Source organism: Cydia amplana, chromosome 4 (assembly GCF_948474715.1).
Source record: "Cydia amplana chromosome 4, ilCydAmpl1.1, whole genome shotgun sequence".
Lineage (NCBI taxonomy): Eukaryota > Metazoa > Arthropoda > Insecta > Lepidoptera > Tortricidae > Cydia > Cydia amplana.
The window spans coordinates 63,517-133,825 of NC_086072.1; the positions used below are offsets into that span (position 1 = coordinate 63,517).

The 70,309-nt window shown below is 40.9% G+C and overlaps 8 protein-coding genes across 9 annotated transcripts; 3 read left to right on the forward strand and 5 right to left on the reverse strand.

The window, feature by feature from the left end:
- Positions 1–1,042: 1,042 nt before the first annotated feature.
- Positions 1,043–11,379, reverse strand: LOC134663007 (uncharacterized). Its single transcript, XM_063519296.1, has 5 exons — positions 11,188–11,379; positions 10,924–11,097; positions 10,503–10,833; positions 1,631–1,892; positions 1,043–1,340 (listed from the first exon to the last, which is right to left on the reverse strand). The coding sequence occupies exons 1-5, from the start codon at positions 11,314–11,316 to the stop codon at positions 1,049–1,051; spliced, it is 1,188 nt and encodes a 395-aa protein (XP_063375366.1). The 5' UTR covers positions 11,317–11,379; the 3' UTR covers positions 1,043–1,048.
- Positions 11,380–16,560: 5,181 nt separating this feature from the next.
- LOC134647564 (uncharacterized) lies at positions 16,561–17,908 on the reverse strand. The gene is made up of 2 exons (XM_063501916.1): positions 17,816–17,908; positions 16,561–17,146 (listed from the first exon to the last, which is right to left on the reverse strand). Exons 1-2 carry the CDS (start codon positions 17,886–17,888, stop codon positions 16,611–16,613), a joined length of 609 nt encoding a protein of 202 aa, XP_063357986.1. The 5' UTR covers positions 17,889–17,908; the 3' UTR covers positions 16,561–16,610.
- A 2,656-nt stretch (positions 17,909–20,564) lies between these two features.
- LOC134663009 (lipid droplet-associated hydrolase) lies at positions 20,565–23,798 on the forward strand. Its single transcript, XM_063519298.1, has 2 exons — positions 20,565–20,829; positions 22,892–23,798. The coding sequence occupies exons 1-2, from the start codon at positions 20,646–20,648 to the stop codon at positions 23,611–23,613; spliced, it is 906 nt and encodes a 301-aa protein (XP_063375368.1). The 5' UTR covers positions 20,565–20,645; the 3' UTR covers positions 23,614–23,798.
- A 1,615-nt stretch (positions 23,799–25,413) lies between these two features.
- On the reverse strand, positions 25,414–26,391 carry LOC134647476 (serine/arginine repetitive matrix protein 1-like). Its single transcript, XM_063501827.1, has 2 exons — positions 26,302–26,391; positions 25,414–25,950 (listed from the first exon to the last, which is right to left on the reverse strand). The coding sequence occupies exons 1-2, from the start codon at positions 26,389–26,391 to the stop codon at positions 25,414–25,416; spliced, it is 627 nt and encodes a 208-aa protein (XP_063357897.1).
- On the reverse strand, positions 25,716–33,588 carry LOC134663012 (alpha/beta hydrolase domain-containing protein 17B). Of its 2 annotated transcripts, XM_063519301.1 has the most exons (5): positions 33,499–33,588; positions 32,783–33,415; positions 29,817–29,949; positions 27,234–27,351; positions 25,716–26,021 (listed from the first exon to the last, which is right to left on the reverse strand). In XM_063519301.1, the coding sequence occupies exons 1-4, from the start codon at positions 33,510–33,512 to the stop codon at positions 27,268–27,270; spliced, it is 864 nt and encodes a 287-aa protein (XP_063375371.1). In that variant the 5' UTR covers positions 33,513–33,588; the 3' UTR covers positions 25,716–26,021; positions 27,234–27,267. The 2 variants fall into 2 exon arrangements, with proteins under 2 accessions (XP_063375371.1, XP_063375370.1); XM_063519300.1 differs by having other exon boundaries at positions 25,720–26,021; positions 32,783–33,581.
- Positions 33,589–37,037: 3,449 nt separating this feature from the next.
- LOC134647477 (F-box/WD repeat-containing protein 9-like) lies at positions 37,038–46,485 on the reverse strand. Its single transcript, XM_063501828.1, has 9 exons — positions 46,337–46,485; positions 45,455–45,769; positions 43,975–44,121; positions 43,519–43,643; positions 42,990–43,118; positions 39,030–39,309; positions 38,024–38,155; positions 37,370–37,532; positions 37,038–37,324 (listed from the first exon to the last, which is right to left on the reverse strand). Exons 1-9 carry the CDS (start codon positions 46,460–46,462, stop codon positions 37,038–37,040), a joined length of 1,704 nt encoding a protein of 567 aa, XP_063357898.1. The 5' UTR covers positions 46,463–46,485.
- A 1,099-nt stretch (positions 46,486–47,584) lies between these two features.
- LOC134663010 (general transcription factor 3C polypeptide 3) lies at positions 47,585–50,189 on the forward strand. Its single transcript, XM_063519299.1, has one exon. It carries the CDS (start codon positions 47,782–47,784, stop codon positions 50,170–50,172), a length of 2,391 nt encoding a protein of 796 aa, XP_063375369.1. The 5' UTR covers positions 47,585–47,781; the 3' UTR covers positions 50,173–50,189.
- A 1,830-nt stretch (positions 50,190–52,019) lies between these two features.
- On the forward strand, positions 52,020–67,681 carry LOC134647478 (DNA ligase 4). Its single transcript, XM_063501830.1, has 15 exons — positions 52,020–52,189; positions 52,539–52,715; positions 52,864–52,996; positions 53,296–53,471; positions 57,217–57,384; positions 57,833–58,028; positions 58,478–58,682; positions 59,077–59,203; positions 59,497–59,614; positions 60,164–60,354; positions 65,372–65,509; positions 65,587–65,721; positions 65,851–65,971; positions 66,369–66,634; positions 67,314–67,681. The coding sequence occupies exons 1-15, from the start codon at positions 52,055–52,057 to the stop codon at positions 67,674–67,676; spliced, it is 2,649 nt and encodes an 882-aa protein (XP_063357900.1). The 5' UTR covers positions 52,020–52,054; the 3' UTR covers positions 67,677–67,681.
- Positions 67,682–70,309: the final 2,628 nt, after the last annotated feature.

A 70,309-nucleotide genomic window follows, 5' to 3' on the forward strand; every position in this document is an offset into this window, starting at 1 on the left:
GTTCATTTTAGGTATCGGTAAACTTTTCAAGTAAAATTAAAATTGCAAGAAATGTCGATAGTTTATCGATATGACTTTATCGACATGGCCACAGCAAGGTGGTTACATATTGTTAATCGTACATAAAAACAAAGTGGCAACAGTGACAGCTCGCTTAGGGTCCATCAAAGAGTAGTATAATACATGGGTCCATCTTTACAAATAACGCATATACATACGCATATGCTGGCCCTAAATATTGTTGGCATTTTTGAAGTGAAAACTTCTTTAGCGGCGCTGTGCACTTTTTGTGATGGGGAAAAAATGTTAAACTCGTAACAGGTGACGTGATCGAATAACTGTTACCTACTTCAATATCATTGAGTTTTTCTTTATTGATTTAAATGCCATCTAGTGAGTTTCCCTCTAACTGGTATTAATATAACTCTAGTACTAACAGTGATTTGCTTAGGGGTTTAATGCGACGAAATGACGCTAGATGGTGTTAACCTCCATTATACATAGTGCTGCAGACATTTTGCAATAGTAATTGAGTTTTCACTTCTGCCGGCACTCCCTGAGTGCAACTCGTTGTTTTTTTTTTTCTTAGACGTCTTTAGATTATAAATTAAAACTACAAACGTTTAACTATAACAAAACGTACTATCTTCAAAATATTCATAGGCTGTAGGTACACAAATTGCTCTTTGTACTATGTGCCATTTGTATGCGATTTGTTATCCAATCAGTTATTAGGATTTTTTACTTTTGACTTCAACAAAGTTGATATGTATGTATAGATGGTCAAGCAAATCTTGTCAGTAGAAAAAGGCGCGAAATTCAAATTTTCTATGGGAAGATATCCCTTCGCGCCTACATTTTTCTAATTTGCCGCCTTTTTCTACTGACAAGATCTGCTTGACCATCTATAAGTACCTATGTAACACATATACTGTAAAGAATTGCACAATGGCTTGCCCGACCTACAGTGGATACATTTCCCCAAACCCATCAGAATAATCCTTCAGGGTAAATAAAGTAAAGGTAAATATATAGGTCATTAGTTTATTCACATATTTTCCATTATATCTTTTAAAAGTATATCATGCTCGATACATGAGAGAGTTCCATCGGATTTATTGTATTGGAGTGATGTTAATCGTTTATTCGGCTTTTTTCTGTTATTTATAGGAACTTGTCCGACTAGTTGTGGTAGAGGGATCTCCCGGTAGTTAACGACCCCTCGGAATTCGCTCTTAGCTATTCTATACAAGAACATGTCAGTGAAACCGTCTGGGAACTCCTTCACCAAATCCTTCCAACGAATGTCGCTCCAAACTTCATACGGTGAATTTTTTAGCCTGAGAAGGAAGTTAATCATTGATATAATATTGATACCTAATATATTCCTACTTATTATCTATTAAAGTATCTAACTACGAATACGAAACTGCCCCCCACATGTGGGGAAGGGGAGCGCGACTTAGCACTCTCTTATTAAATTGCAACCCTTACTAATGCCCTCTTAGGAGATGATTATAATTAGAAGAGTTTATGCGTGTAACATTGAATAGTATTTAGATGTATTGATATTTAGTCACTCGCCATGTTTATAGTAACATACTGATTTAAAAGGTCCATGTCAACTTACTTATTATAAATAATGTTCCGTAATGATTTCAATTTTATAGTGCATTTAGCAAACAGTTGCACATGCAGTTTGCTGAACCAAAATTCACGCAAGTGTACAGATACTTGACCCATTTCCTCCTCCACTTTACGCCACACTTCTGGATTAAATTGATTGTTTTTTAGTTTTTTAAAACGACATCCAGAATATTCCATCAAATAATGTATCAATTTAGCCGCAGAATCTAGTGTCCATTTAATTTTCTGTTTCGGCTCCGGTTTCCCTGGAACAAATTATTGATAGATACCAGGGATGTTGCGGATGCAGATTTTTTGACATCCGCGGATGCGGATGCGGATGCGGATATTTAAAGGCTCACATCCGCGGATGCGGATGCGGATGCGGATGTCAAGATTAGGTACTTAGAAAACGTCAAATATTACATTTTTAGTATTTTTTAATTAAAAAAACCGAAACGTTTAGTATTTGAGCAAGAATATAGGTGAGCGTTTTCCAATAAAAGTGTACATGTCATTCATGTCTTCAAAATATTGACTTCTTGGGCTCATTTTACTCAGAATCATTTGTACATTCACGCCTCATACATGAAAAAAAGTGTCCCAAAATGTTGTATGAAAAAAATTTTTTCCAGTACGTCACGTTCATACAAATAAAAACAATTTCATACAAGAATGTGACGATCAGGAAAGGAAATTTTTGGACACATTTTTTTATGTATGAGGCGTGAATGTACAAATGATTCTGAGTAAAATGAGCCCAAGAAGTCAATATTTTGAAGACATGAATGAAATGTCCACTTTTTTTGGAAAACGCTCAGGTGCGTTATATTTAAATATCTGGGTGACCGAGCTTCGCTCGGAAAACATATAAAAACTCGAAAATGCGCGTTTTCCCTGAGATAAGACCTAGCTAGATCGATTTTTCGCCCCCGAAAACCCCCATATAGCAAATTTCATCGAAATCGTTAGAGCCGTTTCCGAGATCCCCGAAATGTATATATAAATAAACAAGAATTGCTCGTTTAAAGGTATTAGATAGATAGATAAACAGCAACTTCGCCGACTTTTCTGGATCTAGCTAGACGATTTCCTTATAGGTAATGACGAAATTACCTAGCACTTACGCCGCCGCTAAGACGTTCCTATACCGACTTGTTCGACATCCGCATCCGCATAAGCTCCGCATCGATTTTATGCGGATGCGGATGCGGATGCGGATGTTGAAAATAATGCGGAAGTTCCGCGGTTGCGGATGCGGATGCGGATGTTCGCAACATCCCTGATAGATACTCAGGCAGGAGTCCTAGACTTTAAATGTGTTTATTATTAAGGCACTAAAATATATTTGCATATAAACAGATATTAATTTGTTGGTGCGCTGGTTTCGACAACTGAGCTAGATGGCGCTTAAATACAGGGTGGATTTTCTTTTTGGGTCAGTGAGGGCAGCTACCAGATCCCGTGCTACTACGAGAAATCGAGGGAAGGTCTTCTAAAGACCTTCTAAAGACTTAATTAAAAAGTGATACTAAGTGTTACTTCAGTGTTTCAGTACAAGAACTATTATTACTTGACATAAATAAGAAGAGGTTACTTGAGAAAATTCGCTAAATTATGCATTTTGGGACTAATGGTCAGAACTGTCAGAAGGTATAGGCCAATTCGCGTAACATCCGAAACAGCTACTTTTTAGTGATTCGTTATTTATTTTAATTATGTGTGTTCAGGAAAAGAAGTAGTAGATGAATCAATAGTTATAACTAGTGATTGCAATCCGGATTATCCGAAGTTTGAAAATCCGGATTTCACGGCGATTTCCGATCCGTTTTAAAATCCGGATTTTTTTTACAAAATCAGGATTTTCGGAGTTTTTTGTATAACGATGCAATATTGCGATTTAACGAGTGTAACTTACTGCCGTAGCTCAAATTCGAATTATATTTTTCAAACGATTAATTAACTTATATGCGTTTTAAGCAAGAGCTTTCATTTTCGCTCAATTTTGAACACATTATTAGCAATATAAATAACAAGTGTCGAGCCGAAAAGGTGATTTTCTTCAACGGACGTGCTTTGCAACTAGCAACCACTGAGGGTTGTGACAACAGATTAAAATCATACGCATATACATAAGTCAAATACGCATGGTGAAGGAACGTTACTGCGAAATCTAAAATGTAATCATCTATATACGAGTACACGGTCGGGAGGCACCGGGAGGATTTTAACGACACTTCAGTTACTAAAATGTGCTAATGATTTTGCATTAAAAAATAATGCCTTTTCGAGATATTTTTGCCTCAACTTTTCCCATTGTAAATTTAGACGTTGAGCCAAAATACGACTAACAAGCACCACCTGACGTAGGTATAATCTACTATTTCTTCCGACGTGTTTGTAACTATTGATAGTTACCATCCCTTAACCGACAAAATGATCGACCGCGAAGATATTCTAAAAGTGGAAAAAAAATTGTTACACAATCAAACGTAATTGAAATGAAATCGTTTGGACTCCTCCGATATTCATACTACTGATTGGTATCCGACATAAAATATCCCACCAAAAACATTTTCATGTAAAATGTTGCCAAGACGAAACCATAAGGCTCGCACTGACAAAAAGTTATCAGATCTCTTGTAGAGCCAAGCTTCTAACTCTACAAGCCCTAACTTCACAAACTCTACACCTTAGTCAAAATATGTGGCTTGACCGTTTCGCTATTGTCACATGGACGTAAGGTGAAAAATGTATTCACTATTCATTATTTTTTATAATACAATAGTTCTTGGAGTAACGAAACGGCCAAGCCACATATTTTGACTAAGGTGTAGAATTTGTGAAGTTAGGGCTTGTAGAGTTAGAAGCTTGGCTCTACAAGAGATCTGATAACTTTTTGTCAGTGCGAGCCTTATGGTTTCGTCTTGGCAACATTTTACATGAAAATGTTTTTGGTGGGATTTCACTTCTTTTTGTAAGTTGCTTCCATCCCCTAATTTAAAGGGTTGCGCGTGTGATTTAAGGTACTATTAAAAATCCTGAAATACGTACCTCGGGGCATCTTTTATACAATCTGCTTTTTACTGATTCCCCATACAAACTTCAACCCTCCTTTTCCCCTAACGCCTTTTCCACCCCCTTTTCACCCTTACGGGGTGATTTTGGGGTTGAAAACTATTCAATGCATTCCCCATTACAAAAACTATCTACATACCAAATTTCAACTAAATCGGTTCAGCGGTTATTGATTTCCCATACAAATTTCCACCCCCCTTTTCCCCCCCTTAGGGGCAAAAAATTTCAAGTTTTTGAATTATTTTGTTGTTTGTGTACTAATACTATCTCACATGCCAAATTTCAGCTTCCTAGGACTTCAGGAAGTACCCTAGAAGTTTTGATGATCAACAGTGAGTAGTGTTGAGTCGCTCACTCGTGAGGCACCTCATTTGTAGCACTCATTTTGTTAATTTGTCGCAGTACTTCGTACCGCAAAAATGTCTTACTTCACTCCTCTATTCATTTTACTTGATTGTAAATTATCTTTCTCCTAAAAGTTCTATTCTTAATCTCCAGAATTGCACTCCAATTAAATATATGTTACTATTTATTTATTTATAAAGGAAGTGATGAATACATAAATATGTATATACATTGAATATTTTTGTCGCCGTTGGAATGAATGGAATAGTCGACACTGAAAATATGCTAGTACCTCACCTCATTTGAAGTAAGACATTGTAACACCTCATTTTAGAAAATGAAGTACTCATACAAACTCATTTTAAATTGATGTCCTACCCATCACTAACAGTGAGTGAGTGAGTCAGTGACGAAATTGGGGTATTTTAGATATGAATAAAATCTTAAGTATAAGAGCTATGCAATTGAAATTTTTTACGTTTAATAAGTCCACTATTGACATCATATCCCGAGAATTTTGTTTATCTGGCATAATCCAAACCCAAGTTATGAGGGTTCAAAAAAACGACGAAGCGCTTCGAGAAAAGGTAGGTAGTGCCCTTGCGCTTCGCTTTGCTCGTCTTGGCGGGGGCACTACCGTGCCCCCAGATAACGATACATACAGTGCTGCAAAAATAATTTTCCCGATTCATTCGTTCAAAAGAGTGGCCACCCTACTCGCCTGATCCAAATCCAATGGATTATAGTTTGTGGTCAATCTTAGAGACAATTAAGGGCCTGTGCTACTAAACACAGAAGTGTAAACGTTCAAAAAGCAACACTTACCAAAGAATGGGAAAAAATGTCCTTGGAGGAGCTGCGGAATTTTAACAAACGTTTTGCGTTTGTGTATCAAAGCGAAAGGAGGCTATTTTGAAGACAATTAATTTTTGTTGAATAAAAAGACTGTAGTTTGAATTTTTAACTTATTCTGTACTCGTTACATTAGTACTTAATAAAATAATTAGAAAAACCTAGGTCAACATATTTTTAGGCCATCCTTTAAGTATGTACATGTAGAATACAATAAAAAAGTAATGTTTTGGTATAAATATAGCAAGAATTGGGGTTCTAAGTTTCTAACTCAATTTTTCGTAAATTTTATAGTAAAACACTAAAATCCGGATTTAGTCCGAACTTCGGATTTCAGCCGAAGCATAATCCGAAAATCCGGATTTTGTTAAGTATGTCCGGATTTGCAATCACTAGTTATAACCTCCTAGTTCCTTTACAATATCGAATAAAACCTTATTTTATGAGTTGAAGTGTAAGGGAGCGTTCAAGTTATACGTAACGCAATTTTTGGACATTTTTGACCCCCCCCTCCCCTCCATGTAACGCGCCGTAACTTTTTTCTATACCCCCCTCCCCCTAGTAAAACGTTACGTAACCACCAAGTGACCATTTTTTTACCTAAAGGCCACAATTATGTGGCGTAAGCACGTGACAAGTAAGATTTCTTTAGTGTCCGACCGAAACATGTTTTTTTGCCGAAACCGAAACCGAAACCGAATGTTCGGCTTTGGCTCTAGTTTCGGCCGAAACCGAAACCGAAACCGAAACTTTTGTAGACTTGTTAAAATCGTTGAAAAAATGTCATAAAACCGCTTTTACACACATAGGGGAAACTGGGGAGGGTTGATCACCCCTTTTATTTTTAGCAAAAATTTTCTTAACTATTGGCTGTTTTGAAAAACTTTATAGACCATACGATTCAGAATTTATCTGTTCATCAATAGTTTGAATTAGAACAGATTTGTGCAATAAATTAGACCATTATTTAATGAAAACCCATACTGTAGACTTTTACCATGTGTCCCCTATATTAGGGAGACTTGTTTACCCCTAATTGGGAGCCTTGATCCTAGGGGGATCAAGTGTCCCTGGTTCTTGGGACACATGGTAAACAGATTTTTACCATGTCTCCCCATACCAGATTCTCATTTACTATATAACTCGGATCGCTATTAGTAATGCATCTAGAATTTGGAAAACACACAGCAAACATATATATATTGTATCTTCCATACTTTGAGGTTGTATTTCCGGTTATCAGATGTGTTAGTCCGATGGGATCAAGTCTTCCATATTTGGGGACACTTGGTAAAAAGATTTTAAGCGGAAATGCCATACTTCGAGGGTTGTATCTACATTAATTTATTAACTTTACCTACAGGAAATTAATATATTAAGGTATGAAACACATAATAATCCATAATCTTATGATTTTAAAATACAATGTAATTGTATTTTCCATACAACAACATAAAATTTGGAATCAATTTTTGTACCAACAAAAGTAAAAAAAAATCAGAAATTAAAGTTATAAACAAAAAAAATTCTTGTAACAAGCAAGCTAAAGCTTTTAAAGTTCTTTTTAATGTATTTTTAGCTTCAGATACAGCATATTTTTATTTTCTACTGGTTTTTTACCCTTCTCTGGTCGTTATTATTTACTAAAAGTTTATAAATTTACCACGCACGTTTTGAGGACGGTGCTTGAGCTGCATAATCCTAAAATCCTTTCTACGGACCGTCGTCGGTTCTATAGTATAAAAGTTCGGAGGGCCATTGAAATTGCATCTCATCCGTTAAAACAAATATCGTTCGGTTGAAAAACCAAATATAGTTATGAGTGTTGTTTGTCGATCCCGGAACATCCCTAGTGTGTAAAACGTTTAAGTTGATAAATAAGACCAAGTGCGGATAGTTCGTAAAATGTCGATGTCAACTTTAGTCAGTCTTTTCCGAGACCACGGGGACAATTCCGTTTTCGAAACGTCGGAGGTATAATTGAAAACTAAATTATACAATTAATAAACAATAATGAGTCAACCTTGAAAATTTTAATCAGTGTTTCTCTGGTCGTACTTTCGCGGCATGATTTCCAAAAGAAAAGAAAATATTTATGATAGCTTATGAATCATTTTGTAAGTAGATTGATTACAAGGTGTACTTGATCCATGTGGGGGTGACATGATCCCGGAATCATATCTCCCCTGGAGAAAAAGACTAAGTCTCCCCAAACATAGCAAGATTATAAAACGTGCCGTACTCGAAACTTGTGTTCGCGTATTTCAATGTAATCCAAGTTAATCATCACTTCAATAAACAACAAATAAAATAAGCACACTCACTAACATCATTTCCATCCCATGCTATAAAATAAATCCACGTAAAGCTTACCGAAAATGTAATATAATACGCAGAAAATCTTTTACCGTCCGCCATTTTTAAACCACTGACTTCTTCGATACAGCGCCATGACAGAACGTGAAGTTAGGAACGAATGAATGAGTGTTACTAGCGTAAAAAAATGTATTTCGTTTGGTTTAATAAAAAATGAAGTTTACCAAGTGTCCCCTAGGGATCGACCCTCCCCACCCTCACCTATTATGGGGCTGTCAACACCCAATGTCCTTGAAATTGATGTTACTTAAGCAGTTTTTTATGAAAATTACTAGAGTTAGACCAAGATAATTCTGCAACGATTTTGATAAGTTGATAACACACGCAGTGCAAGTGTTATTTTAAACGTCAAAACTTTTATGAAATTATGACGTATGCTATCAAAATAATTGCAGAATTTTCTTGGTCTAACTATATTCATTCACCAGTCAAGCTAACATGTAGACACAGGGTCAACCAAAAACGCGAGCGCAGCGAGCGCGAAATTTTTTGTTAACAATATCGCAAGGCCGGGTACCGATCTTCACCTGGGCCGAAAAGTCCGAAGTGCCCCATTGAGGCGAACTTTCATGCGAAGTGAAAGCCGTGCTTAAGGCTTCAGGATAAGTAGCTGAGCACAGACTCCAACCAATGTCCATTGTATTCAAAAGCGAGACCGCACAGCGAGAACACAAACCAATGGTAAATTGAGGTAAAAAGTGAGGCTAGTTTTCTTATTATTATCTTGCCCAGGGCCCAGTAACATGCGACAGTGCTATCTCATTCACTTATAGGTATTGACAGCCTCTTAAGACTGCATCAACCGTCCAGTGGCGCCCTCATTAGTGGAATTGTGTTTTATAATAAACCAATTAATGTCTGTATAGTTTGTAGCTTTCTAATAGACCCCGAAGACTAATCCTATTGTCTATTGTTCAGTAAAACCGCACGTGCTACTTACCTGCAAAAAAGGGTCTTCATTATTCTATTTGGCACCTGAGCGCGGGCTAGTCCAACGCTCAAAAAACCAGTGTAGGTGCGCTCTCCGATAACGCGCCTTTGTTACGCATCTCGATGACACATTTTAGACTGGTTCTGTAGCGTCCGACTCGCCGGCACTCAGTAACCGAAGTACCGATTTTTTACGCAGGTGGTTGTGGCACGTGGCACGAGCGGTTTTTCTTAACAATAGACAATAGGATTAGCTTTCGGGGTCTATTAGAAAGCTACAAACTATACCTAATATATATGAATCAGTATATGTAGGTATTAATATTGTTGTCCTACTTATTCCCCAACTTTTGGTCTTTGTCCGAAGTACCATTTCGTAAGTTTCGGCCCGGCCGAAAGGTTCGGCCGTTTTTTGGCCGAAACCGAAACTACAGCCGAAACATGATTTTTTGGCCGAAACTGGCCGAAACCGAAACCGAAACCGAACCTTCGGTCGGACACTAGATTTCTTGAGAAAGAATTGAAGATTCCAAACTAAAAATATAGGTTCATTGCGAGTCATTTTAATTTCTAATTTGATATTTTAATTGTTTGTTGCATATTATTATTATTATCTGTATACCGTTGGTAGCCAAGTTCTTGTGAATTTGTGCTGTCATAAGAAAACATATATAGTTTTCAGTTAGAAATAAATATAACTTCTTCTTCCTCGATTCCTCATGACTAAGGGTCGCGAGTGTCGCGACCACATGAGGTCGTTGTTTTGCGCACCAAAGCTCTCCATTCTGCACGATTTTCCGCCTTCCTAATAATAGGCGCCTGTGTAGATCCCTGGCAGGCCTTCTTTACAGTGTCCACCCAGCGGGTCGGTGGATGTCCACTACCCCGTCCTCCATCCACCATGCCAATCATAATACGCTTTTCAAAGTTGTCCGGCTCCCGCCTGGCCACGTGTCCAAAGTAGTTGAGGATCCGCGGGAGGCAAATGACTGATAAACAGCACTTAATTTTCAATTCCGTCAGGATTGACGCATTAGTGCGGCGCGCCGTCCAAGGAATGCCCGACATCTTGCGCCAACACCACATCTCGAATGCGTCAATTCTACTCCGAGTACTAGCTTTCAGAGTCCAGGTTTCCGAACCATAGAGGAATATAGAGAAGACCAGGGTGCGCATTAGCTTGCTTTTGGTTGCTTTGCTGATTCCTCTGTTCCTCCAGGGCTCCAGATCTTCTCTAACCGCATAAATATAACTAATCTAATGTAATGTAGTAAGTATTAAATGAATATATTTACCTTTGGTATATTGGGAGAATCTTTTAATAATGCCCCGCGGCTCCCGGCCTAGTACCTCTGATGCGATGACGCAGGCATCTTTAGGCTTGTGATAGAAGCAAATTTGCATTATTTTCTCTTCTGTAGGAGTATAACTCCGGAGTTTCACCGGATACGAATAAGTGATCTGAAAGTATCTAAAGACTTGGTACAGGCTCCGGTGTAGTCCCTGTGCGAGATATGCAGCTACATAGTTTCGTACACACTCCTCGGCAGATTTAGATGAGATCTTGATCTGAGTCCGGTTCCTCCATCGCGCCAGGCAGATTGGTGTATCAGGCACAACAAATTCCTGAAACATGAATTGTACATGTCTTAAAATATTTATAGGTAAATTTTATTTTTATATGAGGAGCTCATACCTCAGGAAGTTATTCCTTACCCGTACAAACCTCTCCCAGTTTGTATTTATTAGTTCACCTTCTGCTTTAGTAAAGTGCCCGCTTGCACATAGTTCTGCTTCTTCGGGTGGTGGTTTTCGAGATAAGCGGAAGTTCTGTTGGTATAGAGGCAGTTCCCAAGTTATTTCCTTTCCTCTCAGAGTATGTACTAAGAGCTGAAAACACACTTAAATAAATTCACCGTAAAAAAGACAAATAATATTGATGGTAATTGGTAAATAAAGCGCGGGGAGTAGATAGATTACCTGCATATACTTGTCATCTTCTATTCGAGACTGATTGAGAATCTCCAACACCCTGCCAACACTCGCGGGGTCAGTTATATCGGTCACGTCTTCAAATTTTTTTTCCAATTTTTCTATAATTTCATTCATGTTTTCACTAATATTTTTAACCGCTTAACTAACCTAACCTCATCACCATCAGCCAACTTATTTAATATAGTTTGTAACCTTACGCAGTAAATATAACTAGTACACGGTCACAAAAAATATATTATTATTTAACAAATTCATATAAAATTATGCACCATTGTATCATTAATTTGAATTAAAAGGAACAAAATAAGGAATATTTCTATAACCAAAACATTATAGAAACCATAGAAGGTAGCATCCTATAGAAGTGGTCTACGCGTGCCTCCGTAAGGGACAAAACATATAAATTGTTATGGTGGGCAACAACAAATAGATTCGACCAATCATCCATAACTTATGGTGGGGAATAAAGAAAAATGTGAGACTGTGACAAGGACAAACAATAATAGCGCTTTCGCTGCTACTCCTACTGAAAGATACGAGGGGCGTTCAAAATATTCTCGGTATTGATATCTTACAACTTCTTCTAAAATTTCTTTCGTTACTGGCCGCTAAGGTTTATTCATTGACATTAAAAAAAAGTATAATTCGAAGCGAGATGTTCTTTTGTTTTTCTGCAATTGCTGAACAAACATGAACATCATGTGGGAATTGACAATGTTAACTAAATTAGAACATCGATGCGTGATAAAATTCTTGACAAAACAGGGTAAAAATCAAAAAACCATAAAAGAGGAAATGGATTGTGTTTACCGTGAAGCGGGTTTTCCACCGCGAACGGAGCGGTCTCATTAAGGACTTAGTTTAACTCGCAAGACTAAACTATGTACTTGTGTTTCCACCAACAAATAGTCGAGCGGAAATGACAAAATGAGCAAAAAGAGTTGAAATGAGCTCGCTCAGCTCGTGAGAGCGGAGCGGTGTCATTACGGAGTCCGGTCAACTCGCAATGGTAAATTACATAGGCGCGTTTCCACAGGGAAAGAGGTGAGCGGAGCGAGTCAACTAGTTAAAATGAGCCCGCTGCGTCAAGGTCCGGCCGACTAATTTGAAAAGGACTCGTTGCTGTCTCCGCCCCTCCCTGCCCGCCGCCGCCGGCACCGAGCGCGCTTTCATATTGCTGTGACTTCTTCATCTAAATCGTTGAATAGCCTATATTCCCCCTTCAGTGTTCTTTCTCGAAACGTGGAAGGGAGAGTGTTGAAGACGACCCTAGACCTGGCCGGCCTGTAGTAGCTACTTCACAAGAAAATATTGATAAAGTTGAAAAACTTATATTGGAAGATGGTCGAGTGAAGGTAAAATCTATAGCACAAGTAACCAATCTCTCTATTGGTACCGTACATGATATTATCCATGACCATCTTAATATGTCAAAAGTAAGTGCAAGATGGGTTCCGCGAATGCTGACTCGGCTTCAAAAAGACATGCGTGTAGCTTGTTGTTCCGATTTTATTGACCTGTGCGGTGAAAATCCTTATGAGGTGCTGCAAAGAATAGTTACTGGAGATGAAACCTGGGTTCATCATTATGACCCAGAGAGTAAACAAGAGTCCATGCAGTGGCACATTAAGGTTTCAGCTCATCCCAAGAAGTTCAAGGTCATCCCTTCAGCTGGCAAGGTCATGGCCACGATATTTTGGGATTGTGAAGGAGTATTACTGATCGATTATAAAGAAAAAGGTGTAAATATCACAGGACAGTACTACGCTAACATTCTACGTCAATTAAAGGATGCAATCAAAGAAAAGAGGCGAGGAAAGTTAACCAAAGGTGTTATGCTTCTGCATGACAACGCCCCCGTCCATACTGCTCATATTGCCAAGGCAGCTATTGTTGAATGTGGGTTTGAAACTGTTACTCACCCACCGTATAGTCCGGACTTAGCCCCCAGCGACTTCTTTTTGTTCCCCAATCTTAAAAAGGATCTGCGTGGAAATAAATTTTCCGATGATGAAGCATTGAAGGCGGCAGTGGAGGAGCATTTTTACACCAAAGATAAAAAATATTTTTATGCAGGATTAAAAAAAATAATTGATCGATCTTTTAAGTGTATGAACATAGGGGGGGAGTATATTGAAAAATAAAAATATCAAACTTTTCGTACTTGTTTGTTTTCATTCTCATACCGAGAACATTTTGAACACCCCTCGTACATAAGACTATCCCGTTCTGTCAGTTATCCCCACCACTCACGCCGTTTAATACTAGAGGGCCTACCGCGAACCACGTTCGACGTGTTGCCTCCCTGTCAGACTTACGTACGAATTTACAAGTGCGACAGAGAGGCAACACGTCGAACGTGGTTCGCGGTAGGCCCTTAGATTCTAGATGTATCCTCCAAGTTCATGATAGGGTATGCGGGCAACTTAGTCGCCAGGCGACTTATTTGTCTCTTACGACAAATTAATCGCCTCCTCGCCGTGATGCGCGCACGAGAGCGACAGCAACACGACTTTTTTAGGGTTCCGTAGCTAAATGGCAAAAAACGGATCCCTTATAGATTCGTCATGTCTGTCTGTCTGTCCGTCCGTATGTCACAGTCACTTTTCTCCGAAACTATAAGAACTATACTGTTCAAACTTGGTAAGTAGATGTATTCTGTGAACCGCATTAAGATTTTCACACAAAAATAAAAAAAAAACAATAAATTTTTGGGGTTCCCCATACTTAGAACTGAAACTCTAAATTTTTTTTCCGGGTTCCGTATTTAGGCGATTTATGACGTATTAAAAAAAAAACTACTTACTAGATCTCGTTCAAACCAATTTTCGTTTTTTTTTAGTTTTTAGTTTTATCATTCTGTTAGAGTAAGACCAAAGAAAGTCTGCAGCGCTAGATTAAAAGTAGTTTTTAAAAATCAGTATACGACAACACCACAGAAAATGGATTAAATAGTCTTGATACTTGTGAAATTTCTACCATATTTACCGTCTATGAAAAAATTTAGCTGTATGCACAGCTTAATTTTTATGGTAAAATAAATTTCATTCCAACAATAAAGTGTCATTCAATAGAACTTGCTATGTAAACAAAAGTTACTAGTAAATTGACATTCACTGTCAATTTTAGTATGGCGGTTTGTTTACATAGTTAGCAAGTTCTATAGAATGATACTTTAGATGTAACTATTAATATGTAGACATATACTAATATTGATAAATAATATTGGGAGAATGTGACATTTGGCTTCATCAAAATTAATAAGCTTTTGTAATATCCGCGACGGCGGTAAATAGGTACAGAGAGGGCCTACCGCGAACACCGAAGTTCTCAATATGCGAGCATCTTTCTCTTTTACTCCCATTAAGGCGTAATTAGATTGACAGAGAAATTGCCCGGAATTTGCGAACTAAAGTTTTCGGAAAAATGAAATAAACCATTAAAACAATACCTAAACATATATTAAAAATAAATTTTAGCTTTAACTAGTAGGTACCCATGCCGTGAGCATAAGCATGGAGGTTGTGGGTTCGAGCTCAAAACCCGGCTAGTACCAACGAGTTTCTCGAAATGTTAGAGGAAGTTCATAAGTATGCCTATACCTATTAGGTGTGTTCAATTTGCTGTGAAACCTTAGTCTAAACCAATATTATATTATCTAAGTAGGTACATATGGTGAAGTATTAAGATGTTTCATTCCACTTACCCGTCATCAACTCCAAATTTTGTAAACATTGTCGTTTTTCAGCTTGAATCGCCTCGTGCTGACTTTTTACAAGTGTAAAATTATTCGTCATGCGGCAAAGTAACTCCCGCACGCCGGTTTTGTAAGGTTTCACCATGTTTATTCCGTTCATCACAAAACACAACGAATATTTAAACGATTTTGACAAACACATACCATAGTGCATGACGTTTACTGACTGCTAAAAAACATTGCCATATGTAGTTTTTTAATTCGATGTCAAATTATTGCGCTGCAGACTTTCTTTGGTTTGACTCTATTTTAGAAGTTACGGGGGGGGGGGGGGGGGGCACATTTTACCACTTTGGAAGTGTCTCTCGCGCAAACTATTCAGTTTAGAAAAAAATGATATTAGAAACCTCAATATCATTTTTGAAGACCTATCCATAGATACCCCACACGTATGGGTTTGATGAAAAAAATTTTTTGGAATTTCAGTTCCAACTGTTCCAAGTATGGGGAACCCCAAAAATTTATTGTTTTTTTTTCTATTTTTGTGTGAAAATCTTAATGCGGTTCACAGAATACATCTACTTACCAAGTTTCAACAGTATAGTTCTTATAGTTTCGGAGAAAAGTGGCTGTGACATACGGACGGACAGACAGACGGACAGACAGACAGACAGACATGACGAATCTATAAGGGTTCCGTTTTTTGCCATTTGGCTACGGAACCCTAAAAAAGAGATAAAAATAGACGGTTTAAGACAACGTAGTTTTTTCGTAATTGTTCATCATAAAATTCATAAATAAAAAAAATAGTTTAGAATAAGCAAGCTAAGTGACCTGTTGATATAATATAAAAACCGGCTAAGAGCATGTCGGGCCATGCTCAGTGTAGGGTTCCGTAGTTACCCGTCCGTAAACCTAAGACACCAACATATCTACATCAACTCAGACAGCCAGGCTGCTCTGCTGGCACTAGAATCCTTTGAGTCAAACTCAAAACTAGTCCAGAACTGTAAAACAAACCTTAATGCACTGGCTAACTCCAACAAAGTCACACTTAGATGGGTACCAGGGCAGTCCGACATTAACGGAAACGAAGCGAAGAAACGAACTTGCAAGAAAGGGCGCAGACACACCCCTGGTCGGCCCAGAACCGTTCTGTGGAATCACAAAACTTTTTATGCATTTTATCTCTTATTTAACTTTAACAGCCTGTAGCGTAGCTCCTAAAGTATTGATCGCAGAGTAAAAATAAACATAACTACATTTGTAGGAAATTTTATGTTAAAACTTTTGTCCGAAGTAATTATAATGCTATTCGTACAGATATTCGAGATATGAGCAAAAATATGAAAAAAGGTACCTTCAATCCCCCCCTACCCTACACCCTCAGCACACCCCCTACCCTCGAGGACTTTTAGTATGTTTCTCTGGACACCACAAGGTATATTTGTACCAATTTTCAAAACTACACGAATTATTTCCACAGATTTTTCTAATTTGCTTAGGCTAATTCTCTTTTGTAATATGCACGTAATATGTAGGTAGGTACCCATTGAGTATACTACATTTAAAGGAAAATCAATACACACAGGTAAAGTATTTTAAATAACGATAATTTTTGCATGTAAATTAATTTTATTACATCAATATCATACATATTTAACTTAACTAGTAATATTAGCATAAACAGTGGGAATATTATATCAAAAGCTTATTTCACAACTAACTCAAAGCAATTGTTCAAACTTTTAGGAAAATATATTTGTGAGTACTGTGTTTTAGATCTCCCATAGTTTTCTTGGTGAACAACAAGGCAACTTTTCAAAAATCTATAATCCGCCTGCATGTCTTTGTGCATGAGGAAGTCGATGAACCATAACAATGCTTCATCGTCAGTGGTTTGAGCGGCGACACTCCTCATACACAAGATGTCCTCCTCATTTAGAATCCCCTTTTTGATCAAGTTTTTATTGCTGCAGTCTTTGCTAGGTGGTGGCAAGTGTTCCTGTTGGTGGGTGTTGGAGGGGTGTTGGATGGAAGCAGGAGTGATCAATGTTGTGACTGGAGTGACAACCTTGACTGGAGCGACCAATGGCTTGATGGTAGTGAGTAAAGGCTTGACAGGAGTGACTGGTGGTTTGACGGGAATACTTCTGGTTTTGTTGTTCTTTATCCAGTTAAATTGTATTGCATCAAACCGCTGGTCATCAAGATAGGCAGGTAGATCTGGCTCCTCATTATAATTGGCTGAAAATATAAATCATAATACAGCTGTGAGGACATGTTTATTATTACCTGTGCCTTTGGGATCACCCACAAGTCTGACCTTTTCCACCCTTACCCTATCCTCCTCCCTTTCCCTTGCCTCTATCCTTACCCCATGTGGTAGGTAAATAATACTGCCCTGCTAAGCCGAAAAGCGCTATCTCAAAACAAAATTCATTGCTAACTTATACTTTAGTTTCAATAACTGAGAATTCCATTTTCAAAATCATTTGTTTTTGAGATAGCGCTACTTGGCTTAGGAGGGCAGAATAGTACATTACGATACAAGTGCGAGTTACCTATTCGCACATGTATCGTATAATGTTTCACTGTTAAACATGTACGATTATGTACTGTGAATCACAGTACATAATAATATGGCATTATGGCCCCTTAATTTTCGACATTGGTTGGCACTAATGTGGTCAAATAGCACCATATGTACTGTAAAAAAAGTACTTGTCCATTCTCCAGGCTTAAGCTGTCTACATAACAAATTCCATCACAATTAGTTCAGTAGTTGAGACATGAAAATTTTATGTAGGTATTTGTATTTTATGGCAGTATTGGCACATTGCAATTCTCAACCCATTAGTTATAATAATTATGTAGACTTAGAAATTTGTAGTGGAAATCCCCTTGATTACTTACTTGGTAATTCATCGTCACTGTCCAAAAGATCTTGCAGCTCTACTATGTTATTATTACTCGTATACTTCATCATGATAGAACCTACTCGAATAATTAAGTAGGTATGTCTTTTTCAGGGGGAGCTCTCGGTTAGGTATTTAAGGACATTTACACTGACTTAACTTCATAATTATATAGGTAATAAAATTATAGGTACCTACTCAACAAAATCTATATTTTGTGAGTTAAGTAAGTATTGGCTTACTTTTTAATTAATTCGTTCTTTCAGTCTCTTCAATTAAAGAAAAATCACTAGGGGAAGATCACCAATTTTAAACAAACATAAAACAAAACAAAATTGACTGAAGAAAACAATGGAACGCTCTTAACATTAAGTTATTTAATGCTAATTAACTAATGACTTTGATTTGACGTAAATGCGTGCGTTTAAACACTACCATACCAGATATTTAAGACTCTAGACTAAATATTCAAAATACAATTCCTCATTTCTAAATATTTATTACATAGGATAAACACATTAATTTAATTCTTTATTAGATAATATTAACAAAGTTATACATACATTTGGAAGTTTCTATTTTTAGGTACAGGTAGGGGGGCTACCTACCACAAAAACTGAAATTCGTAAATTGCTGGGATCTTTCTCTTTTACTCTTATTAAGACGTAATTAGAGTGACAGAGAAAAATGGTCGCAATTGACGAACTGCGATTTTCGCGGTTATAACCCTGGTATAGTCTGTCAAGCCGGATATGTCAGTAGCAATGTAAAGCAAACTAAAGTATGGTATCCCTAGGAAACGAACAAAAAGCAGCAATGTACAACGAACATCGATGAAATGTTAACAAAACAGTTCCACAGATAAGATATAAATGATATGCGATTTTCAAATAATTCAAACGGTAGTGTTGCTAACCCGCGATTTTTCAAATCTGCCGCCTTTTTCTACTGACAAGATTTGCTTGAACGAGTTCTATTAAACTTTATGGGTACTGGTTTTAGAACGAGCTTTGATTGACATTGAAAGTATTTAAACTTATTTTTTTTACCACACGCAGTGTTGCCAACTTGGCATAATTGAAGCCAGATCTGGCATATTTTCACACTCTTTGGCATCAAAATTTTCCATTTAGCATCTGGCATATTTTTTAGCATAATTAGTGAATTGTGTCCCTAAGCCAGTTTGAAACCTACTTGGCAGTTTAAATCCATGGCACAACCGGTAACATTCTACCGCAGTAATAGACGAGAGTAGAGATGCACCGGATATCCGTTTACTATCCGGTATCCGGCCGTTATTTTAGTATCCGGACGGATACCGGATAGTAAAATTAACACATTTTGGGGTAAAAAATGGAATCTAAAAAACAGTCACGGTCATAATGCTAACGACACAGTAGATAGAAATGAATACGTAACCAATGTCACACAATACACTTATTTGTTTACACAAAAATACGCGCGCGCACTTGTAACTATAAACGAACTTACTACGTAATGATATGATAAAACTCGTTACGATCCTAGAAATGTGTCCGCGCGAACGTTCACTACGAAACAGGTCGAAACCTGCACGACGCGCACCTGCACAACTCAAAATATAGGTATAGTTCCGCCGGCCGGATACCGGATATTCGGCCAGTGTCCAGGCCGGATATCCGGTATCCGGCCAAACAACTATCCGTTGCATCTCTAGACGAGAGTACTGATATTTAAAGAAATGTTGAGGCGAAAGGTTGAATTCCCATAAAAAAATTGAATCGCGCGCCTTTTCTACTTACAAAGTGGGTGTGCCAGCCAGAGTGTAACTATATTTTTTGCTGTGCCTATTTTACATTAGCCACATCACATTAAATTTGACAGCACACAGGCTTGTTTTAAATTGTTTCCAAATTTTCCAATATAGGCCATTCTTGTCACAATTAAATCGAGAGAATCGGGCTATGCCTTCTCTGCATCAACAGCTACAAAGTGTGGAGAGCCACAATAAACGTCACGTTTCAGTAGTAGTTTGTGTTACAAGGGATCAAAATGATATATTCTGTCAAGGGCGTACATTGAATCCTGAGCGTAATGAGGGATTCAAGTGTTACTTTGATCCCTCCTAGCAGGGAGGAAAAGTGGCACTTTGATCCCTCCTAGCAGGGAAGAAAAAGCTCTTTTCCGAATAGGTGGTGTGAAAAGAAATTTGGCATTTTAGCTAACCAAGTCGGTGCAAAGTTAGCTTGGTCTGACTCTATAAAATATTCAGAAACAGCATTGTTTATGTGGAAGACCCTCATTTTTAGTTACCTACATATTGTTTAGCATTTTTTTAGCACATTTCTGGCATAATCTATACATAAGAGGTTAAGAGGACACTCCAAAAAACTTGTCAAACCTCCGTGTGCTAGTAATCCTAGAAAACACTTCTTACCGAATCGTGTGGTAAATGTGTGGAACTCTCTACCAGAGACTGTTGTTAGTGCACCATCGGTCAACATTTTCAAAAATAGACTGGATGCACATTTTAGAACTTTAAAAAGTGCAAAATAAAATAAAATACAAGTGCTTCGATATACACGCATCAGCTCCAAGAGCTGCTAGTGTATCAAATAAAATAATAATAAGTCTGGCATTTTTTCAAATTCCGAATTGGCAACACTGACCACACGCGCTGTCGCTCAGACTCGCTGCATGCACTGCAGTGGGTTTCGTTATTCGTAGTCGTCAAACTCTTAAACAAACCGTGTAGGGCAAAATTCCACCAAGTGATACTTCCATTTATCCATTGATAACGTTGTAACGTCGACGTCTCCATCGAGTTCTCGGACTGGGACTGCAACACGATGGAAAGTGTCTTCGTTAACCTGAACAACGTTCAAACAAATGTTTTAACATGGGGGGACCCCTTTGACTCGAAGAACTCTGATGTAATTGTATGTATCACTGGAAATCCAGGAATCCCACATTTTTATGAAGAGTTTGCAAGGGAATTAAATAAAAGCACTGGCCTTCCAATTTGTGTAGTTGGTGAGTGCAGTTTATTTTTCTTGTATTTTTTTTAACGACTGCGATAAATATGTAAGACCGATGGTTGCCCCTTATCTATAGACCAGTCTGTTTTAATATTTTCCTCACAAAGTATACAATATCATCATAATACTTACCTAAGTGATAGTTTTCATTCCCATATAAATCCCTTGAGGGTCAGCTTCGCAATACTTTGCATATACTTATACTAGACTAGGAACGTATAAATTATGGATTCAGGATGGTGTAAAAATGTTTGAAGTTTCCTGCCTCGTACCATCAGTACCATCACCCACACTGTTAACTCTCCATTGGTGGACTTTATGCATTTTGTAATAAGGTCCACTGATGGACAGTTAAGAGTGTTGCTGTTTGTTCAATGCTACCTATACGGACTAAACTAAAATATGTTTTGTCTTTTAATCTTTTTGCCGGCCGTAGTCTTATAAGACATACAATACCCAGCTCATTTTGCCGCAGTGATAAATAAGACAACACTTTGTGTAATTTTGTACCAGCAGCGACACAAGCATGGTCAATGAACGTTTTTCTCCTCTTCCACCTCAAAGTGGTTAAAAGGTTATCGTTTTAAATGTTATGCATAATACATATAATTATAGGAAACATCCGCATTTCTCGAACTGATAAAGATAATCGGCGATAGTCATAATCATAACTATGTAAGTGTTGTTAACATAATAGGCCAATATCTGGGTGACCAAGCTTGGCTCGGAAAACATATAAAACCTCGAAAATGCGCGTTTTCCCAGAGATAAAACCTAGCTAGATCGATTTTTCGCCACCGAAAACCCCCGTATAGCAAATTTTATCGAAGTCGTTAGAGCCGTGTCCGAGATCCCCGAAATATATATATATATAAATAAATAAATAAATATATAAATAAACAAGAATTGCTCGTTTAAAGGTATTAGATAATTACAACCTGATTACAACCAACTTATCAAACAGTAGTTTTAACGAAGATTATTATTATTATTCTCATAAAATATCATTGTGTTTGCCAAATCAACTGGTGTTGAAGGTCACACATTTTTTAGGGTTCCGTAGCCAAATGGCAAAAAACGGAACCCTTATGGATTCGTCATGTCTGTCTGTCCCGTCCGTATGTCACAGCCACTTTTTTCCGAAACTATAAGAACTATACTGCTGAAACTTGGTAAGTAGATGTATTCTGTAAACCGCATTAAGATTCTCACACAAAAATAGAAAAAAAAAGCAATAAATTTTGGGGGTTCCCCATATACTTAGAACTGAAACTCAATTTTTTTTTTCATCAAACCCATACGTGTGGGACATCTATGGATAGGTCTTCAAAAGTGATATTGAGGTTTCTAAACTGAATAGTTTGCGCGAGAGACACTTCCAAAGTGGTAAAATGTGTCCCCCCCCCCCCCTGTAACTTCTAAAATAAGAGAATGATAAAACTAAAAAAAATATATGATGTACATTACCATGCAAACTTCCACCGAAAATTGGTTTGAACCAGATCTAGTAAGTAGTTTTTTTTTAATACGTCAAAATCCCCTAAATACGGAACCCTTCATGGGCGAGTTCGACTCGCACTTGGCCGCTTTTATTATGTGCCTACTTTAAATACTTAAGTAGGTATACCTACTCGCCCATAAAAAAAAAGGAATAAACGACTGAACGAAGCGAATTTATCTAGTAGAGTAGCTCACAAGAATTAAACCATGTGAGCAAAAAAGTTATGGTCGGTGGTATGGTCATGTACGGCACTTGAAACATGTGTTCTGTTTTCAACGAGTAAGACTGACATTTGATTGTAACTTTTGATCTAAAGCACTAATAAAGGGTTAATACTCGTGCTCGTATTATATTGGCGACTTTGCCTTCTAAAATAAATAACTATTTTGTTTTTATTTTGTTGACGTCAGCTGTCTCTCTCGCGGCGAGGGAACTCTAAACATTAGGTACATATACCCGACGGCGGGCATGTTGTCAGACATGCTCCTTGACCTCGTGTTATCGTCGTTGAATTTACAAGTCAATGTCAACTTTGTATTTTTCTCTCGTGTTGAAGGTCAAGCGGGGCACGTGGAGGTACCCGAGGAGAGGTCGAACGTTCTCGAGCGCCGCGAGCACTTGTTCAACCTGGAGGCGCAAGTTCAGCACAAATTAGACCTCATCGATAAAATAGATAAGCGCCGTAATATACACTTGATCGGTCACTCTATAGGCGCGTGGCTGATTCTCGAGGCGATCAACAAACGAGAGAGTCTGATAGACAGGATACGCTCCAGCAACCTGCTGTTCCCGACGATTCAGAGAATGGCCGAGTCTCCGAACGGCAAGAAACTGAACGGCATCGTGAGGAGATTGCACTTCTTGGCCATCCTCCTCTTTACATTCATCCACTCTCTGCCGGATACCGTTCAACGGTTTTTGGTGGGCGCGTATTTGAAGTGGAATCGTCTGCCTCCGCACTACGATGAGAGGATACTGAAATATCTCCGGCCCCGGGTCGCGGAGAAGGTGTTGCACATGGCGTACGACGAGATGGACCGCGTGGTGTCGCTGGAGGGCGTCAGCGGAGCGCTGGCGCGGACTAAACACATCACCAGCGTGGTGTACGGCGCGGACGACGGCTGGGCGCCCGCTGCGTACATGGACGACCTGCGCCACCACCTGCCCGACCTCCACATGAGGCAGGTCCGCATCGACCACACGTTCGTTCTCACCTCGTCCGAGAAAGTAGCCGAGTTAGTTGCAGATTATATAAAGCCAAAAATTAAATCATGTTAAATGATCTAGGCGAGGGTTAGTAAATTGTGTTGGTGATGGCGAGGGTGACGGGTAATTGAAATATAGTATGAGATATGTGCACTTTAATTTATTAAAAATGTAAATATATATAATAGGTACCTGTTATGTCACATTACGAGTAACGCTAGATAATAATAACTATTAAAAATTATTTATAAATCGTATTAAGTTCATTTTACTTTTAAATATTAACAAGCTCTTCTACATGTATGAACGCAACTCGAAATAAATCAGCGAGAACGGAAGCGATGGCACGGAGGGGTTTCGGTGAGACGGCGGGGCTAAAATAAATGTGGCTACACATAAATGCATCGCTTTATTTCTCTCGAAATCGAGTCACATAACTGCTCAATTTTGTTATCACTTATAATTAGAAATAAAAATCTAGTCGAACAGCAGTCGGGTGTAGAAAAGCTTGTGTCTCCGCGGAAGGCGTACAACTTATCATAAAGGTCACCGTCGACAACTGTAGCAACAGCAACACTATACATTTTACATCTGGTGTCCGCGACGTGCAGTCGCCGGCGCCGGTCCGTCTCCGTTCCGTGCGAGCAAGGAACAGGAAGCCGTGTTCCTTGTATTTCATGCCATATTATTTTATACTAATCCCGTGTTTAATACCATGTCGAAATAAATCTTGACGACTAGAAGCAAATTAACGAGCTAGTCTGTAAATACATAGTGAAAATCGAGGGGCAGCTAACTCAACACAGGCGGCAACGACAACGACAAAGGCTGGAAGTGTCAGCTTAAACGGCAATTTTCTATAAAAATACGTTAATTGTGGCACTGCTACACTTTGTCACGTCGGTGCTGAGTTAGCTTTGTCCGACTATAGATAAGGGTATAAATGCTTCAAGGTTAATTAATGAACTTTATGAGATTTCAAAATACGAAAAAAAGAGATTTCCAGCCAGTCGCGTCGAATGAGAGTCGTCGTGTCGTGCGAGGAGGCGCCGCCGCCGACGGGACGAGCACCGACACAGATCTATCTTTCACAAGTCGCCCACGGAATGTTCGCTCAGGGCTATCCCTACTCGCCCACACCATGAACATTTTCTATCACTTGTTCAAACTGAAAACCGGGGGCTATTTATTAATTTAAGTACCAAATTTTTACAGTACAAATATTTAAGAAAAAATCACAGAGTTGATAAATGTGCAGAGGTAGGGTCGTTACGAAACTGTGACTTCATAACGAGCCGATGTCATACGCACGCATACTATTGGGTTTCAGCCATTCATCGCGCGCCCGCGCGACTAGCGCGTAAACACGAGTTAATCGGTGTGTTATGAAATCACAGTTCGTCTCGGCGATCTCACCTCTGCTCCGTTTTCAACTCTGTGGACATAATAATTTTACTCGGCGAGCAAAAAGGTCAGAACGAGCGGGAACGGCCCCTCGGACGAGGCAAATCAAACGATCACAAACGCGCATATAAATTTTACACTTTCCTCAATACGGGTCCGTCACAACGCATCATTTTACGGTAACAACTTTAAATACTGAGTTATTTCATACCACCTAGAGCTATATACAACGTTCGGAAGAATCGAGCGAGCGCGGGTCGCCCGGCAGACCGTTCGGGAACGAGACCGGGACGAGCGGGCCGTCCGGCGAGGGAGCCTGGCGGGGCGGGGCGGGGACTCCTCGCCCGACCCCGACGACGCCCCCGCGGGCCGCACCGCGCGAGCGTCTCTCGCACAAATATGATACGATACTATTATAATTTTGAAACCTTACAACCGGGGGGATACAAAATCGAGCCCGACGGGAGCTCAGCACGTGGTCTCCAGCAGCGGGTCCGGCGCCGGCGCGGCGGGAGGCGGGGCGGGCGGCGCCGGGTCCGGCTCGCGGCGCCGCGGCGACGCGCACGTGCAGCCCGCCGCCGCGCGCCGCTCCAGCCTGCCGCGCCGCCGCGGCGAGGCCGGCGAGCGCACCCAGGGGTCGCGCGGGTCGGGCTCGCGGGGCAGCTCCACGTCGCTCATCTTGCGCCAGGGGTCGGCGCCGTCCCGCTCGCGCGCGCGCTCCGGCGAGCAGGTCTCGCTGCGCGCGGCGCGGGCGCGGGGCGAGGCGACGGGCAGGCGCGCGGGGGAGGGGGCGGGGCGCTCCGAGTGCGAGCGCGCGCGGGGCGCGGCCGCGGCGGGGGCGGGGGTGACGTCGCTGAGCGAGCGCAGGTGCACGCGGCGGCGGCGGTCGGCGGGCTCGTCGTCGGCCGCGCTGACGCTGATGCGCGGGGCGGGCGCGGGCGCGGGCGTGGGCGAGGAGTCGCAGTTTTTGACGGGGCCGGCCCGGGCGGGCCCGGCCCCCGCTAGCTAGAGGAGTCTCTCGGTGGCCGAGCTGGTGGTGCCGGAGCTGAGGGTCGATGCTGGATTTTGATCGTCACCTGCAAACGCCCGCCTCCGTTGATTACTGAGGATAATGGTTAGAAGCCGCCTCGCGGTCCAGATTTTCCGTGGTACGAATTCTCTCTCGAGATTTGTCTCGAAACTGGTCTCGTGTAGAAATGGTCAGAAATGAACTATACCCTACGATTCGTCTCCGTCCTCCTGCCCTAGTAGCACGGTCGCAGTTTTATCATTTATCACCATGCCTGTCACGTTCTAACAAGTATGTAAGTGCGAAAGTGACGGGCTTAATGATAGTGGATAAAAATGGAACCGTGCTGAGCCCGCTGGGCCCTGCGGTCTCCCGCAGTTAGTTAGTAGATCCAAAAGACTCGAGCCTTTTAGCTCTTTTTTAAGGGCTCGCCTCATCTCTTGACGCCTAAAACCCTATTTAACTCTTTAGCCCCCGAGCCTAGTTCTATTTAAGAGCCTAGACTCTTGGCTCCTGGAGCTAATAACCTTATTAAAAGACTACATATTTAAAAGCTGAAAGTCCTTCTTTAAATATTAAGACTCAGCATTTTTTTGCCTCGAAGCCTGTTTTTTTAATAAGTAAACTCGACGCGTTCTGCGCGTGGTCTATTGAATTTGTTTACTACGACTGATAATGAAATTATTAATCTATCTATCTATTAAGCCCTTTTGTTCTGAATTAGAGTATGTCTCTAAGCTCAGTGTGCCGCTTGGCAAAGGCCTCCTCTAGCTCTTTCCATTGGGGTCTGTCGTGGGCCACTCTTCTCAATTTCGGGCCCGCTGTGAGATTGAGTTCATCCTCCCATCTTGTTCGAGGTTTCCCGTATTAATATTTCATTATCAGCATAACATACAAAACACTAAACTTGCTAATATCTTGAATTACTTATTAGAATAGAATAGATCAGGTGTGTAAAGATTTACACACCTAATAATAAGTAATTAATTACTATTATCTAAGTACGAATGCATTCATAAAAGTTACGAGTTTCAATAAGGCTCAAGTTTACAAAAGGGTTTTAAAAACTTGAGCCTTATTTAAAAAAAGATTTGAGCTCTTAAAAAGGCGATAATTAAAAAAAGGCTATAGCTTTTCTTAAGACTTTAGCTTTATTAAAACCAGCTCTTTGAAACCTATTTCATTAAGCCAGCTCTAAAAAGAACTCGAGAGCTTTAAGTTTCGGGCTAAAAGGCTCGAGTCCTTAGGAAACTACTTACAGCTACAGACAGGGACGCACCTTGAGTAGTCTGGCCCGCGGCCGGAAGTCTTTGTCAGTTGAGCAGCTCCACGGAGACGAACCGTTTCAGTCTCTCCAGGTATTGGTTGAACAGTTCCACGTCGTTGTGGCCGGCGCCCTGCAAAACAGGCATTATCGAGTCAATTCATTAAGAGGAATACATTTGTCGCGATAACTGTATTTCAACTGTAAGCAATCTCACTTCAAAATTTAAACATTCTGTGAGTAAAACGGCTACCGCGATAGTCCGAATTCGAAGAAAGATTACCTATCACTCTTGCAATATTCGAGTGACATAAGCCTCTTTTTTAATACTCTCAAATCAATATTTTATTGACTGGCAAATTTCGCTCGCGACCCATAGTTTAGGAAATGCTGCTTTAGACAATTTTTGGATTTCCATGATCGTAGCCCGTATTTAATAAAAGACTTGATGCCTGGTGGCAATCTCTCTACTGTGGAGCAAATATAAAATAGAGATCCATTATGATGACTATAAAATTGAACATTAAAGCATACCTATTGATTGAAGCATAGTCATTATTACCGTTGACGTTTGTTTTTGTTATCATTTCTTATAATATGTATGAAATGGGTTAAACCGAACAACAGTTCAGTGGTGACCTGTAATGATAAGAGATATTAACGTCAGGTCAAGAGCAGGGACTCCGATTACAAATCATTCGGCCATTCATTACACACTCAAGAACTCATGATCTGAATGTCTAATGTAATGTACCAGTATGAATTATTTTTTTTGGCCATAGACTTGACATAGACTGAAATATTAACTTAAGTCCCAGGGGTATTTTTACTTTTCATACATTTTATAAGAATGAAATAGCGTGTGCGTTATCGCATCGGCGGGACTCGATGGGTTAATGTACCAAAAACAATTAGAAATTCAAACAATGTTTGCACAATGCACATTAAGTGATAACTGTCCTAACTTAATAATTAATTTTGAGCTAGCTACCAGCCTAAGGCCCTACAAATAGGTATAGCGTATGGCATTGCCGTCAGCGTCAGACTCGTAAAAAATCATTCACAATAATACAATAATATTTCGTTGTCCTAATGAAGTCAAAGTAACCCTTTTTAGGGCGTACTGCCAATCTTTCTACACGTGTAGCCTATGGGTCAAACATACGCAGCGTGCATACGGCGCCCTGCGCGTCCAGTATAATGATGCGTGTAGGGTGCTGTTCGGGCTGCCGCGACATTGCAGCGCCTCCGCGATGTTTGCGGAGTGGCAAATTGATGGCTTTTACGCCGTAATCAGGAAACGGGCCGCCTCGATGATGAGACGTGTGCGCGGCTCCACGAACACCATCCTACATACACTGGCCGAGAGGTGGGACTCCCCGATACTGCGGCGATGGATTCAACTCCATACTACAGTGGGGAAATAAATTTTAAATAGTGCAAGTAGTTTGTTTCTTGTATACTAATATAGTTTTTAAGTATTACCAACATAGTTTTAAGTATTTTTAATGTTACTAACTTATTAAATTATACTTTAGTTAATTTTAATTTTGTTGTGTATGTTTTATGGAATTTTATTCTGAAATAAATTATTTGAATTGAATAAGTCAATTTGTAAGCACTTCTGCATTTTTCTACGCTTCTGTTATTCATATAATACGTCACTTGATGAACGAAATCAACGCACAGCTGTTTGAAAACGGCAATGACCTATTGTATCTTTGCGGAGTGGCATACCTGCACCTATCACATCAAAATATTTGTCGTTAGCAAAGCGATTAAATGCCGGCACAGATTCAGAGATAACGCGTTTTTATTGGACGGTTTGCATTATGATAACGATAACGATAACAATACGGCGTACGACGCCTCACAACACGCACTCTTGGCCACGTGTCCGACCGAAGGCCAAGTCGAGTGTTTGGTTTTAGAAAAAGTTCCTGCTGGAAGTTATTAGACTGCCTTTCCACCGAGGTGGAAATAAGCAGATGAGAGGAAATGTGCGGGAAAGAACCATTAGCAATATTAGCATTGGTTGTAATCCAAATCTCTTCTCTGCTGGATTACAACCAATGCTACTGGTTGATTCCCGCATGTCTCCTCTCATCTCCGCCTCAGCTACATAAAGGCTAGAATACACCGGGCCCAAGATAGAGCTTGGCTGACGGCTCATAGATGGCGAGCTACTGTAAACCATAAGCCGTGGGAATAAGGTTCATACCTCGACTCAGAGCGGCTCGACGGCGCGCGGACAGCGCTCGTAGATGGCGAGCAACTATCAACTTTACGTCGTTGTAATAAGGTGCATACCTCGACTCAGAGCGGCGCCGCTCCACGGCGCGCGTACAGCGCTCGTAGATGGCGAGCAACTGTCAGTGTCAACTTTACGTCGTTGTAATAAGGTGCATACCTCGACTCAGAGCGGCTCGACGGCGCGGCGCGCGGACAACGCTCGTAGATGGCGAGCAACTGCCAACTTTATGTCGTTGTAATAAGGTGCATACCTCGACTCAAAGCGGCTCGACGGCGCGGCGCGCGGACAGCGCTCGTAGATGGCGAGCAACTGTCAACTTTACGTCGTTGTAATAAGGTGCATACCTCGACCCAGAGCGGCTCGACGGCGCGCGGACAGCGCTCATAGATGGCGAGTCCGTGCGAAAAATCGATCACCTCGTCCTCGGTCCCGTGGATCACGAGAACTGGAGAGTTTACTTTCGGTATTTTGTCGATGCTGAAACAAAAGATTTAGTGCGTTAGTACTTAGTAGACTAGTTCTAGTACGACTTTTAATCTGGAGCGAGTTCCAACTCCCCAAAACCGGTTCGTACATGGATTTTTATGTAAGTACGAAATATTATTTGGTAAATATTTTCTTGCCGCTTTCGGTGAAGTCAGTAAGATCATGAATAGAGGAGACTGGACCTAATTGGCCTAGTTTCCCTTTGGGTGGGGTGGAAATGTGAAGTGGCAGTTGCTTTCGTAAAAGCGGGCCCCAGAGCAGCCGTGGCGAAAAGCCGTAACAAACGCTAGAGATGACGGGTTCAGCCCGTGTATGAAAATATGGATCAACAAAATGATCACCAAAGCTAATGAAAATGAAAAAAATTAAACAAATATGACCCACTGTGTGACTGATTATTTGGTCATATCAACCTGTCATTAAAGTCTCAAAAAGACTAAATAAGTTGATAAAATACACATGAACTTGGTGAACGGACCTGCACCATATATGTACAATGCAGGATGGCATTTTCTAATACCACCAGAGGGAAAGTACTCTCAATAATGGAGACAGCAAATATTACCTAAAACAAATATTCCTTTATTTTCGAAAAGAAACAAAACTGCATCCAAAGATTTAAAAAAATCCGCTTCCCTCACCCAGGAATCGAACCGGCTAGAATTTAAAACAACATCCTGTACTTTTATGGCATGTATATCCCTATTTTCTTATCCTAATTGATAAACAATGAATAAATTAATATTATTACTAATTATAACATATAAATGGACTTTTAATTATTACATATAAATGGAATTATTTTATTGTTGACGTTAAATTTAACCAATTATTTAAGCTAGTTAAACTGAATAATATTTTTTAAATTTCTTAATATTTTTTCACTGCCAAGATGTTGAAATATTTAATGTTGGTTCATGTGAACACTAGCAGTAAAATGCTCTTTGTAAGACCTTATGTAACACATGATTATAAATGCATTAAATGAATGAATTAATTAAGTACTTAAAACTAATAAATGAAAATAATAAAATACATTTTTCGAAAAGTTTTCACATGGGTACATAATAATTAATAATAATGCTTACAAAGTAATGGAAATAGAAAGTGGCTCAGCTAATGTATGTGCCCAGCGGTACTCTTTAAGCTGTAAAACTAAACCACAAGATACTTCCAATTAAGGTTCAAAAGTTACAGTAGGCTACATTCTCTGTGTACATCATGATTGTAAACATGTATACAAAATTTACTTTATTTCAGTACCTATATTCAGTATTTCCAATCACATAATGTGTATTCATGTTTATGAATGACTGCACAGCAGTTCATGTAAACAGAATTGATTATGAACATGTTCCATTGCTACTGAAGCGTCTATAAATGCTGATATAACAAGTAGAACAAGTAATTGCTTTTTGTAGCCCAGTGACTATCTAGGGCTTCCAGCAATTATAGCGAAAGTATTTGTACAATATATTATGAGCTCAATTTACAAGACATTTAGGGCATGACAATCTTGACATGCCGTGCGACTGTCCCATCATACATTAAGTTAACTGAGAATTTGAAACCCTCATAGCAGACACAAAAGACTCACCGCTCGGCAGTCTTGTTGTTAGGCTATTATGAAATTTATGAATGAGGTGAGCTGCCATCTCTGCGGATATAATCAATAGAACAAACTTTGTGAAATATTCAAAATTGGCTGTTTGATGTTTCAGTGAGGTCAGTCTGTGCCATGTCAAAGTTATTGCCTTTGATACATGATTGATAAAGTCTTGTTTATAGCTGCTTGGATAATTAAAGAGTTCAATTTGTTGAATATAAAATTTCTACATCATTTACTTGTGTTTTCATTTTGATGTTATTGATAAAATGGTAGCCTGATATAGACAGCGTTTTACATTAAGGAGATAATGCAAGGGCACTGATAATGGCTTGAAATCGCAAATCAACTTGGTCAACTGTAGGGTAGGTATATTTTGAAGATTGACATTGAAACAGTTTTGTCTACATGCTGTTAAACAGACTACAGTTTAGTTGCTAGTTAGACCTAGACCTTACATGTGGGTGATAAACATTCGTTTACAGCTCAATGAACTAATAATATTGATATCTCTCACAACTCAAGTCTTCAAGTAAATCTACTAATAATTATATATAGATGTTTATAAAGGTTAGGTTTTTAACAATGAATTAAAAGTAAACAAGAGAAAGCCAGTATCCTCTGGGGGGACAATAGGATGTTTAAAAATATTTATCAAGTATCCTTCCTGTTTAGATACTAGTACATTTATTGTACGATATTGTATTATTAGGAAATTATAATTTGCTTTGTTTTCAATAACAAAAACAGCAGTAATGTAAATTACCAGATGTTTAAAAAAGTCTTGTCTATTTCGTTATCCATTAAAGAAGTTTGCTACAATTGTCATGTGCATGTAAATGAATGTTAATTGATTATTGTAATAAGACAGTGAATTAGTCATGCATTCCTTGTGTGAGGCATACAAGTATGTGCTTACTCATAGCATGATAACGTTGTTTGTTTGGGTGTTACAAACTGGAGCAGCCAAGAGGTTACAATGTGCAGCCCCATGTTAAAATATACAGGAAGGTAGCCAACACATGTTGCTGCTCCATTTAGGAACTATTTATTTTGTTTATAATATTCTCTGTGGCTTTGTTTTTCAATCTGAATCAATATTTCCCAGTTCTATAACCATACATATCTAGTACTAAGAGCATATTCTTGATTCATGCATTAGCCTCTAGATATGAGGTGTACATGTAGGAGCGGAGGATAAAGGCGGGTGAGACTCACCTGGGGAAGGCGTCAAAGAACCAGGTGCGCTTGGTGTTGGGGAAGGCGACGCGCATGCCCGACATGAGCGGCGAGTGCAGCACCACGGCGCCCACCTCGTAGCGCGCCGCCAGGTCCACGGTGGGCACGGTGCCGATGCTCTGCCCGTACAGGATAATGTTCTCCGGGCTGATGCCGAAGCGCGTGCGGAGCGCCTGCCACGCCGCGTCGATGTCCGCGTACAGGTTCTTCTCCGATGGCTTGCCGCCGCTCACCCCGTACCCCGAGTAGTCGTAACTGAATATATTGCAATTTATCCTAGTGCCTAATCCTAAATAGAAGCTACTCATTTGTCCCAGATCTACGGCGTTCCCGTGCGAGAACAGTATCGTGAAACGCGCGTTAGGGCTGCAGCGAACAAAGAGGCAAGCGATGCGGTTGCCCCGCGTCGTCCGCGAGTAGAAACCTTCGATATTCTCCTTTTCTCGCTCCGTGTACTGCCATTCCGCCCGCTCGGTCAGCGTCAGCGAAAACTTGGAGCCCGCTTCGTCGGGCGTGAATGCATACGTGGGTTCTGGAGGTAGGAATGCGAGCTTAGCAGCGATTTTCCCCGGGCATGGCGGACAACAAAACAGGCAACAGAGTTCACTGAAACTTAACCCGTTCATCGTGAAAATATACAATTATTTATAGAAAAATAATAATTCAACACTATCCATTAGAAAACCACAACTCACAAATTACTGGGCATGGCGAAAATAAGAAAATTTCACTAAAATTGACAGTTCGTCAACATTTCAGCCATGACGGGATACTGGTGTTGCCAGTGGTAATTTTCATTGTAATGCTTTTTTTTTTTGTGTGACCAGTATTAATAACAATGACTTGTGAACGTTTATATAGCTGGTCAAGCAAATCTTAAATTTGATTGATTTGATTTAAATTTTCTATGGGACGATATCCCTTCGCGTCTACATTTTTTCAAATTTGCCGCCTTTTTTACTGGCAAGATCTGCTTGACCAAGTATAAAATCGCGTGTCTTTGTTACAAGACTTGCAAGGTCTGTATAAGGAACGCTAGGGCCCTCCAAACTAAACTGCAGATCACGAGGGATCATAAAGGACCAATTCCACATCAAGTTCGACTAGATGCCGTCAGTACTTGGAGGATACAACTAAACGGAGTAGCCATTAACAGGCTTTCCCCTCTGTCGAAAATAGGCGGCCAACGGTCATACACAATGTATGGACTGACGTTTATCTGAAATGGCTATTTTTACGTTACGCATACATTTGACGTTCCCCTCCCCCGCAAAAATCGGCAGACTGTTTTGTACAGAAAATTACAGACATGGCGTCTCCGTTTGATTATATCCTCCAAGCGTCAGTAAGATTTAGTCAATATTAAATTCTGTGCGGAAAGCTCCTTCCAGACTACATATGTGCGTGAATCGCGGGCGAAGCCGCGAACGCGAGTGTGGAGGGGGCTGAAAGAGAAGAGTCGTGAACTACTACTTATAGCTGGTCAAGCAAATCTTGTCAGTAAAAAAAGGCGCAAAATGCAAACTTTCTATGGGACGATATCCCCATTGCGCCTACATTTTTCAATTTTGCCGCCTTTTTTTACTGACAAGATCTCAAGCAGATTTAGCTATTTTTTTATCAGCAGGTGGGGTGGATGTGGATGGATTCAGTCCGAAACAGCCACATATCAGCTGAGCCACAGCAAATAAAACTAACGTATAATACTTTAGCTTTTAATAAAAAGGCATTGTAAAAATGTATAAACTTAAACATCCAGCTTGTTAATATTTTCAAGTGTATCATACTTATAGAGTTAGACCGAGGTAAGTCCGCAATCTGCAACTATTTTGATAGCACACGTATTGAGCGCATGTGTTATTTATACGTCATAAATTCATAGAAGTTTCACGTTTAAAATAACACTTGCACTGCGTGTACTATCAAAATTGTTGCAGACTTATCTCGGTCTGACTCTAGCACATTTTAAATTACTAATTAATTTCATTAGTACAGAATATATATAAACACTTTTTACCATTCAGTCTCATTGGGTAACCTACTCTCTAATTTAATAATTCCAAGTCTCAAAACGCAACTTGCTTATGCACTATGCAGCTTAATATGTTTTCGCAATAAGGCTGCATTTCCACTCAGGCGGAGACAAGGGGCGATGTACTTAATCCACATTCCCGCACGTCTCCTCTCAACTCATCTCCGCCTCAGTGAAGATGCAGCCTAAAAGAGAATTTAGACAAAATATTATAGAAAGTAAGTTTGCCAAATAAGACATTAGGTACCTAGTGTACCTACATACAGGCAAATTCATAAACACTGACATGAATGGAATGAAATCTGTGAATGTATCTAAGAATGTGCATTGGATGTTGATATTTCGTAGGTAGATACATTCAATTATATCTAGTTATTCCTCATCCATCTGTTTGCAGATTTCAAGCAAGAGCAAGCATCGGCTATAAATTTTACACTTTTAAAAAACAAGCACAGGGCATAACCTTTTAACCGCCAACAATTTTTGATCGAGCGTGCTCGTGTCGCCACCGACAGTAATTGTACCTCGCAGAGTAAGGTTGGCATAGTTACGGGAGTTATAAATGTGCTGTAAAAACCAGATCAGATCTTCGTCTTATTTATCAGACTGTGGCGAAATGAGCTGGATATGTAATGTCTTATATATCAGACTCTGGCGGTTAAAGGGAAATGAGACGATCTACTCCATCATCACAAAAAGATGTTTGATTCAAACATATACTGCATATACAGCGTGGATTTGTTCAATGGGGCACTAAGGTTAACTACCTACCAAATCCCGCAATGCTGCACCAAACTGTCAACAATCGATAATTAAAAAGTTGGGGAAGATGCGTGCACATCAGCAGTCTTAGCAGCCACCCACAGTGCCCCGGCCATTTTAAAAATCCACGCTGTAGATGTTCTCACTGCATACCGGAGAGGTAAGACATTGTTTCGGTGTCGCCGTAGCACTGAAGAAACACTTAAAATAACGCACAACAATATACCCGTTATTAAACCGCGAGCTCTCGAACGGTCGACGTACTTAGTCTGCGTAGCAGTATTAACAACATTTTTTGTGGGATCCATCTAAGGCTCTAAGCGAACTCTGCACCGTGTTCGATGGAACAGAGTGCACACTTTCAGACGCTGTATGTGGTATTATCAAACACGCTGCAGGTGCAGAGTTAGCTTAGACGGACTTTTTGCGAATACATTTTTATATTCTTATTCGTAATCTTTCATTTTGCCAAATCTGTCCTCCTCGGTACAATCAGTCTAAAGCTCTCATCTCATCAGTCGAGGTCATTATCTAATTATATGCTCAAACACAAACGTAGATCATAATTATAATTGCATTTATCGCACGCAGATTGTGACTCCTTTTGGATATTTTATTGAATTATCACAGAATATTCTAATTTAAATGACGTGTTACAACGCAGTCAACGCGTATTATTATAACATAATTACTTCAAACTTCAAACTCTTAACTCATAACTCTTTCAAAAGAAAAAAATATTTTATTAAGTAATACAGAGAGTAGAGTTACTATTAGTATTATATATTTATTATGTAGGTAACCGAGGTCAAACGGCGACCAGACTAAAGAATTATTCATATATACGATAAAACTGTTTAACAGTAATATTGCACACACGCAGCGTTCACAAGCGCAACAATAGACACCCATAAACCGGCCTCAGCAGGCATTGGGAATTGTAGAAAAAGTGAACAGTACACCGGTCTATGGATTAAAGTTTGGGTGGACTATGAGACTGGGTTATTGCAAAGACGTCCGGACACCCGCCATAACAATGTTTCCACAAGTTACCGAGGCAGGCGGCGGCTTGTCGCCCTTGTCGGCCACTAGATGGGCCCCTAGCTGAAACTGCCGTCGTGAAGACGACCAGAAGCAACAGGATGGTTATTATTATTACTTAGTATTAAAACAATTTCCCATCATTTTCAAATCTAGTTAATATTTTTAGGATGATTACTATTACTTAGTACCCATTAAAACAATTTACATGTCATGCCATCAAAGCGCACTGCCTACCTACATCTCAGAATTTATATTGACTCACTTGTGCAATGCAATTGTTAGTTTCTAATAGGTTTTTGATCAAGAACTTGGCAAAAGGGCCAGAATATTTTTGATAAATGAAGCCTTGCCTAATACACTGCGGTATAGCTACAGGAATTTTGGTGTAGGTACCTATCACTCGGAGGACTCGGCGGAGTCAGAGGGCGAGTCTTCAATCGGGATGGCCGAGTCGGAGGGTGAGTCTTGCGACGCGATGGCCGAGTCTGAGGACGTGTCCTGTGTCGGGATGGCCGACTCTGAAGACGTGTCCTGTGTCGGGATGGCCGAGTCTGAGGACGTGTCCTGTGTCGGGATGGCCGACTCTGAAGACGTGTCCTGTGTCGGGATGGCCGAGTCTGAGGACGTGTCCTGTGTCGGGATGGCCGACTCTGAAGACGTGTCCTGTGTCGGGATGGCTGACTCTGAAGACGTGTCCTGTGTCGGGATGGCCTACTCTGAGAACGAGCCTTGTGTCGGGATGGCCAACTCTGAAGACGTGTCTTGTGTCGGGATGGCCAACTCTGAAGTGTCTTGTGTCGGGATGGCCGAGCCGTAGCGTTCAGCCGGGATCCAGAACTCGAGCGCCGAGTCGCACGACCCGACCACCAAAATGCCGTTCAGGTACCGCACCTGGAAAAATTACGTGTAAAATTACTTATTGCGCGCCATAGACGGGCATAAAGGCGTGTAGAGTGGGATATATTAAGTGTAGAAGTAAACAAGTAAATGTATGGCAAGTACATGAAGCTGTATGGTCATAGGTCAGGGATAGTTATAATAATTCCTCTTTACTGCATGATCACCAGCACTCACCACCACCAGTCAAAAGTGTGGCAATGATTTTTGATTCTCCAATAATACCTAGTACATTACATACCTAGGGAGGTGAATTCGTAAATGGTCTAGATCGCAGGTATTTGTGGCCCGAACCGAAGGTGAGGGCCATAATATGCGATCTGGGGCTTTACGAATTACCGCCCGTTTTTTGTCTAAAGTTTTACGTCTTGCCTTGGCCAGGAAGTGAGATTTTCTTCTCGCGTAGCGGGAAAAAAATCCCACTTACGGGCCTAGGGTGACGTAAAATAACTAATGTGTATAGTGTCAACTGTTGTATCAGTAACCTGCGTGACGTCGGGGGCGGTGGTGCGCGTGCTGCAGTACTCCCGCGGGGGGAAGCTGTTGTACAGGAACTTGACCTCGCCGCGGTCGGACACCAAGATGAGTCCGGCTGCCGTCTGCAGGCATCCTGTGATCTATATCAGACAGTACATCTTGTACAAGATGTGGCGGAATATGTTCGTAATAACTTAATAAGACTCGACTTCAAAATACTATGCTCGGTCACAGGGGGAGAATCTTAGGTTTTCGTCACGTAGTCGATCGATATCCTATATTGAATCTGCCGAATCCCACCCCGGAACAGGTGACGCAACAGAAAATAGTGTCGCCAGAATTGTTTTTAGCTTGTACGTTTTTAGGGTTCCGTAGCCAAATGGCAAAAAACGGAACCCTTATGGATTCGTCATGTCTGTCTGTCTGTCCGTCCGTATGTCACAGCCACTTTTTTCCAAAACTATAAGAACTATACTGTTGAAAGTTGGTAAGTAGATGTATTCTGTGAACCGCATTAAGATTTTCACACAAAAATAAAAAAAAAAACAATAAATTTTGGGGGTTCCCCATACTTAGAACTGAAACTCAAAAATTTTTTTTTCATCAATCCCATACGTGTGGGGTATAGATACCCCACACGTATGGGATTGATGAAAAAATTTTTTTTGTATAGATATATATAGATAGGTCTTCAAAAATAATATTGAGGTTTCTAATATATTTTTTTTCTAAACTGAATAGTTTGCCCGAGAGACACTTCCAAAGTGGTAAAATGTGTCCCCCCCCCCCTGTAACTTCTAAAATAAGAGAATGATAAAACTAAAAAAAATATATGATGTACATTACCATGCAAACTTCCACCGAAAATTGGTTTGAACGAGATCTAGTAAGTAGTTTTTTTTAATACGGTTTAAATCTCTTAAATACGGAACCCTTCATGGGCGAGTCCGACTCGCACTTGGCCGCTTTTTATTATTGCAGGTATGAGTCTGTAAGGTATGTATCTATGCTGACCTTGGAGGCGGGCTGCGTGGAGGGCGGTTCCTGCCAAACTTCATGTGTAGCCACTAAGCTGAACTTCTCCGGGTGTAGCAGATGTAGACCTCCTCTAGAATCCCCAACATAAAGCGCGGGTCTCGCCCAGGACACACAGACAGGGTAGGCCTTCTCCGTGGTTAGCCGGAGGTCTCGGACGAGCGTCTTGCGCGCGCGGGAGTCCCACACGGCGAGCGTGCGGTCCTCGGAGACCGACGCCACCGCGGGGCCGGCGGTGGCCAGGCCGAGCACGGGGCCTCTGCGGGGACATTTACAACCGCATCTTATTATTTTTTAAGAAATGAATACGATATTAAAGATAGGTCACTTTTTTATTACTGCACATAAAAACAACTTAGCTAACATATTCTCCACTCACCTTTTACATTCTAATAATAAGTTTTTGGCAAAAATTTCATTTTTGGTACAAGCTTGTATCGCTTACTGTACTTTTCTTACGACAGACGACAGACAACTAATACTCATCGAGACAATTCTAAAAACCCCTAACACATTTAGGTTGCGTTGTTTCATCTCAGAGTTCCTATGGCCACCTCCTGTCTCCGACATCAGATCAGCTCTATGTCATAATAATATTGCATTGTCATCCGATTTATACATGCATGCAAAATTTCAGCTCAATCGGAAACCGGAAAGTGGATCAAATCTAAGTTGCAAGATTTGATTACAGACCGACAGACAACAGGACAGGTGAAACTAAATAAAAGCTTGTAAAAAGATTTCGACTCGGCTTGGTGTCCAATGTAACTAGACAAGTAGGCCTTGAGGACATTTGTACCTGCAGACTAGTGTTGAGTCGCTCACTCGTGAGGCACCTCATTTGTACCACTCATTTTGTTAATTTGTCGCAGTACTTCGTACCGCAAAAATGTCTTACTTCACTCCTCTATTCATTTTACTTGATTCTAAAATTATCTTTCTCCTAAAAGTTCTATTCTTAACCTCCAGAATTGCACTCCAATTAAATGTTACTATTTATTTATTTATAAAGGAAGTGATGAATACATAAATATGTATATACATTAAATATTTTTGTCGCCGTTGGAATTAATGGAATAGTCGACGATGAAAATATGCTAGTACCTCACCTCATTTGAAGTAAGACATTGTAACACCTCATTTTAGTAAATGAGGTACTCATACAAACTCATTTTAAGGTGGTTCGATTTTCATACAAAATTCAATCGACTTTCATTAAGTAACTACACACTATTACTACATAAATATTTCCGCATTTATCTTCTTTCGAATATTTATTTTCGCTAAATGAATAGGAAAACAATGTTTCATACAGAAATCATGCAAAAATCATAGTTAACCTTTCATCAATTTTACGTATGTGTGCGTCACAAATGTCGTGTACGGATACATTTGCGACGTTGCCATACCATTTCCGACGTTGCCGGGCTGACCACGGCGTGAATTTGAAGTGCCGTCATGTTTAGTGCAATTTTGTTGACCTACCCGATTTTGTTGAATAAGTACCCGAAGTTCGTCAGCTTAGCTAAGAACTATCATGGCGCGTTTTGTAAACAGTCGCTTTTTTGCTTACAAACGGAAGGTTCCCGGTTCAATCCCCAGCTTGGAGGATATAATCAAACGGAGACGCCATGTCTGTAATTTTTTGTACAAAACAGTCTGCCGATTTTTGCGGGGGAGGGGAACGTCAAATGTATGCGTAACGTAAAAATAGCCATGTCAGATAAACGTCAGTCCATACATTGTGTATGACCGTTGGCCGCCTATTTTCGACAGAGGGGAAAGCCTGTTAATGGCTACTCCGTTTAGTTGTATCCTCCAAGATCCCCAGTCATTGTATGCTGGGACATAACTTTTTGTATTTTTTTTTTACACCTAAATTTCGTGTTGTTTTTTATTTTTATTTAATTTTTCTTATTTTCTAAAATCGATGGATTAAGTGTGGGCTAAGCGTATTCGTTTAATTTTTACAAAGATAATTAGAAATTATACTCTACCTAATCTCTTTGATTTTTACAATCAGGACATCTTCACAGCAATAAAAAAGAAATGTATAAAATTTCCTGTGGTTGAAAATAATGGAATTTTGTCTATGAATGAAAAACACAATTTTATTATTACTAGTTACTACCAGGTATGTAAATTATAACTTGATTATAACTTTATTAGAATCCATATTGTTGCATCATCTTTCTTCCTATTACATTAGATATTTTTTTCTATCATGATACATGATATTATATTTCTTTCAGGTACAGGAACTACTACGGATAACAAATATGAAAAAATGTACTGTAGGTACATGAATTAAAAAAAAAAGTTTTCCTTTTATTTTATTTTACAATTACCTACTACTTTATTAGAAGCTGGGCAGTAAGGGATTGCTTTACAAACTATTAGCGCTTTAAAAAAAACTGATACCTGACACTTACAAACTGGACTTCCTTGGGCTTATTCTACTAAAAATCGTCAGTAGGTATTCTCCATCCTAGCATAAAAAGATATCCTAAAATGTCGGTCATCACGTCAGGTTTTAGTATCAAAAATGTTTCCCAGCCTGCGTGACGTAGCGGAAACTAAAATTTCTATACAAATATTTGGGACATAGTTTTTATATTAGCTTCAGGATTCAACAAGAATATGCTAGTGATTCTGAGTTGGAAGAACCCAAAAAGATCATAATCTGTGAAAATCAGGTATTGTTTTTTTTTTGAAAACGTTGATAATGTAATGTATTGATAATAGCTACCCGCCCCGGCTTCGCACGGGTTAACAAATTATACATAAACCTTCCTCTTGAATCACTCTATCTATAAAAAAAAACCGCATCAAAATCCGTTGCGTAGTTTTAAAGATCTAAGCATACAGACAGACAGACAGAAAAGCGACTTTGTTTTATACTATGTAGTGATAGTGATGATGATGATACTGAATATCTGGGGGAAGCGCTGGTGGTGGTGGCCTAGCGGAAAGAGCGTGCGACTTGCAATCCGGAGGTCGCGGGTTCTAACCCCGGCTCGTACCGTCGTACCAATGATTTTTCGGAACTTTTGTACGAAATATCATTTGATACCTATTTACCGGAACCTATTTATATACCGATACCTATTTTTCGGTGAAAGAAACCAATGTGAGGAAACCGGACTAATCCCAATAAGTTTACTCTCTGAGTTGGAAGGTCAGGGCAGTCGCTTTCGTAAAAACTAGTGCCCATGCGAATTCTAGGATTAGTTGCCAAGCGGACCCCATGCGAGGAAGAAGAGATTGAATATCTGGGAGACCGACCAAAGCTCAGAAAACATATAAAAACCCAAAAATGCGCGTTTTCTCACAGATCAGACCTAGCTAAGAGATCAAACCCCTTATAGCAAATTTCATCGAAATCGTTAGAGCCGTTTCTGATATCATCCAAATATATAAATAAATATATATATAATAATTGCTCATTTAAAGGTAAGATAACACAAAAAGGACAAAAATAAACAAAAAGAAATTACCTACTCGCACCAGTCTTGAACCCCAATCCTCTTGCACGTATTTCCACGAACATACCGTAACGCTATTGTAGTATACTTACGTTGTGTGAAATTGTCTACTATAAGCATCACGGAAACACTGTTTGCATGTGTGAGTTATAGTAGGAAAAAGCATGACAGCAACACTCCGTCGACTTTAAAGGGTGGTTTTTGCACAATGAAGTATTCAATGTTTATTTTAATAGTTCAATATTTACTTAAATAGTTCGCTAAACATACTTTTAAGTATACAAATACCAAGACCATTCCATAAAAAAACATGAAATTTTGCGAAAGTGGCACCATCTAGCGAGGGTTAAGCTTTGAGTAACCTAGTCGAACCACCTTAAATTGATGTCCTACCCATCACTACTGCAGACAGCTTCAGTCCTGGTCCCGGTCGGACATCGAACTCATGACCCACCTGTGCGGCTTGTATTTGCAAACAGCTTCGGCCCCGACCCGGACATCGAAAGCCATGATCCTTTTGGAATACAGTCCGGCTAGAACCATGTCGCCGCAGGTGTCCACGCAGAGAGCTGACATACCGCATCTACGAGTGACAGTACAATCATCATAAACGTTACATAACATAATACCTAGTGCTTACAATTACAAGCTACGGTGTAATTTTATGGGGAAACAGTACTAACGCATCAGAACTGCCAATTTTACAGAAAAAATGCATACGGATACTGACAAAAGTGACAAACACCAGTCACCAGACAACCAGAGAGCTGCAAAAACACATTTTAAAAACCTTGGCATCCTCACCTTGTATACACATAAAGCCTTGTAAATTTATTACATCCCATCCAGACCTGAACACTAGAATTGGCGATATGCCCCGTCGTTTTGTCTTTAATACGTCTAACAATTCCGGTTTGGTTAAGAGCCTTAAAAAGCGATTTCTTCGGTGTTTGCAACAACTACGAGACTGAAACACAGGTCACCTGAAGGAGTGTACGGCCGTGAAGTCCCGGTTGAGGTCCCACACCTTGACGGAGTTGTCCCAGGAGGCCGAGTACACGAACTTGGTGTCGCGCTCGCAGTCCGCCGCCAGGTCCCACACCCAGCCCTACAACACATCCGTCCCTCGTTCCAATAATTACTTAACGAGGAGGATCGCGAGTACATGACCACACGAAACAGTCGGGTTTGCGAGGACTCGCCTTTTGTAGTTGTAGTAGGTGGCGATCACAATAGATCAGCGATGGTCGCAGTGATACATAGGCTTTGGAGCCTCATATAGCCCCTAACAAGAAGAAGAAGAGGACTCGCCTTCCTCCGAGTCGTCGGTTGTGTATGTGTGACTTAGGTGAGGCGCGTTTACAGAGACCGATCTCTTTCGCGCGGCAATATCCTCGCGAGGCGGCTCTTTCTGTACTACGCGGAGTCTTCTATACTACCTCGTGCGCGCCGTGCCGGATGTGCCTCGGCTGCGCGGAGGCGAGCACGGCGTGCGCGGCCAGCTCCGCGCCGGACGGCGAGATGTCGGCCACGCACCACAGCGCCATGCCGCGGTCGCGCCCGCCGGATATACAGAACTCGCCGTTCTGAAAACGTTAGCTCTTAATATGTCTCTCAATTGTAACAGAACTGACTCTCCTCTCGACATCCCGCTTTAGACACATGATCTTCAACCCGTAACATCTAATAAGTGAATTTGCCGGTGCTAGTCATGAGCCCGCACTGTCCATAGGAAAAGGAAACACAATAAAGTGATATTGTGCCAAGCGGAAAGAAGAAAACCCCAGTTTTAGTCATATAAAAGAGACCACAAAGTTTTAGATCAGTTTTTCATTCTGAACAAGGAAATTCTTGAATTGTTTTTTTTTTGATATCTATAAACCTAAAGGGGAAGAACTCGGCTTTCTCTCTCTCAACCTCAATAATGAAAGGAACAATTTCTACAAATTTCAAACAAAATAATTATATAGACACAAGAAAGGTAATTTAAAATTGAAATAAAACATTACTGTTTAATCACTTATCTAAAGTCTATTTTTTTATTCGGTAGACTGAAATGACAGTTCATAGTATGAACATAAAATGTCATTTCATACTATGAAATGTCATTTTAGTCTACCGAATAAAAAAATAGACTTTAAAGCCGCGTCTCGTTATCGCGCGGCCGCCGCGCGAGCAATGTTCGACCGCGGCAAACCTGTATTTTGGCTCGCGAGCCAAGTTCGGCGCCATCTTGAACTATAGCGCGGCGGCCTCGCGCGGCAGGCGATCCGACGAATCCGACGATCGACCAGTTTGTAACTTTGTACTCGGGAACCATGGACGTACGTCGTCGTGCAGCTGCCGCTTTTATAATTATTTATCATATTATTCACAAGAAACCTAAACGGAAAGTTCGATGGTGGATGAAAAAGATGTTTATGAATTATGAATAGAATACTACATGGTGGTGTGAGACTTATGGAAGACATGAGATAAGTTAATGTTACATTACAAAATTTCACAAGAATGACATCAGAAGATTACGACCTTTTAAAAGCATTAATTCCATGCATCACTTCTTAATGATTTGTTGCGATAATCACTACATTTACTATTCCATAGAAACTGTTTAGTTCCGTATAATTTAATTAAAGTACGACACTTTTCATTATCCATGTCTGCTTGCGCGATCGCGAGCCAACTGAAATATGTACACATCCGTCCCAACTGCGCGCGAACATTCCTTTGCCGCGCGCCGAAACACCGACAATCAATGGTTCGTCGCGAGCCGCGTTCGAGCGAGCGAATGATCGAGTTGGCTCGCGAGCCAGCCCGGTATCGATTGCGCGCGGTTGCCTCGCGAGCCAATGTTCGATAGCTTGCCGCGCAATATGGAGACGGAGCTTAATAAAATAATGCATTACTGACTGTACTCACATTGACTAATAAAACAGTGTCCACGGACGCAAAGTGTATGTCCTTCACCACGATATGCTTCATGGTCTCCCGCACATTCTCCCAGCGCCGCTTCTCACTGGCGGAGTCCACGCACAAGCTCTGCCAGTCGACAGGCTCCTGCTCCCAGTGCTGCAGGTGCGGCAGCGGCGGGTACACGCTGCCTTCCAGCTTGCTGTGGTACCAGTACTTCCATACGTGGCTGTCCTCTAGAATCGTTTGAAACCTTGTGCATACTTTGGCCAGTGTGTGACTTAGGAAATCTGCATCGAGGAATGAGCAGATCTTTAAAAATATCTGTAAATAAATAATTGTCTTAATACCAACAAAACATACAGTTACTGTTTATACAACAACGGTTTCACTCACTTGAATTTTAGTCGCTATTGGCGACATCGACATGTTTCGGGCCCTTCAGGGTCCTTCCCCAGGCTCGAGTGCTCGCGGCGACTGCAACGAGCGATGAGGCGGGTGGCGCGATCAGTGCACGAGTTGCAGTCGCCGCGAGCACTCGAGCCTGAGGAAGGACCTCCGAAGGGTCCGAAACATGTTGCCAATAGCGACTAAAAATTCAAGCGAGTGAAACTGTTGTCGTACATACAGTTACTGCTTTATAAACAATAACCATTTCGTAATCATGACCAAAAAGCTTTTTATTCATTTGACCTACTTTTATAGCACTTATCACTACTGAGTTTATCTCAAGTGTAGGCCAGTGGGCAGACAAACTTTTTTCATATAGTCAATTAAAGTTCAAAAGTCTTCATCTCAGTCGATTCCCATTGGAAAAACTAATAATTTTGCCACAAAGTTTACAAAAGGCTGTGTTATCATTATCAATAGCAAGATGTGTGAGTGAGAGACCTCTACAGGCATGCTGAGCAGCTGCGGCCGGGCGGGCTCGTACACCGAGCTGCGCTCGCTCGCGCTGCATTCCTTGTCATTCTCAATGTCCGCCAACTGCACCTGCAGGGCCTGCACGTCACACATCGTTCAACTATCTCTGCATCAGCCTGCAACAAAAGTTTTACTAACATAAACAAACTTCACACTAGAAAAATATAAGATGCGATGACTGGCGATAACTTTATAGGTGAATGCCTTTTATGGAAGTAGTCGTTTCGTTCGACTTCGTCATTCAAGGATTTCATTTGCATTGTCTTTACTTATATCAAGTTTATCTAGGAAATCATAGCGAACAAATCTAATGTCTACTGTCAACTAATTACTGGAACTTGATACGATGTCAATAATCTGTACTCGAAAACTGGTGCATTGTGTTATTTATTGTTTCACACAGCTGTTAGCGAGTTTTCAAACCCAGATGATCATGTGTGTTATTTCTGTAAAAAATTTAACTTGTATGGTACAAAAGAATTACCTAAGAAAATGAAATTGATTTAATACACTTTTATATTGTATCGATTTCGTAAATAAACAAAAAGTAGAAAATAAATTTAGTGCCAGTCACTGTCAGTAACACTCAATGAATGAATAGTTTGAATTGAATAGAGTACCATGTAATGACAGTTACCAATTGTGTTTTCGTAATTGCAACGAGTTTTTGCATTACCAAATTTAATATTGAATTGAACACATATTGAACACCTTTAAGTTTCGTAAAAAGTTTGAATTTTTATTCATATCAGACAAATTGCAATTTTAGAAAATATATTTAGTGTATATATTTTTATAAATATATTTTTAGTTTGTATTTATATTTAAGTTTTTGCAATAAATGTTCCTTATTTTAGTGTATTGTATTTTATTCAACAAGTCTACTATAGTTTGTCAAACCAATTTGTCAGTCAGTAAGCACCAGGAAAACTATACTAATCCTTTTCTTTTGGGTGCTAGAACTAGTGTAAGACAAAGATAGTATGATTTTCTCTATGTTTGAAATGAGACAGTCCTTTGACAAACTATACTTACTGAATATTATCAGAAATAATATAAGAATACGGCTCTGTTATGTCAAATGTTTGGAAAGGAAATGTCAATTTGCGATTAGTCAATTTTGTCAACAAATCATGCGTGCGATTAGAAATACTACCATCTATGCGTGCGATGGTGCGGTGTGCGGTGAAACTGAAATTCGTGGACTTGTTTCTTGTTTGCAAAAATAGCAAGAAGAGAAGAATTAATAAATTTAATGGACAATTCAAACGGAAAATAACACATGTTGGATGTTAGTACCGCAGTAGTGACTAGCGTGGGGTTGTCGAAGTAAGTGGCTCATGTAGACCTAGAATAAACTTATTAACAGACTTAGCTAACCATAATTACTCTTTATTGATTGAATATTCGAAATGGATCATATAAAACCGGGACAGTCCGCTGACAAAATGGATTTAGAGAATGAGTTGACCAATAAGTTTCTTAGCGGGGAGATGTCGTTCGCGGAGTACTCGAGCGAGTGGTACGAGCACGACGACGAGGAGGAGGCGGAGGCGCGCAGCCCGGAGCAGCCGGCGCAGGCGGCGGGCCGCGCGCTCGTGCGCCGCCGCAAGGGCACGCGCCTCACCCCCGCGCTACTGGGCCTCATGGGCGAGGCCAACCTGCGCTTCGTGCGCGGCGACAAAGAGACAGCCGAAAAGATGTGCCATGAGATCATCAAGCAGGTCCCCAATGCGCCTGAACCCTACCAGACACTGGCACAGATATATGAGAATGATCCTGACAAGTCTATGCAGTTCTCATTACTGGCCGCCCACTTGAGCCCGTCCGACGCCACCGAGTGGCTTCGACTGGCAGCTCTGTCTAAACAGCGGAATGATGTGAAACAGGAGATGCTCTGCTACACTCAAGCTATAAAAGCTGATCCTCACAATCTGGCTAATCATATGAAAAGACTGGAATTATTCATCTCTCTTGAAGAAGCAAAGTATCCTGTTCATGCTCTCTGCTTGTCTCGGGTCAAATGCTATCACAAGATTGCAACATCCATGCCCCCCACTGAAGGAGAAACTATCATGAAGTATGCCAAGATGGCTGCGACTCTGTATCACAACAACAATGAGTTGGAGAATGCTCTAGTGGTGATGACGGCAGCATACAACAAGTGTGCTAATCTCTTCTCCATGGAGGACACTAACATTTTCCTGGAGCTTCTCATTTCCCAGAAGCAATACCAGACTTGCATAGAAGTGTTTGTTGCAAATGCAGGAGTTGAGATAGAAGCAGAAATACAAACCATAGAGAATGCTTATCACATGCTTGAGGAGCAAACAAACTATTTGAATTGCACTTTACCAAACAGTCTGCCTATTGATTTGAAAAGCAAGTTACTTGTGTGCTTCGTCCATCTTGGAGCCACTAATCTCGTGGAAACATTGCTGGCAGACTTCCTGACCAACAATGTAGAGAAAGCTGGCGATTTGTACATGGACATAGAAGAAGCTCTGTCTTCTGTTGGACTTCACCACCTGGCACTCAAACTTCTGGAACCTCTTGTTCAGAACCCCAGCTTTGATCTTGGGGCAGTGTGGCTCAAACACGCCGAGTGTTTGTACAATTTGGGAAGACAAAATGAGGCAATAGATTCTTACTATAAAGTGTTGCAGCACGCGCCCCAGCACGCTGAGGCACGCCGCCGCGTGTTCGTCATCCTGGAGAACCAGGGCCGCGTCGCCGAGGCCCTAGACATCCTGCAGCAGGACTACAAGTTTGTTGTCAGCGCCAGTCTGCTCTACGAGCAGTGCTGCGCTCTGAAAAAGTATGGTCGGATGCTCAAATACCTAGAAGTAGGGGAAGCTTTATTATCAAAAACCTTCGTGAGGTTTAGACACGAGGAGGAGCTCAAAATTGCGCGAAAAATGAGAGGAGGCGTTGATCTTATTCAAGAATTCAGAACAGTGCGTGGAGAAAATATTTATAATGAAGACGATATTCATTTAGATGAGGATGATACTTTTAAATTTACACCACAGGAAGAATGGAACTTTTTCTTGGAGCTGCTGGAGATAGCTCGCGAGAACAAGCAGTACTGCGCGATGCAACGGCTGACGTTCGGGTCGCTGGTGTCGAAGGCGCTGGCGCCGCAGCGGCCGCAGATCGAGTTCCACTGCCTGCAGGCCTGCCTGCTCAACCACGACCACCACAACGCCTTCTCCTTCATCCGCGACTTCTGCGTCAAGAGCCCGAGCGTGCGTTGCTGGAACATCCTCAATCTAGTCATCAACTCCATTGACGAAAACACACATATGAAATTTTTAGCGAGGCTGTTTCAAAAAGACCCGAATATTGTTAAAAACTTATTCTTAGGCAACAACTTTCTAACATCAGGCCGCTATATTGTAGCATTGAAGTATTTCCTCGAATACCACGATCAGCGGCGCGAGCCGATCTCTGCGTTCCTCATCGGGATCACGATGCTCATCATGGCGGCGCAGCGAACCATGGACAAGCACCACAATTTGATTCTGCAAGGGATGTCGTACTTGATAACGTATCAGCACATGAGGAAGTGCGACCAGGAGGCGCTGTACAACATCGGGCGCGCGTACCACATGTTAAGTATTAACAACCTGGCGATCGAGTACTATGAGAGGGCTCTGGAGGCGCCCCCGGCGGCGCGCTGCGCCACGCACGGCTCCATTGACCTAAGGATGGAGGCCGCATTCAACCTGTACCTGCTGTATAAAGACCATGCGCCGCATGTGGCGAGACAGTACCTGTTTAAACATCTTGTTATTGAATAAATTTTATTATATCGTTATATTTTGATTTTATCAATGTACTTACACTAGGTACGTTCACAGACTTTAATTATTGACATTGACCCATCTAAGGTCCAACCTAATTTAGTTGTCAATACTAAGGGTATGAAATGTCCAATGTAAAGTAAACCCTAGATGGCTCAACAATTAAAGTCCGTGACTGTACATGACCTAAAACAGCCCAAATTTTCCTATACTAGTCATTTATATTCAGAAAAAAATACATTCTTTTCAAAGAAAATAAAATTAAAAGTATCTATTAGACACATCATGGACACATCCAACTCCAACTACAATATGTATAATTATAACAGCGTCACCTGGTGAGAACCATCACCATCAAGTCATTGCGGGATTACTGGCAGCAACCGACCAAGCGAAAGACTTCTCGCTTGCTATGCTCGTAATTCTAATTTAGTATCTTATTATTAATGTAGCGAAAGACTCGAAAGGCCTGCAATTAAATAGACAATAAATATAAAAAGTTAAAAACAAAGTTACCGAATACGTTAAGTAGGTACAAAAACCGGACAAGTGCGAGTCGGACTCGCCCACCGAGGATTCCGTACTTTTTAGGGTTCCGTAGCCAAATGGCAAAAAACGGAACCCTTATAGATTCGTCATGTCTGTCGGTCTGTCCGTCTGTCTGTCCGTCCGTATGTCACAGCCACTTTTCACCGAAACTATAAGAACTATACTGTTGAAACTTGGTAAGTAGATGTATTCTGTGAACCGCATTAAGATTTTCACACAAAAATAGAAAAAAACAATAAATTTTTGGGGTTCCCCATACTTCGAATTGAAACTCAAAAATTTTTTTTTCATCAAACCCATACGTGTGGGGTATCTATGGATAGGTCTTCAAAAATGATATTGAGGTTTCTAATATCATTTTTTTCTAAACTGAATAGTTTGCGCGAGAGACACTTCCAAAGTGGTAAAATGTGTGTCCCCCCCCCCTGTAACTTCTAAAATAAGAGAATGATAAAACTAAAAAAAATATATGATGTACATTACCATGTAAACTTCCACCGAAAATTGGTTTGAACGAGATCTAGTAAGTAGTTTTTTTTTTATACGTCTTAAATCGCCTAAATACGGAACCCTTCATGGGCGAGTCCGACTCGCACTTGGCCGCTTTTAGTATTTGTTATAGCGGCAACAGAAATAAGTACATCATGTGTGAAAATTTCAACTGCCTAAGCTATCACGGTTCATGTGATACAGCCTGGCGAGTTGGTGACAGACAGACGACGAGTCCCGTCCCGTCTTTACTTTACCCTTTGGGTACGGAACCCTAAAAAAGATGCTCAATGCTGAAAGTTAAAGTAATTTTACAGATTGAACTTACGTACCTATTCCTATTCTTAGTCATTTGTGCCACGTGTTTCAGAGAGCGTAGGTGTCCGTAATCAAGCACTAACAGTGCCTGAGCAGACAGTCACGATCATAGATTAGTATATATGTATGTTATTACTGTATATGAGAAGTCCACGCGCCGTGGTAGGTACCTAATGTCACTCGCCGCGTAGCACGTCATGCGATAACGGGTCGGGGGTTGGTGGGGGTGATATATATATATTGCGCTATCGTTGTAGGCGGGCAAGGTGGCGAGTTTGGGTCACCCAACACTTGCGACGATGAACATGAACATGACGATGCATGAGCACGAGTGACTGAGAATACGTGAGTTAAATCGTAAAATTTGTTTTCCAATGTACATATTAGGTATATACCTATGCATGTGTTCTAATATCGCTGAAACTATCCTTTTTAAGCTTTAACAAATATGCAGACGAGTCCCGCGATGTCTGGTGGACCCTTGCCGCCGGCTCCCGAAGCCGAAGCGGTCCCCGCCGAGGACATGCCGTTCGCGCAGCTCTGCGACTTGCTTGAGCGTCTGCATAAGAAGAAGAAAGAACGCCCGGAGCAGGATAAGATACTGACGGCCTTCTTCGACGAGTTTAGGCTGGAGGCTGCCGGGATCACTGGGAAAAAGGTAGGTATAGAGTTGAATAATCCGTTATAATCCTTATGGCATATAGCATCACCTACTCAGTGAATCTGGGTTGAAAAAAAAATGTCAATGCAAAAATGGCGGTATTTACACCCCAGGGCACTCTCTACCAGCTGTCTTTCACATAGATATATTACTATAAACCTGGCATTCAATACGGATTAGCACGACATCCGATAATTTCAGACATATGTCGTCAAACCGCAAATTTTTGTTTGTGTGTGTCGTGTGTATTAGTCATAATGGTGGTGGATTTAGGAGCCGACATCGGATCGAACAATGAGGCTCTTACGTCGAAGATGTAATTTCTTATTTACAACATTTGTTACAGAACTGCAGCCTGTTCCCCGTGATGCGCCTTCTGCTTCCGGCGCTGGACCGCGAGCGAGGCGCCTACCACCTCAAGGAAACCTCTTTAGGGTCCACTCTAGTCAGAGTGCTGGCTCTGCCGCCGACTTCCCCTGATGCGCTGCGCCTGACGAGCTATCGCTCCGTCGGCAACGCACAGGTTAGCCGATATTACCTCACACGGGCTAGGGCCTGGTCCTCCTACCACCTCAAGGAAACCTCTTTAAGGGTCCACTCACAATATAACTGTTATATTAATCGGAAAAACAGATTTCCGGTGTAGATATTATTTATTGCTTTTATTACAGGACAGCGATCTCGCTGGCGTGGCTTACTTCGTTCTGAAGAACCGCCTCGCGCGCCAGCCCGGCTCGCTCACGGTGAAGGACGTCAACGAGGTGCTGGACAAGATCGCCAACGCGCAGGTCGGCGGGAAGGCGAGTGAGTAGACAACAGTCACTACAGGGCCGGGGTTGCCTGCCTCGTGCTAATGATACACCTCGGGCGCCAGACTGGCTAGCTCACCGTGAAGGATGCCGACGAGGTGCTGGCCAATTTACAAGGACAATTTATTGGCCCAATCAGCATTTTTTGTATCAATTTTGTAAATTGTACTAAAAACTGCAGATCCAACGGTTATTTAGTGACTATAGGCAGTATAGGTTATAAAAAAAAATCATGTTAATATTTAGGTACATAATTATAGTTCCTCATCGTAAACATTGTTGTCTCTCGTGCAGGAGTGCTGGACGAGGCATTCGGCGCGGTGTTCCGTCAGCTGAGCGCCGAGCAGCTGAAGTGGTTCCTGCGAATGGTGCTGAAGGACCTGCGGCTGCGGATCGGGCACGCGAGGCTCCTCGCCGCCATGCACCCTGACGCGCCCGAGTACTATGACTCTTGTAGCAACCTGCTTAAGGCTAGTGTCATTGTTTGTAGCTTACTCGCTTTCGCGCAGATGTTTTGTCCACCCTTTATGGAGAACAGGTTTTTTGAAGAACGTTATCTTTTGATAGTTTAGGATATTTAAGTAACATGCCATTAAATTTTCTGACGCAACATAAGGAGGCGAAGTTTCTCCTTGCTTACTTTTTATGTGTTTCGATCAAAGGACTCTCTTCTCTTCTACCACTGACCATCCAGCCTCTAGACATAGCATAGTCGCGCTACCCCCTCTGCCACACATACGGTAGCGTTACTCCATCTTCGAGTCACGCCTACACCGCTTACTTCAGTCGGCGGACCGGGCTCGGTCTAGAAACTTCGGTAGCTCGAAGAAGTTTTTGCTATCAAAAATGCATTATTGTTGTGTCAAATTGTGTGGCAAGAACACTAAAAACTCTGGTGTACAAAAAAATGGCATTTCATTTCACAGGTAAGCCGATTTTTTAGAGATTTGGATAAAAAAATATTTTAATTTAAGCGTCTCATCAAATTTGACAGCGCTTGAAACTCGATGACGTCTTTTAAGAAAGTCTCTTTCTATCGCGCTGCATCCGTATACATCCTTTCTTGTCTTTTATTACGTGACATTCCTAAGTCCAAACTAGTGATGTCCATATCCATAGAATGTGATTGTTTACTATTGATAAGGTCATTCAATTCAAATCGCATAGGTATTTGCGAAAAATTCACTATAAAACAAATAAATAATATGAGAATTACACTTACGGTCAGGTACCAATTTTCCCTTGAACATAACCGATATTGTCAATTCAGCACTACATAGGAACTCGTATTACTTTTAGCGATTATAAAAACATTGCAAAAATTTATCACAAGACCAATTTTATACAAAAACACACGGTTGCAATTTAAAATGCATTATTTTGATTCCATTTTTGTTGAGAATAGTGGGCGCCGGTTTAACTTTTTAATTTTTGCTTTTTTTCTGTGTACGACTGCCAACATGGCAATGATACTTGAACTTTCGGCCAAATAATTTAAACCTCATTTAGTTAGATTGTGTTAAATAACATTTCATTTACATAATAACAAATCAATATTTTATTTAAACCATGTAATAACTCTTAATAGAATTATACAGGATGTTTTTAATGGGTGGGTATAGTAGGATACCGCGAATACAGGGTGGATTTTCTTTTTGGCTCAGTGAGGGCAGCTACCAGATCCCGTACTGCTACGAGAAAACGGTCTTAAGAGACCTTCCCTCGATTTTAAATTAATGAAGATTGGCATTTACAGATTTTGGAAAAAACATACAGGATACGAGAAAAAGGTCATTTTTGACAAACTTTTTTTTATGCCAATCGATCCCATTCCTATTGAGGATCAAAAGCTTGTATGGGAGCAAAAAAAAATTTCATGCTAGAAAAGCCACAAATCGAAGAAAACTTTTCCCATAATATTTGAATGAAAATGAAAACTTTTATTTTTCACATGCTACTTTTGTATGCCAATCGATTCCATTCCTATCCAGTATCAATAGTTTCCTAGGGGTCGACTTACGGTAATGTACTAAAAAGCCACAAATTGAAGAAAACTTATCCATACATTTACTATGGAGAAAACGTGAAATTTAATTCACAGTTTTCTATCTGGCCAATCAGTCCTGTCCTGTTACATTTAAGAACCATAATACTGTATGAAGACATTGCTGTACGAATGATGGGCGAGGTAGAAAATTGTGAATAAAATTTCACATTTTTTCCATAGTAAATGTATGGAAAAAGTTTTTATTCATTTGTGGGTTTTTAGTACATTGCCGTAAGTCGACCCCTAGGAAACTATTGATACCAGTATCAATCATCAAATAGGAATGGAATCGATTGGCATACAAAAGTAGCATGTGAAAAATAAAAGTTTTCATTTTCATTCAAATATTATGGGAAAAGTTTTCCTCGATTTGTGGCTTTTCTAGCCGGAATTTTTTTTTTGCTTCCATACAAGCTTTTGATCCTCAATAGGAATGGGATCTAATTTGAAATCGAGGGAAGGTCTCCTAAGACCGTTTTCTCGTAGCAGTACGGGATTTGGTAGCTGCCCTCACTGAGCCAAAAAGAAAATCCACCCTGTATATAAAGCCGCAACCCGACTGATTAATTGACATAATTGCTCTCCCAGAAGGGGGTTCCTGGGGTATTTGACTTTGATACGGTCGTATAGAGGGGGTGGTTTGGTGACTTCCAGAAAAATCCGACTTTTGGTCTACCGGATTATCCGACTTTTGGTCACTAAACGGTGACAGATACGTGGGAGATGCTCGACCAAATGTCATAGAGGGACGCTGACAGTTTCTGAAGCCGCCATTATTTTTTCAAAATGGCGGATTCAAAATGGCGATCATTTTTCAAAATGCTCCCAGCGCGCTAAAATTTTGGTCACGAAAACTCGGGGTCACCTAGCTGTATTCCTATGGATTTTTTTTAATAAAACCGGTAAAAATGGCCACTTATTTTTTATGAAAAGCTTCAAAGGTGAGAGATAGGTGGGGGGTGCTCGACCAAATGCCATAGAGGGCCCGAGACAACACAAATTGCATTTAAAAAGTTTCAAAATGTACTAACTAACATAAAAACACCTTGTAATACCATGGTTGCAATAAAGAATTATGATTATGATTATGATTATGAAAATGGCCGTCTTTTTTTTTTTCAAGTTGGTCTGAGCGCGTTGAGATTTGGCATGCGGCGAGCTTGGGGGCCCAAGATTAGTATGTGAATTATTTTTTGAAAACACTCAAAATGGCGGCGGACACGGGCAAAGGAAAATTTCCAAGTAGGTTAAGCGAACCCGAAGGGCGAATATCAGGTTGGGAGGCCGAAGGCTGACCCGCCGAAGGCCCGAAGCCTTCACCCCGACTCCCAAGCGTGCAACCCTCAGTAATTTAAAGCGAGGCCGAAGGGCGAGCTGCGTGAAGAAGTGCTTCCAAGCAGGGATGTTGCGAATATCCGCATCCGCATCTCGTCTCGCGCTTCTCTAAATCCCATAAGACGCCTTTTTACCAATAGTTTATTTTTAAATTAATTATATAAAGCAGATACACCTGCTAACGAAACCACAACGTTATGGGTTAATGTTTTCGAACGAACGAATCAACATAGCATTCAAAACATGCTTGCATATTATTACTGTTATTACATTATTGACCGTGATTGACAATGTTATTATTCAACGTGTCACATCACTAGCGCCCGGCAGATATTACTGTCTGACGCCCACGTGTGTTTGAACGGACCAATCACGGCACGGGACTCGCTCACCTCGTCCCCCGCACCCCTGTATTTTTGGCAGCATCGGTTTCATGAAAGAATTGGCCTAAGTTGAGTCTAGAGGCTGGATGGTCAGTGTCTTCTACTAACTTTAATTCCCTATTCCGCCCCCATAGAGGGGGATTCCCTGGATAAAATGTATTGTATATTCTAATCCAGGTTATACGCTATATTTGTGCGAAATGTCTGCCAAATCTGTCCAGTGGTTTTGTGTGATTATATAAGAAGTAAACATCCACATATTGATTATTGAAGTAAGTACCTATACAAATTTTCACATTTATTTATAAAAGTTGACTTTGAGTCATGTGGGGTAAGGGTAAGAGAAACAGTTTATTTTGCTCGGGGCGAGAGAAGTAGTATGAGAATTGCCTACGATTGTGTCTCTTGGCTCAATGTTTCTCTTATCCCTGGTTTGTTTTGTTTGTTCAGACCTGTTCGGAGTTGGAGCCGGGCTCGACGCGCCCTCTCGAGCTCGGCGTGCAAGTGTTCTGCGCCGTCAGCCCCATGTTGTCAGAGCGCCTCGACGTGACGCGCGTGTTGCAGTTACCACCTGCAGATTACATTGTCGAGGATAAGTTCGACGGCGAACGGTTTCAGGTCGGAAAAGTTCACTTAGTTACATGTGAATTGTATCTTTAGGTTTTTCTGATACCTACTCTAACCTTGTAGGTTTCTAAGAAAATTCTGATCTCGACTGTATAATCTTCTACGAGGAGCTCTTCAATAACTTGAACACCATTGATGATACAAACTATTTTTAATAACGTTTTTAGAAAAATTACAATAAATCGGTAATGAGTGTGTCAACGTGACCGCGCTCGGATTGCGTCTGGTGTCGGGAGGTGGGGCGCATCCCACGGTGCCGCTGTTGGTGCACAGTGCTTTACTGTGTCTAAACATCGACAGAATAAGATCAATTGGGGACCCCCAAATCTCCAATCCAACCCAATTCTTATTGTTTCGACAATTCAGATTTTTTGGTAACTTAGAAGGTTATTATACTTATTATCTTTCTATTATAAGTAATTGTAAGTAAACATGTTAGATCCACATGCAAGCCGGCGTGTTCGAGTACTTCTCCCGCAAGGGGCACTCGTACGGGCAACACTACGGCACCGGCGACGGCCGCGGCCTGCTCACTCCGCGCCTGCGCGCCGGGCTCGCGCCGGGAGTTGAAAGTGTGGTGCTGGACGGAGAGATGATGGGCTGGCACAAGCAGCGCCAGCTCTTTGGGAGCAAGGGTAAGTAATACTTTCTCAGCAATACCCTTAATTTACCATTTATATGACCTTGCAATAAGATTTTCGAATCAACAGTCGGATCTTCGCAACAACAATATACCAGGGCTTATTCCTAACAGGCCGGTGCGGCGGTTTAGAACGAAGGTCAGTATGCGTTACATTTAGCATCTAGTCCACTACCAATTTCCTAAGTGGCTTTGTTGTTAAAAAGATTCTGTTTTAGAGTGGTTTACAATGTTGAAATTTTTAAGCCGACCGTTTAGGACTATGAGCTCAACTATACCTAATCGTAATCAAAAGCAATAAACGTTCGAATTGGTTCATATTGAATATGAAAAGGTAAAGGCAAAGTAAGAGCATTGGGCACCAACTATTCTGTTTTCCATGGGATAAACCACGGGTAAAAAGTGACAGAATATTCCAAATATTTACAATAATAACATGAACAGGCATGTCCTTCGACGTGAAGAACTTGACTGTAAACTCGGCCTTCCAACCGTGCTTCTGCGCCTTCGACGTGCTGCAGCACAACGGGCGGGGCCTGGCGGGCCCGGCCGGCGCGCCGCTGCGCGCGCGGCTGGCGCTGCTCGACGCCATCGTCGCCGACGTGCCGGGAGTGTTGCTGCGAACCAAGCGCCGACCACTCAATGACCTGTAACTACTTCACTCTGTTTATTTCGCTATGAAGATTTTTTTTTTTTAATTAATAAATATTATAGGACATTTTTTACACTAATTGACTAAACTCCACAGTAAGCTCAAGAAGGCTTGTGTTGTAGGTACTCAGACAATGATAGATATAATATACAAATACTTAAATACATAGAAAACAACCATGACTCAGGAACAAATACCTGTGCTCATCACACAAATAAATGCCCTTACTGGGATTCGAACCCAGGACCGCGGCTTCACAGGCAGGGCCACTACCCACTAGGCCAGACCGGTCATCACCATAGAATCGAGTAACATTATTTTGAGGGTTAGGGTTTATCCCGGTTAGTTACATAATAAAAGTAAACAATGAACGTTTTGTTCGATCTGACAGTTCGGAGATCCTGGAGGCGCTGAACAGAGCGATCGAAGACCAGGAAGAAGGTATCGTGGTGAAAGACCTGGACTCACTCTACCTGGCCAACCGCCGCAACGCCGGCTGGTATAAGGTCAAACCCGAGGTAACTATTTACTGTATGTCAGTAATGTAAGCAAACCAATTTATAGAAACAATACATTTATGTGTGGCCTATGAAACTGTTAGTCTAAATATATAATTAGTTAAATAGGTTAAGTGTATAAAACTGAGCGCATCTCGCCATCAAACGTAACAGTTTGGCGAGAATATAAATGTTTAGTAATTAAGATGTAAATTTAAATATATAAATAAATAAAATAAAAAAACTATTAATATGCACTACCTCAATATTTAAAAGTAGGAAAACGTGACATGTATGTATGTTTGTACACGCAGTACACGGAAGGCACGATGGTGGAGCTGGATCTAGTGGTGGTCGGCGCGGAGGAAGCGAGCGACAAGCGGCGCGGCCGCGCGCGCAGCTTCCACGTGGCCTGCGCGGACGCCGCGCCCGGTACGTTTTACCCTTGACTCCCCTTCGAGCCTACCCACCGCAACCACCATGAAGTAACACAAAGACGGCTGGATATAGTCTGATTTATTCTTTTTTAAATTTACCCACACTTTAGTATTTAGTACTTCTGTATTCGAGGCCCTTCGGTTCCCTTTTTATGTCACATTCCAGATTATAAACTATACGTAGGTATATTTAACAATTTAGATCCGAAGTTCCGCCGAAAGCCGTTTTTGCATGTTCGAGAAACAACTCCAGAACGTCTGACATTTCAAAGGCGTTCGACCTCGTTAATCATTCTATGCTTTTGAAAGAATGCGAACATTACGTCATTAGAGAATATAAACATTAGATCGGATCGAAAGCTATCTATACAATCGAAGCCGATGCCCTGAAATGAATGAACTGGCACACTTTGCAGAATACAGATCAGATATTGAAGTTAACGAGAGGGGTACCTCGAGGCAGGGTTTTAGGGCCGTTATTTTTTGGTGGCACATGAAACAGTACGCGGGACACTGTCGTAACGTACATACCTTGGTGTCCCAGGGCGCCCTCGCCGCTGGGTGGTGGTGGGTCGCGTGGGCACGGGGCTCACGTTGGAGCAGCGCGAGGCGCTGTGTGCGGCGCTGCAGCGACACTGGGTGCCGAGGGGGCGCGCGCCGCCGCCCGCCTGCCTCGTCTTTAACAAGGAGAAACCCGACTTCTGGGTCATGCCGGAACATTCCGTCATTTTACAAGTGGGTTATTTGTTACTATATATGTACGTACACGTTTAAGGTGCGACCACCCCGACGCGTCGCGAACGTCACGATTTTATCGCACGCCCTCCTAGTAAATTCGTAAAGTTTAGGGCGCGGCCCCGCGATTCCGCACCGTCAGCGTAGGAATTTTGAGCGGCGGGGTGATGACCTTTAACTGATAATTCATAAAAAATATTGTCAGTATACATTCCGATTCAATACAAAATACATGTGACGACCGGTCTTCTGGCCTAGTGGGTAGTGACTAGTGATGTGCCGTTACCGTAAATTACGAGAACAGAGAGAATCGTCGGGTAACTTTCGCGGTAACGTTCTCCGTACGGGTAATTATCGAGAAAGTGGTCTAAGTATAAAGGGTATAGCCGGGTAAGCATGGCCAAACTGCCCTTAGCGAAAAAAACAATTTCCTTTTACAGGATTATTAACCTATATATAAGTAGTGCTTTCACCAAATATTAAGCCTCAAATGCTTCAGATTTAAAAAAAAAATGCAAAAAAAGAAAAATCATTTTTATTTTATTACAGCCAAAGTACTAATCCGATTTCTTTGTAATTTGTGTATGTTGTATATATAATTAAGGTCGGTTTCTGAAAAAAATTATATTGAGTTATCTCTTAAAATAATAGTAAAAAATTGAGATGAAAATTTTCAGAAAAATAAAAAAAATACGTGCGAGATAGCGACAGTTATCAAATTTACATATTTTATGTAGAATTTAATACTGTTAAACATATATTTTTTTCAAAAATTAAAATCGGGATTAACAGTGTGAAAAACTCGAATTTGTAACATCCCATAATACTCTCTCTTCATACAAGCAAAGCTAAGTAGTCATAAACGAATGAAGTATATTGTGAACGCAGTCTTTACGAATTTGAATTTAGAATGTGACGTATTTTATATTTTATTCATCAAAGGAACAGACATTTTTCAATCGTTAACGCTCTGTATAAAATTCGTGCCTATTTTCCTGTTACCGCGCTTTTTTAGGGTTCCGTAGCCAAATGGCAAAAAACAGAACCCTTATAGATTCGTCATGTCTGTCTGTCTGTCTGTCTGTCCGTCTGTCCGTCCGTATGTCACAGTCACTTTTCTCCGAAACTATAAGAACTATACTGTTGAAACTTGGTAAGTAGATGTATTCTGTGAACCACATTAAGATTTTCACACAAAAATAGAAAAAAAAACAAAAAAATTTGGGGTTCTCCATACTTAGAACTGAAACTCAAAAATGTTTTTTTCATCAAACCCATACGTGTGGGGTATCTATGGATAGGTCTTCAAAAATGATATTGAGGTTTCTAATATCATTTTTTTCTAAACTGAATAGTTTGCGCGAGAGACACTTCCAAAGTGGTAAAATGTGTCCCCCCCCCCCCGTAACTTCTAAAATAACAGAATGATAAAAAATATATGATGTACATTACCATGTAAACTTCCACCGAAAATTGGTTTGAACGAGATCTAGTAAGTAGTTTTTTTTAATACGTCATAAATCGCCTAAATACGGTACCTAGGGTTTGCAATCCGGATCCGAAATGTATGAAATTATCCGGATCTGGATCCGGATCCGCGGATCTTCCCATACATTTCGGATCCGTCGTGCAAACCCTAACGGTACCCTTCATGGGCGAGTCCGACTCGCACTTGGCCGCTTTTTTTTTAAATCTCTGAATGCCGTTCGCCCTAGCCGCATACAGCCACGGAGTTTAAGGTCCGCGCTCAGCAAAATAAGTTGCGTTCTAAATTCAAATTGCGTTGGGAATATAACTTTCTAGTATAACGTACAAGTTATTTTGTATGAAGAGAAGGTATGATGGGATGTTACAAATTCGAGTTTTTAACACTGTTAATCCCGATTTTAATTTTTGAAAAAAATATATGTTAAACATTATTAAATTCTACATGAAATATGTAAATTTGATAACTGTCGCTATCTCGCATGTATTTTTTTAATTTTTCTGAAAATTTTCATCCCAATTTTTTACTATTATTTTAAGAGATAATTCAATATTATTTTTTTCAGAAAGCGACCTTAATTGTATATACAACATACCCAAATTACAAAGAAATCGGATTAGTACTTTGGCTGTAATAAAATAAAAATGATTTTTCTTTTTTTGCATTTTTTTTTTTAAATCTGAAGCATTTGAGGCTTAATATTTGGTGAAAGCACTACTTATATATAGGTTAATAATCCAGTAAAAGGAAATTGTTTTTTTCGCTAAGGGCAGTTTGGCCATGCTTACCCGGCTATACCCTTTTTTTAAACTTTTTTTTACAGTATTGATTCTTATTTAGGTAATACAATCTGTATAGAAATTTTCAAAATAATCTGGCAAGAGGAACTAGTTTATTACCAAAATTACCGTAAATTACCGCCGTAAATTACGGGCAATCTTCCCCGCGAATGTTCTCGGGTAATTTTTCTAAGAGAAATTTTAACTTTTATCAATGAATTCAATTATGTATGTAATTAGATGTTAGAGATTAAATACACAATAATATTAAATTATTTTACTAATGTTTAATAAGTTTCATTTGATGTGCGATTTAAGTGTTTTTATTGAAAGTAGGTTGAATCAAACTTGCCTAACGAAAAATAAAGTGAGTTCTTTATTATTTTAGCTTAAATGAATAAAATTCATCTCATAGTTATGACAGTGATTTTAAATACCTAATTTAAAATATTGTGTAATCTAAAAAAAAACATATCTTATACCTATAAACGAGCAATTCTTATATATTTATTTATATATATTTCGGGGATCTCGGAAACGGCTCTACCGATTTCGATGAAATTTGCTATATGGGGGCGATAGAGGGGCGAAAAATCGATCTAGCTAGATCTTATTTCTGGGAAAACGCTGATTTTTGAGCTTTTATATGTTTTCCGAGCAAAGCTGCTCGGCCTCCCAGATATTATATTTCAATATCATATGTAAGCAAGCATTGATGTGTAAGGTAAAGTTTGATTTGTAATGACGTCCATTACAACAAGTGTGTTTTAAGATACAATTTTATTACGTCGCGTGTTTATTTTAAGTTAAATAGGCTGTTATATTGTAAACAGGTAAACGCTTATCAGCTGGGTTGGGTACCCAGTTACCGCAGTAAAAAACACGTGGAAAGTGCATTTTTGTACTGTGTGGGTACTAACGGATTAAAATAGTTCCTGATGGCCCTCAAGATCCTGCATTTATAGCGCTCGGCTTTTCTATGTCCTGTTACTATAGCGCAATGAGCACGTGAGAGGATCTTTCAGAGTGGTCCTTTATTTATGACAAACTAAAAGAAGGCATAGGATGGTCCGGTCCGGCCACATGAAACGTTTGATAGTTTGCCAGTTAAATCTCTTAAACATCCCTACAAAACACGAAGTCCACACAGTCTGCAGCCATTCATGCCCTTCAGGGCATACTAAACCTTCCATCGCTTCACCTACACATACAGCAAGAGGCCATCCCCCTCAGCGGTTAAGGTTGCCAAACCTCAACGACCTCAACATATGGTCTAACCTCGGAGCTCGGTACACAATATGCCTGGAAAAGGTTTACGATGACTTTCCAATGCTCAGACCAGGCACGGATTGGATTCATAAACAAACTATCTTTGACAAAAGGTACAAAATACAATTATACGAGGACTACAATCACGGAGGACTTAATACCCGTGAACTGAAAATCTTCACTGATGGGTCCAAAACAGACAGTGAGTCGGGCTCTGGAACCTTCTCAGAAGACCTGAACGAGTCCATTACCACTCCGCTAGGAGCCCATAACTCATATTCCAAGCTGAGTGCATGGGCATCATCAATGCGGCGGCTGCCATCACTGCAAGGAGGGTAGTAGGATCCTCCATCCACATGCTATCCGACAGTAGAGCACTCTTAATCGCCCTGAACCATATAATTATATCAAAACGCATCAGGTGCGGAAGCGATTGGCCCGGAAACGATTCTCCCGATCCACTTTAGCAAGGTACTTACGCTCACTGCTGCTAGAACGTACAAAGAAATAGCACACTGGCTAAACCAGGCTGGAGGCCGAAAGGCCATGCCTGGTATCAATAAAAGACTCACGAAGTCGCTCTTTCAGGATCCAGCAGGAGGAAGGGTGACCCTTCCTCTTGAGGGGTTGGGTTGGCTGGACTAGCCCCCACCCCCCGTCATGAAAAAAAGGCGCCCGTCGTCGAGATACGGAAATCTGCCCGTGCTACAATACAATATCCTCACAACATTCCTGGGAAGACGAAGACCTCCAGGCACATGGTAGTTCAATATCAAGAGGGATATGAAAGCCCAGAACCTAAACCCTATGGTAACATTGGTAACCCAGAATAAAGCGGTTTGGCTCCGCCGCCGTACACAGAAGCCCAGATAGAGCTGGGACTAATATAAGGAAAAATAAGACTAGAAATTATTATACCAATCAACCACGTGTCAGATAACATAAAAATAATAATAACACAGAATAATAATAATGTAAAAAACATTTAAGTACTTTAAAACCACAAAACTTGTAAGCAAAATTCAATCCTAATTTAATATACTACATGGGTAATCTCGGTAATTTACGGTAATTTTCACTAATGAGAATTACGGTAAGTGCGTAATTTCTCGGCGGCACATCACTAGTAGTGACCTTGCCTGTGAAGCCGCGGTCCTGGGTTTGAATCTCAGTATGGGCATTTATTTGTGTGATGAGCACAAATGTTTGTTCCTGAGTCATGGTTGTTTTCTATCTATTTAAGTATTTGTATATTATATATATCGTTGTCCAAGTACTCACAATACAAGCTTTCTTGAGCTTATCGTGGGGCTTAGTTAATTTGTGTAATAATGTCCTACATATAATATTAAAAAAAAAAGTATAGCCAAACTGTAACACGAGGAGTGTTTCAAATCGTAATCGCAATAAAAACTCTGGAAGCCCAGAATTCGCAAATAATTTTATATCGAATACTTCATCGAGTCGCTCGTTCGCGCGCTAGGTGCGCGCCACGGAGCTGGTCCGCAGCACGGAGTCCGGCACGTCGCACACGCTGCGGTTCCCGCGCGTCACCGCCGTGCGCGACGACAAGCCCCCGGCGGACGCCATGACCCTCGCCGAGTTCGACGCGCTGGTCAAGGTATGCTTCGTGTCGATTACTTTGAATAATGGCCTATGGATAACATGAGTGATCCTTACCGTATGGGGTGTCGCCAGGACGGGTCGGTGGTGAAGCTGGGCAAGCGGGCGGTGTCGGCGGCCGCGCTGCAGCCGGGCGCGCCGCCGCCGCGCCGCCGCCGCGCGCCCGAGGTGTCCGCGCACTGCCGCGCCACACCTGCACAGGACCTAGAGGTTTCATTTGCCACCTTAATACAATCATCATAAAGTCTTATATTACGAGGCTGCGAATTTTGAATATGTATCGCTTTATTGAGTTTGAGTAAAAGTAGGAAAGGTTGCGACATGGTGTGTTGTGTGTAGGTGGTGTCGGCGGCGCTGAAGGGGCGCGAGGTCTGCGTGGTGTCGGGCGACGAGGCCGGTAGCAAGGCCGAGCTCGTGCGGCTGGTGCGGGCCCACGGCGGCCGACACGTCGAGAACGTAGGCACGTACCCATCACGTTACACTAAAATGTATTTATAGGTTATAGGTAGAGATATATCCTAAGTATAGTCTAAAGACTATGTAAAGTCTATTTTTTTATTCGGTAGACTAAAATGACATTTCATAGTATGAGATGACACATGATGTTCATACTATGAAATGTCATTTCAGTCTACGGAATAAAAAAATAGACTTTAGCTGTTCTAGAGTCGTTCTACATATGTCTAATATAGCTAATAAAATAGGTGCTCAAGTGTCGCCTAACTGTTCCTTCGGTCTATATTTGTATCGGTTTGCCGCTTCCCCTTATATGATACAACTACAATCGTACCTTTAGTCCGGTCTTTTTTATTCATATGTACATTTAGAGTGTATACGTGATGTCCCGGCACTGGCAGGCCCCTCGACGTGGTGCTGCGTGGCGGGCCGGAGGGTGTTCCGCGCGCACGCGGCGCGGGCGCGCGACGTGGACATCGCCTCCGCCGCCTGGCTGCGCTCGCTGCCGCCGTCTAACGAGCCCGCGGAGCTGACGCCGCTGGACTTGCTGACGGCCAGCACGAGCACCAAGCTCAACATGTGCCACCGATACGACCGCTTCGGGGACAGCTATGTGGAGGCCACCGATGAGGAGACGCTGCGGCGATGCTTCGCAAAGGTGGACGAGGTAAGACATCGATGCCGCCGCCTGGCTGCACTCGCTGCCGCCGTCACACGTTCCCGTGGAGCTGACGCCGCTAGACTTTGCTGACGGCCAACAGGAGCACTAAGTTCAACTTGTACCACCGATACGACCGCTTCGGGGATAGCTATGTAGAGGCCATCGATGAGGAGACGCTGCGACGATGCTCCGCAAAGGTGGACGAGGCGCTCGCTTCAACCATCCGACACTTCCGTCAAACTAACGCCATAGACTTGCTGACGGTGAGTAGGACTAGTAGGAGTCGGTTTGGAGACAGCTGCGCGGATGCCACCGATGAGGAGACGAGAAACAATGTCTCATGAAGATAGACGAGGTGGGTGATAATCCTGACTTGCTCTTATTTTGAATAGGACGCACGAAACGATTCGCTTGACTTAAAATAAGTTTATTTTTGAAATATACTAATTTAGGTATACTACAATCAGACTTTGATTCCGGGAAGATTAGTTGTGTAATAACGGTACTATGCTGTGTGCTACTATGAAAAATTATAGAGCTGAGGCAACAGGTAATCGGAACAACGCTAGGAAGATGAAGATGATGCGATGAAATTTGAAGTTCCAGCTCGACATCCACAAATACTGTATTATGCATTGAAGAAGCTATGTTGGTAGATATTTAGAGCGCCACGTGTCCTCCGCAGGAGCCCGAGCTGCACCTGACCCGCGCCGAGCTGCTGCGCCTCGACCGCGCGCTCTTCGGCGACCGGCACCCCTTCTCCTTCCTCCGCAACTGCGCCCTCTACTTCCCCACCCCCACCCCCACCCCCCCCGCCAACGCGATCATCGCCCGGATGTACGGAGCCAGCGTCGTAGAACCTCACGACGACACTTTAACACACGTAGTTCTGCCGCGGGGTTCGGATAAGACGGACGTTACGCGCGCGGAGCGGATCGGGAGAGGGTCGGTGGTCTCCGAAGATTGGTTGGACGCCTGTGTGGAAGAGCGGGAGTATGTCAATGAGAAGCCGTTCTTGTTCAACAGTATAGACTTGTATGTGCCTTAGCTTATTTAATAAAGTATGGTATACTGTTCTTGTTCGGTTTTGTTGAAAACAAAACTTCTTTTCCTAATTCTGACTTAACATTTCAGGGACCGTAGCGTAGTGAAGGTTACAACGAACAATAGTTTGACATAACTTTTTTCACATCAACGCAACGCAAGATCCGAATTTTAGAATCATACTTTCGCATTTCATATTATAACGAGGGGTAAAAAATACAAAATACATCTCCGACCCTTGGTCAATTCAAAATAAGTCCAAGCGCGATCCAGAAATTAAGGAACAAACCTACTAGGTACTTACAAAGGGTGGCCAAATCCGTCAGCGGGACAAATCCGTCCAACAACATTTGTGGCTATTCTAACAACAGTATGCACTTGCTGACTCGATCGATAAAGCAGAGAGCATATTTAATACCAGGAGTCAAAAACAGATAGCGCTTAGTCGCCAGTAAATGAAAAAAAAAACGCTATTAAAAGTTCAGGTGCGCTCCGAACTCGATATCGAGCTGAGTATGCTGCTCTGTTTTGTGAAGTTGGGATGAGACGATGTAAGTTAGGTCTTAATGAGTATGTTTATTATATTGTTCGATATGCATATTTATCGGTCTCTTTATCCATTTTACGTTATAATCAATTGGTGAGAAACTATGGGTGGTTAAAATTTGTGTTTACAAAATTAGCGAGTGGACAAATCCGTCAATTACGAAAAGCGAAAAATCGTCATGTGCCAGAATTTCCCTATTTCATATATTGCCAACCTTTTTTGATTTGACTCACTTAAGTGTAACTCATATTCATGAGAGGTGATGCGATATTCTTAATGAATTGTAAAATTTATCATATAAATTCGTCGTAGCTTTCGTAGATCAACCTATATCTGTGCTGTATTATTTAAAATTAAAAAGTAGATATTATTTTTAAAGTTTTTAAAAATGTTCATTACCCCTGAATTTAAAAATAGGACGGAACTGTCCCAAAAAAATATATTTGGCAATAAAATCTAAAATGAACTTTAAATTGAGTTCGCTAAGGTTTAGTTTCGATTAAGAGTATAGTGGTATTTGTTCACTTGACGTATATGTTAGTAATACGTCACGATCCAAGAAAATTCATTGGTTGACGGAAATGCCCCAAACCCTAGGAAAATCCGTCAACTGACATGTCTTTAAAAAAATCATATTTAAATAACCAGCAGTACTAGCAATTTAATATGAGTACCTTTATATAGCTAAATAAATGCTTAATCTATTACAGTCATCAGGTTTATTAAAAATTAAATATCATCGTAGTTATGACTTGCCAAAGTGAACTTATAAAAAATTATTACGGAAATGCCCTCATTGACCTTACCTATTTTTATGGTACGTATGGTATGGGTTATGACTATATTTAATTAGTTATTCCCTGCTACTGTAACCAGCGGTATAATCGCCTCCGAATGCACACTGCACATGGACTGAAAGGCGATACCGCGCCTCATCTCAGTAACGAACGGCGGGCGGCGCTCAGCCGCTGCGCCGCGCCGCGCCGCCGACAAATGAACCGCATAATTGAACGACACAACAGCGTTTTGTTTGCCGCTATTGAATCCTTTTGTACTAGGTAACACTTGACTGCTCATTGGTAGATCTTACCTCTTTGCAATAAGACCGATTAGTTAACTACGGTGGATCTTGTATATCTTTGTAATAATTTACGAATGAAGATCTTATATTATACGTATAAACACATGTGTTAGTCCGGGTGCAACAATGACATGGCTCAGTGCGAACCATTAGGTAAGTATTGGACGTGTGTAATATGAGTTCAACTGCCAATTAAGTAGTAATTAAGATCAACATCTCCTGTTGTAATGCACAATTACTGCAATGAACGTTCGGGATTGTTACTTGTAGTAAAGGTACAGGTACCTTCAGATTTAAATTAACAACAGTAGGTAGATAATATGTATTAGTGTAATGAATCAAAGTCCTTGGTACAATCATTTACTTTTAATTTACTCCGACTAGTTACTTCTACGTACACTCTTAAACAATCTTAAGTTCACAAGCAGTAACCTTCGTGCTAAATTTAGTGTTACTCGTTCCAGCGCCGAGCGAGAATGAGCCTTCCACCCCATGGTACATTATATTTATACTCTTTTATCATTACAATCTGCGGGTAGGAGAGAAGGGTCATTTTCGCGACGACCGACAGATTAATTAACAAATATTCGGGTATACACAGATCATATTTTTAATCACTACCTACTGAATACCATTATTTTAACTCGAAATCTTATGAAATATCACACTCGGCCATCCGACTGCGTGCTACCTCCGGTGCACGATCAACAATAATATCACACTCGGCCGTGTTGCCTAAATGCCTTTACAGTCCTATTTATCGCTTATTAATCGCTTTATTATTACTTACTTAATTTTACTACTTAATTTTATAGTGCATTGGTGTTAGCTGTAATGCTGTAAAATTTGTTTTCAATAAATATCAAATATCAAATATCAAATTTATTTTAGTTGTAGTCAGTTTATAGAATACTAATACTCTTCATTGTATACCTCATTAGCATTTATACTAAAAAGCATGTAAAGGTTCACGAAATACATGTACTTTATGAATATAATGTTTTTTGGG

Coding starts and splice junctions, on each gene's coding strand:
- LOC134663009 (XM_063519298.1), top strand. CDS start 20,646: ATGGAAAGTGTCTTCGTTAACCTGAACAACGTTCAAACAAATGTTTTA. Junction 20,830..22,891: donor CCTTCCAATTTGTGTAGTTG/GTGAGTGCAGTT, acceptor CTCGTGTTGAAG/GTCAAGCGGGGCACGTGGAG.
- LOC134647478 (XM_063501830.1), top strand. CDS start 52,055: ATGCCGTTCGCGCAGCTCTGCGACTTGCTTGAGCGTCTGCATAAGAAG. Junction 52,190..52,538: donor CCGGGATCACTGGGAAAAAG/GTAGGTATAGAG, acceptor CATTTGTTACAG/AACTGCAGCCTGTTCCCCGT. Junction 58,029..58,477: donor CCAGCTCTTTGGGAGCAAGG/GTAAGTAATACT, acceptor TAACATGAACAG/GCATGTCCTTCGACGTGAAG.
- LOC134663007 (XM_063519296.1), bottom strand. CDS start 11,316: ATGAATGAAATTATAGAAAAATTGGAAAAAAAATTTGAAGACGTGACC. Junction 10,834..10,923: donor ACTGGGAGAGGTTTGTACGG/GTAAGGAATAAC, acceptor TTCATGTTTCAG/GAATTTGTTGTGCCTGATAC. Junction 1,341..1,630: donor CGGAACATTATTTATAATAA/GTAAGTTGACAT, acceptor CTTCCTTCTCAG/GCTAAAAAATTCACCGTATG.
- LOC134663010 (XM_063519299.1), top strand. CDS start 47,782: ATGGATCATATAAAACCGGGACAGTCCGCTGACAAAATGGATTTAGAG.
- LOC134663012 (XM_063519301.1), bottom strand. Junction 29,950..32,782: donor TTCTTTGACGCCTTCCCCAG/GTGAGTCTCACC, acceptor CTTTTGTTTCAG/CATCGACAAAATACCGAAAG. Junction 27,352..29,816: donor TCGAGCCGCTCTGGGTCGAG/GTATGCACCTTA, acceptor CCTGTTTTGCAG/GGCGCCGGCCACAACGACGT.
- LOC134647564 (XM_063501916.1), bottom strand. CDS start 17,888: ATGATGAAGTATACGAGTAATAATAACATAGTAGAGCTGCAAGATCTT. Junction 17,147..17,815: donor CAGTGACGATGAATTACCAA/GTAAGTAATCAA, acceptor TTATATTTTCAG/CCAATTATAATGAGGAGCCA.
- LOC134647476 (XM_063501827.1), bottom strand. CDS start 26,391: ATGAGGCGAGCCCTTAAAAAAGAGCTAAAAGGCTCGAGTCTTTTGGAT. Junction 25,951..26,301: donor CGCAGGGCCCAGCGGGCTCA/GCACGGTTCCAT, acceptor AGACTCCTCTAG/CTAGCGGGGGCCGGGCCCGC.
- LOC134647477 (XM_063501828.1), bottom strand. CDS start 46,462: ATGTGTGACGTGCAGGCCCTGCAGGTGCAGTTGGCGGACATTGAGAAT. Junction 45,770..46,336: donor TGCTCAGCATGCCTGTAGAG/GTCTCTCACTCA, acceptor ATTTATTTACAG/ATATTTTTAAAGATCTGCTC. Junction 37,325..37,369: donor GTTGGCCATCCCGACACAAG/GCTCGTTCTCAG, acceptor ACACGTCTTCAG/AGTCAGCCATCCCGACACAG.